At 47.5% G+C, this 71,141-nt stretch overlaps 4 protein-coding genes across 5 annotated transcripts; 3 read left to right on the top strand and 1 right to left on the bottom strand.

Annotated features, from left to right (window-relative positions):
- On the top strand, positions 18–5,496 carry LOC8075478 (F-box protein SKIP8). Its single transcript, XM_002457951.2, has 3 exons — positions 18–750; positions 1,913–2,109; positions 4,952–5,496. The coding sequence occupies exons 1-3, from the start codon at positions 346–348 to the stop codon at positions 5,211–5,213; spliced, it is 864 nt and encodes a 287-aa protein (XP_002457996.1). The 5' UTR covers positions 18–345; the 3' UTR covers positions 5,214–5,496.
- LOC8075005 (uncharacterized protein DDB_G0283357) lies at positions 5,773–8,022 on the bottom strand. Its single transcript, XM_002455736.2, has 3 exons — positions 6,993–8,022; positions 6,811–6,894; positions 5,773–6,275 (listed from the first exon to the last, which is right to left on the bottom strand). Exons 1-3 carry the CDS (start codon positions 7,854–7,856, stop codon positions 6,120–6,122), a joined length of 1,104 nt encoding a protein of 367 aa, XP_002455781.1. The 5' UTR covers positions 7,857–8,022; the 3' UTR covers positions 5,773–6,119.
- On the top strand, positions 41,221–44,916 carry LOC8075004 (putative ciliary rootlet coiled-coil protein 2). The gene is made up of 3 exons (XM_002457950.2): positions 41,221–42,891; positions 43,263–44,212; positions 44,321–44,916. The coding sequence occupies exons 1-3, from the start codon at positions 41,673–41,675 to the stop codon at positions 44,681–44,683; spliced, it is 2,532 nt and encodes an 843-aa protein (XP_002457995.2). The 5' UTR covers positions 41,221–41,672; the 3' UTR covers positions 44,684–44,916.
- On the top strand, positions 53,468–61,328 carry LOC8075477 (translation initiation factor IF-2). 2 transcript variants are annotated; one of them, XM_021455551.1, is made up of 2 exons: positions 53,468–54,808; positions 55,728–60,831. In XM_021455551.1, the coding sequence occupies exons 1-2, from the start codon at positions 53,984–53,986 to the stop codon at positions 57,165–57,167; spliced, it is 2,265 nt and encodes a 754-aa protein (XP_021311226.1). In that variant the 5' UTR covers positions 53,468–53,983; the 3' UTR covers positions 57,168–60,831. The 2 variants fall into 2 exon arrangements, with proteins under 2 accessions (XP_021311226.1, XP_002457994.2); XM_002457949.2 differs by lacking the exon at positions 55,728–60,831 and adding an exon at positions 60,840–61,328 and having other exon boundaries at positions 53,478–54,808.

Below are 71,141 nucleotides of genomic sequence, written 5' to 3'. Positions count from 1 at the left end.
CTCGACCATAACGCCGAATTCGACGATTTCCCGGAACCGAACGCCGCCGATCCGGCGATTGCGTCCACGGTGACAGTGCCCAAGCCCAACCCAAGCCCGTTCATAAGTGGCATCGTATCCATTCTCTGTTCGTCTTCCTCGATCCGAAACGGAAAACTAGTAAACCACCCTCCCACCCCGCGTGCTCCGTGCTCATTCCCCATCTCGTCTCCTCCCAACCCAAACGACAAAACCCTAGCCTCCTCTTCCGTGTGATGGGATGCCGTCCAAACCCTACCCCGACACCCTGACCTCCTCTTCTTCCTCCGCCGCCGTCGCCCCCGCGACCTGGATGTCCGCATCCGCATGGACGGCGCCCGAGTCCTGATCGCCGCCGGTGCCACCGCCGTCTGCTGCCTCGCCTGCGCCTTCTGGGTCTTCCACTCCTCTTCCTCCTCCTCCTCCTCCTCCCCCGCATCCTCAAAGAAGCACCAATCCCCTCCCGCCAACTGCTGCGGCTGCGCCTCCTGCGGCTGCCGCGACGCCAAGTCCGCCAACGGCGACATGGCTGTGGGCGGGGAGAACAAGAAGAAGGCGTCGGAGCCGGCTCCGCCTGAGACGCCCTCCATGATGGAGCAGCTCGTGCCGGAGATCACCACCCACGCTCTCAGCTACCTCGACTACACCAGCCTCTGCCGTCTCTCCATGACCAACTCAGCCATGCGCCGCGCGGCCAACGACGACGGCGCCTGGAAGGCACTGTACCACAAGGTGTGCTGCTGGGCCTTATGCACCTACAACCCTCCCTGAACTTCCCCTTGATTGGTCTACTGTCTGATTGGCAATGTAGTTTATCCGTCCCTGTTTGTTTCCACTGCAATAGGACCATCACTGTCTTGAGGTTTGGGTGTATTACCTTTCTGCTGGTGCATAACTATATCGTTAGGGTGCTTGCATTGAGGGACAAAGAGGGTAGGATAGGGGTGGGGGGTATGGAACGACCTAATTCGAAAGCTCATGTTGAATATGATGGAGGGATAGGATATTTTCTTTGTACTGTTATTCTATCCGGAACCCATATGGATTTATCTCAGTTCGGTATGAAAGTGAAAACGGAAGATTCCGTTTATCGGGGACTCAATTCTGAAATAGTGATATCATTTATGATGGTTTTCAACCATTACCGTATTTTAACTATTGATTTTTTTAATTTCTTTCAATACTGCATTTATGTCATTAACAAATAGTTAAAATGAAAAGATGGTGAGTTTCCGACCAACCGCGAATCGTTTCTGCATAGTAAGTATCATAACCGACCATTTCCGACCGTTTTCATCCCTACTCAGTAACTGAAATTTTTGGTAAGGCATTGCGAACATCCATAGCTCTCGTTGGACACACAGGATGGCCTGAACTTTGCCAAGGTATCTACTTCCATTTCTGAACTGAAGGGAAGTCACCCAGATATGACGTGAAAGACTTAACATTGTTTCAGTTTCCGGATCTTCTCTGGTGTTTTCACAATCTTCTCATGTCGATAGGCATGTGACTGCCTATTACAAGCAAGAAAGTTTGTGTTGTGCACATGTATGGATGTACCCTTGTTTGTCGGGTAGGCTTCTTGCCAATCATAATACTGTGTTTGTTTATCATACAGTCATCCGTCATCCCTTCGAACTCTCCGCACAACTTAATATATGGTTAGTTTTCTGCGTTCCATTTGATTGCCACAAATTTACATGACCTTTTTATTGGATATAAGAAGTTATTGATGTAACTTGTTGAATTTCTCCTTTTGTTCCACTCCTTGATGTGACTGAAGTTGTGCATTTTCACTGTTTAAAATGGCAATTCCTGTGGTTATGGTGAAAGATTCTTTTTAATAATTTCTGACTTTGTTTTGCATCCTTTTCATGTAAATCAACTCTTGCAGGATTTTACGGTGGAGCAGGGTACTATAAATCCTCCTAATGGATGGAAGGCATACTATGCAGCTACAAAAGCCATCATTAACCTTAATGCAGAGTTCTACAATATCATCAGGGAAGGGGCCTTGCCAGCAATGAGCCGTTTTTGGCTTAATGCAGACTATGTCAAGTGTATTCATGCGACTGGGGAGTTCTGCACTGGGTATGTCCTGACTTCACTGTGATTGATTCAAAAGTTCTAATTATTCTCTGGTTTCTAATCCTTCTGTTTTCCAATGTGGCCTATGTTTATTTACAAGTCTGTCCATTCAATGATTCCTATGTTGTTGACTTTAAATGCAAGGTGTTTATTTGGAAGGGAATAACCAATGCATGTACACACTTCTTGAGTTGTATCTTCCAAGGGGTGTGCACCTATAGTTGTGGTTGATGTATTGCTTCGTTTGCATAGATGTTAGGTTTCCTTGCTCTGTGTCCGATGGGGGCCATAGACACATTGCAGAATGAATGGAGTATGTTATAAGGTTCTTAGCAAATTAATTTTAACTCGCTGCATATGTTAGGTCAATGTGAAGTAAATTTTGTTTGATACAATTTCATACCTGTTAGAGAGATACCGATAGGTATCCTTGCATTGCATTGGTGGAGAAGCAGAGAAGCTTTCAGTTGGTATATACACACATATCAATGAATTACTGTAATGATTGTTTTGTTTCTTCTACAAACTTTAAGCTCTGCTGATAGTTCTTCAGAAACACACACACACACACACACACCCCTACACACTATCGTGGTATGAATCATTGGTGGAGAAGCAGAGAAGTTTTGGTTCAACACATGATTTTGCATTACTGTAACTATTAATTTTGTTTCTTTTGCAAAGAAAAGCTCTGCTGATAGTTCTTCAGAAAAAAACATATACTCCCTTCGTCCTAAAAAGACTGTTGTTTTAGCTTTGAATCTAGACAAATGTTTGTCCAGGTTCAAAGCTAGAACAGCGGTCTTTTTGGGACGGAGGGAGTACACACTGGGCCTGATTGGTTTGGTGCTGAGGTGAGCCTGGCTCGCTCTTATGAGCTTGGCTGAGCTAGGACATGCCTGTTGTGTGCAACATCATTTTGTTTGGTTGACTGTATAACATGGTTCAAAAAGGCAGCGCCTAGGCTCCGCCTAGGCCCGATTAGTCGCAAATCGGAGGGTGTCCGCCTCGCCTAGGGGGGTAGGCGGACCCCTAGGTGGTGCCAGCTCGTCGGCGGTGCTGGTGGGGGAGGTGGAGGGGGTACTGTGGCGCCCCGGTGTCCCCATGTGCAGATCCAATGACCTGGGGACGAGGCGCAGCAGAGAGAGCCGGCAGCGGAGGACGAGGCGCAGCAAAGACCGCTGGCAGCGGAGGAGGAGGCAGGGAATCGGGCGGCAGAGGAGGGGGAGGAGGAGGAGGCGACAGGGAGGAGGCCGACGGTGGTGGATCTGGCGGCGGGAGGAAGGAAGAGCGAGCAGCTCGCGGCTGCAAGGAACGTGTCGAGCGGTTGCGAGACTCGGGAGGAAGAGAAAAGGAAGAAAACGAAACAGAGCAGGGGAGAGGATAAGGCTTCGGTGGGGGCTGTGGAGGGAGAGTTGGGCCATTAAATGGGCTTTTTCTTCTTTCCCCCATTCTGTCCACAGATTTTTCAATTTTTTTCTTTTCTTTCACGTATATTTAAGTATATATACATGTATTAGCTACCGCCTAGGAAAACGCCTTGAAACGCCTATGCTCGCCTAGGCTCTAGGCTATGGGTCAGCGCCTAGAAACCGCCTAGCGCCTTCTTAAACTTTGCTGTATAAGTACGTACTAGATGAGCACATCTGTTGTTTGGTTGCCTGCTTTCTGGCTTGTAGCTGCACCTGTTCTCTCTCGCAGAGTCACAGCGCGTGCTCACGCTCCCATGAGCCAGGCTCGGAGGAAACGGAATTGATTCTCGTTTCCCCACAGCCAGGCTTGCCAAGGCTTGCTGCATGCCGCACGCCATGCCCTGGCACATGTTGTGTGGAGCTTCATCTCCCTGGCCTGTGCTGGCTGGAAACGGCCAACCAATCATGCCCACTATGAATTGTCCTTGCTTAGACACAGCATATAAGACCATACATGCTGTGAATCGTGCTTGCTTAGACACAATGTATAAGACCATGGCTAGAGTAGTAGTTTTTTAAGTCTTCCCTACCATAGAGTTGTGCCCATATCTGTGAGAAATAGGTTGTGACTTGTGAAGCTTAGTTATTTTTATACTGTATAATTTCATATATAATACTATTAGACGGTCACACCTATGCATAGGTATGCCAATTTCTGCCATTCTGTTATTATTATTATCCTTATATGTAGAGTTTCTTCATATTCAAATTTTGTTCTTTCCTTTGTGCTTGTCCTTCTAGTAGCTCCAACTGTTGAGATCTTGCAACTATGCTGAAGTGTTTTTTTTTGGGGTGGGAGGACAAAAGTGCTAGTTTCTAGTTATACATACACAACTGTCTGAAAAATCACTACATGCTACATAAGCAGCTGAAGGGTATCTAGCGCCTCATCTCTTATTAGGTGGGCTAGGGGGATTGCCTTTTAAAACAGTGTGCACACATGTAGTTTTCATCTTATGAAGTACACTTTTGAATAACCTTTGTACCTGTGAACATAAATGAAGATGTGCTCATTGAAATATCCGTTTCTTTTGTGAGAACTTAAATTTGGTATGCTTTGGCAGTATCGGGACCCATTGGTTGCTGCTTGTGGTAGGCTGTAATTAACCATCTGTTATTAACCAAGCTAACCATACCATATAAGTATAGAACTAATCCAAAAACTATAGGCTTGGTGTGTCAGGTCACAGATGCTAATCTACACCTCAGTATTGTTGTGTTGTATTTTGGATGAATTTTTGGTATTTAATAAATTGTAAAAAGCCTTTTATTTCCCCTTATGAGTACTGATTTTCTTATCAAACTGTTGAAGAGGCATTATCTAACAGGCCTTACTTGTGTCAATGCGCCCATCCATTTCCGTTCTTTCTCAGATACAACGCAGTGATGGAGAGCTGGGGCCTGCTATTCAACTGGGGCCAAGATGGAGGGCAGGGCATTGCCTTCCAGATAAGGGATGTCCGTGTCCGTGTGCTCGGTGAGGTGGCATGGGTTAACATGAAGGCGAATGTCGACGTTGACCCAGTGCTGTTCCATGTTACCAACGTGTATGAGCTCTGGAACGGCAGGTGGTATATGGTCCATCACCATAGCTCGCTGATGGCTGACCCTGCTCCGCATAATATGTTTGGGTGAAGCTGGAGGAGAAGAACAGCAAGAAACCTTTGGGATGAAAATTCGGTGGTGAATGTTTGGTGTGGTATGCTTCTTGACCGGAAATAGATTGTCGGATGTATTCGAAGAGAGATTCCCTTCCCCCCCTTCTCCGTTGTGGATCTGCTGTTTGTTTATATTACTCCTCTGGATCTGCGTTCCGCAGTTTTGTACAAATGTGTTTTAGGTGTTATTAAAACTTAAATCGGTGAATGGAAGGTTATGGTGCCCTGTGGGTCGCGGGCTCGCGGCTGACTTTGATTTATCTGGTGCTAACTGTGATGTTCTTTGACGTGCTTTGTTGTGCAGCTACCTTCTGCTTCCAGACGCTGCGAGTTGATGAATTGTATCTTCTAGAATCGGTTGAATTCTCAATGGTGTCTGCTGTACTGCCTGGACAGAGTCATGCTCTGGCAGGTAGCTGATGCTTTCGACTTTGGAGCGTTCAGACAGTGTTATAGGTGTGCTTTGTAATTGTCGCCAGGGACAAATTCCAATCGGGAAACACGTCTGGTGCTTGAACAGAGTAAGACTCGGACCATTCGCACAAGAACAGATTATTTCACAGATGTTTATACATGTCAGTTAGACCCGAACAATACAGATATCTTAGTGGGAGTATATCTTACAAAAACGAGGGCTAGTTCTCTGCAATCATCGCACAAGTGTTATAAAAACAAAACAATTGGACGCGTGCCTCATACATAGCCCATAACATCAAACAAAGGTGGATATATTATATTAATTATTAATTAATATACTAGTACTCCACCGTGCTGGTGTGTATACTCCCGTCTCGTAGGACGGGATACATGTCCATCCATTATTGTTCATTCATCCAAGTTCCAAGCCTCGAGTCCCTGACGATCCGATGAGGAGGATCTAGGATCAGGCGTCGTCCTTGTCGGCGAAGATGTCGAGGAGTGCGAGGGCCTCGGTGACGGAGAGCTCGAGCCGGAACTTGGGCCCGTCGTAGTGGTGGAGGATGGGGCGGAAGGCGTCCTCCTCCAGGGGGTCGTAGATCTTCCGCGTTGCCACCCGCACCTGCACATCACAACCATGAGTCACCTCGGAAAACCACTGCGGCAACAACAAACAAACTTCACTCCTCTAGATGAGATGATCAGATGTGAGATCAGGCTATGCAGCTCTACAGGTGACACCGCTTGCAGTTGCAGCGTCTAGATGCTCTGACGCATGCACTTTCCAGCCTGCGACCAGATCCTCTGCCGACTGACCAAGCAACCTACTAGACGAAAATTAGGAACCAAGCAAAGCTGACCTAACTAACCTCTCTCTGCTGACTAATCCCCAGACAGGCCGATCGCTCCACCTAAACTAACCAATTGCTTGTTTGTAGACAAATTTTAAAAAAGTTTCTTGAGGTGTGATCCCGGGGCCTAAAAATCTAACGCGATTCCACACGTCGTCGCAGCTCGCAACGCTAGCCTTTTGTCTGTCGGTGATGTTGAACAATTCAAACAAGTGTAGTAAAATTCACGCTACTGGTGCGGTTTGAGCTGATCGATCATCTGCCTTGACTAGAGGGACTGGATTGAAGCAGATAGGTGTGGTGTACCTGTGCAGGGAAGCGCGACTCGCCGGGGCACTTCTTGTCCTCCCACGCCGTCGGGTCGATGTTGGTCCCGCCAAAGCTCACGGCCTGCAGGTAGGTGATCGCAATCCATCATCAGTACTGTAGCGGTACAAATGAAGAAGAGATTATTTGTTCGTCGAATCGTCGACTGTATTGTAGTGTACCTCGAAGATGCCGTGGAGTTGGTGGGTGGAGTAGTTGTAGAGGAAGAGGGGCAGCCCAGGGCGGATGGCACGCACCGAGTCCCTGTACCTGGACGGCAGCCCGAAGAGCTCCCTCCTGAGGTTCTCGTCCATGGTGTCGTTGTTGCAGACGAAGATGTACCCGCCGATGGCCTGCCCCCGCGGCAGCGCCTCCGACGCCGGCAGCGTCTTGAACCGCTTGTCCGTGGCCCCCGCTCCGCCACCGCCGTTGTTGCCCTCGTTCTTGCCGTGCTTCTTCTTATTGCCGTACTCCCCTCCCTTCTTGCCGCCGGCGTGCCCGTGCCCGTGGCTGTTGTTGCTCGCCGCCCTCCCGGCGGACTTGTTGAAGTAGCTCTTCACCTCCCCGCTGCTGCTGTTGTTGCTGATGTTGCTGTTGTTCGTGTTGTAGCCGTAGATCCCCATCTTGTTGAACGCCAGGGCGCTGTTGTTGTTGTTGTTCTTGGCGTAGCCGGCGTTGACGTTGATGTTGTTGTTGTACGCGGACGCGGACGCGGCCTTCTCGGTGGTGGCGGGGAGGTTGTTGTAGCGGTCGGCCTTGCTGCCGCCGAAGGCGAGCTTTCCGGAGCCGATGAGGCCTGGCCCGCCATCGTTGAGATTGAGTCTGAGGCCGACGCCGCCGACGTTCTTGGCGGCGGTGGTGTCGGCGGGCGATGCGGATGCGGCGAAGAGGTCGTTGGTGCTGTTGTTGCGCCGGTCAGCCCCGGCGGCGGCGCCGCCGGTGGCGGGGGACCAGATGGAGTCGCCGAGGGATAGGCCGGAGAAGGCGGCCGTCTGCAGGCGCAGCGTGTCGCTGAACTGCCAGAACTCGCGGTCGTAGCCCTCCATGGCCTCGATTGATCTCTCTCGCTCTGTGTTCCTGCGCTCTGCTGTGTCTGTTTGCCTGCCGGGGGAGGGAGAGAAGAGACGCGAGGCGACGCGAAGCAGAGGAGCAATGGAAAAAAAAAAAGGAGAAGAAGCTCCAACCAAGTGCAAGTGTGGAGGTGCCGCCGCGTGTGCCGCGGGGGGTTTTATCGCCGCTTCGGTTGGTGGTGGGTGGTGCGTCTCGTCTCTCGTCTCGTACCCCGTGGTGGTGGTGGTGGTGATTGTGGACTCACTGTGTGACTGCTGACTCGACCGGGCCGCGTCATCGTTCGTGTGCGTTCGGCGTCGGTTGGCAAGCAGGCCGGAAGACGTGGCCGCGTGCCGCGGGAGGGAAGCTTCGGGGAAGGTGGCCAAACCGCGTCGCGCCCTGGTGACGAGACGTCGGACGTGGATGTCGCGGCACGCGGGGGCACACCCGTCGTCCAGTCTACTGTACGCCTTCATCGCGAAGGTATTCCAGCGGGCTTTTTTTTTTTTCTCTCGGGGCTATTTTACCCTTTTGCCCCCAACTCTACGCGGAGTCCAACAGCTGCTAGTAATTCAGATGCGATCCCTCCGCCCAAAATAACTATTTATTTTTTAAAAATATTTTTAATTAAATATGTATTTGAAAAATATTAGTATTTATAATATATAATTAATATTATTAGATAAATTTTGAAATTTAGTTTTTTTAACAAATTTTTTTGAAGATATAAATATTATGCGTACTTTTTATAAATTAAATTAAATTTATGGTACGAAAATTAATAATGATATTTAATTTGGGATGAGGAGAGTGTGTTTTCAACCGTACCTGTCTCCTGCCTGGTGGACGAGAGCGAGACTTTATGTAGCTTTGACTTAAAAACTTTTCGTCCTATTATATTAATGTTTAAATATATATATAGATCATTAAATATATATTAAAAAATAATTTATTATACAGTTTATATGTATTTTACGAGATAAATATTTTAAATTTAACTAGTTTATGATTAAACACTAATTGCTATAATTATAAATATGTTAAAAACTTTTCTTTCACAAACTAAACAAGGCCAAACTCCTTTCAATCGACACCAAGAGTTTCTAGAAGGACGGCATTGGTCTTGCGATCTATTGCCACGTGGCAAACAGAAGGCTCTACTCCTATTTAACTTTCAAAAAGACAAAAAAGAAGGAAAAAAAAAAAGGCTCTAGGAGTAGTTGGTAAGCGGCAGCATCAGTCTCACGTCTTGTTTACATACAACAAAAAAACTCAAAACTTTACAAGATTCTTCATCACATCGAATCTTGCGGCACATACATGGAACATTAAATATAGATAAAAAATATAACTAATTGCACAGTTTACCTGTAAATCACCAGATGAATCTTTTAAGCCTAGTTGCTTTATGATTGGATATTTTTTATCAAATAAAAACGAAAATGCTACAGTGTCAAAATTAAAAAAGTTTTTGGATCTAAACAAGGCCTCAGTCAGCGCATCGAAATCCGATCCATCGGCCGTATACAAACAGTGAGATGAGACGCTCCCTCCTGTTGCGCCCTACTCAGCTTTCGGAACATTTCCCTCGTCGCACGGAACAAAATTGCAGAAAGGGAGCGGTGCAGCTGTCTGCATCTCTCTAAATGACCCGTCCGTGGCCTAACTAATTACACATCACCGCTTAACAAATGACAGCTGTCGTGCATCTTCTGCTTGGACGGAGTACCGTACAGGCGCAGCTTTCTTGATGGTGCCATACAACGCGTAGTACTTGACGATGCTAGTGTCGACCACTAAGTAATTCAGTGAAAACGATCGATTTGCCAATACAGATAAATGATGATGACACCCTCTTCCATTCACATGGATGTAACAAGTGTGACAGACACGGCGACATTGACCCTCCAGGTTTAGTGTTCTCAAGCCCCCATTTCCTATCACTGCCTTGATGGGATTTTTCGGGATCGAGAGCCTCCTTTTTGTGTCCAAAATATCTGTGAATGAATCCATGTACATTAGACTAGTGGTATTTATGGTGCCACTGAATTTTAGGTATATGTATAAAAGAGTGTAATTCTATCATAGTAGCCAGTCAAAATGAATAATAAGTTTAATTAAATTTATATAGAATTTTTCTATGAAAGAATTATATAGAAAAGTAACAATGGTTATTATACCAAAATATCATTAGATTAGATCTTCATTGAATATATCTTAGCAGTATAGCTATCTAATGTCATCATCCGCCCAAGTAGCCAACCAGAACTTGTTTTTTTTCCAGGACGGATGTAATAAAAAAAGTATCAAAATTTAAAATATACTAAATAAATGCTATTAGATTTATTATGAGATACATTTTATGTAAACTTTTAGAAAATCTAACTGAGAATATAACTGGAATTTAATTCGTTTCAGGATGGAGGTTGTAGGCGATCAACATGTTTGAACGCTATAAGAGTGAGGCTAGTGCCTATGTGTTGGGTACCATAAAATGAGATACCCAAATCAGGATAATAAAAATCGTAAAGAAGGAGATAAAACAAACCATCCATAATCACCAGGACTCGGGTGCGGGCTCCGGCTCGCCTGACCCCTTGGCCTCAGGCGTAAGCCCCGGCTTGTCCGACCCCTTGGCCTCGGGCACAAATTCCGCCTCGCCCGACCCCTCTTGGGCTCGGGCGCCAACGCCGCCTCGCCCGAGCCCCCGTCTCGGAGCCAGGCTTCCAACACACGGCGCCCGTACCCTCGACGTGACGGACGCTGTGATCCCCATACCATGGCAGGGCATGGTGGCGACTATTCCAACCACCCCAGCCGCTGTAGCCTTACCTCTTTCACTATGCAACCTTACCTCTTTCACTGTGGTGTACCGCCTCACAGTAAAAGGGGTATGAGAGAAATTAACCAATGTCACTATTGGTTGTCTTCTCCTACTGTTACAGGACATGCAGCAGTGCCACCGATCCGACCCCCACGACTTCAACAGGACTCGGTAACCCTCCACAGGAGCAACCATACTGTCAGCCATGCCTCAAGGACGGGATGGGCAAGCCTCTACAGGGTCGGGACTGTGGCTTCACCACTCACCAGAGGAAGATCACCAGTCACACATGTAAAATCTTGTGCCCCCTTAAGACTATAAAAGGGAAGCCGGGGTTCACATCCAAGGGACAACACGAACAACACGGCCAACAATCAAGACAACCAAGACTCAAGCCACACACCATAACTCCAAGCGAGTTCACGCACAGAGTAGCAAACCGCGCTCTGTCCACCACACAAAGTCAAGACTTGGGACTTAGCCCTCTCTCGCAACCTGCTTGTACACCCCTACTACAAGCACCTTTGGGTGCAAGGCAATACAAACCCCTCATCTCACACTGGACGTAGGGCATCCTTAGCCCGAACCAGTATAAATTCTCTGTGTTCTACTTGCATCACCATCCGGGTTTAGGTAGACATGCATATTTATACTTGTTTGTGCCTAGACGACGAGTCTAGACGCCGACAGTTGGCGCGCCAGGTAGGGGGCTTTTTGCGTTGTATTCTCCTTTCCCTATTGGAGAAAGCTCGGATGGCAGACAGATTCCACCCACTTCGCCTCGGTACCATCATGATGTTTGGGAGTTTGGAGTTCATGTCGCTTGGCTCCGGCTATGACATGGTCCTCCTCCCGCCACATGGTGACACCGAGCCGCGCCCCGAGGCGATCCCGCCGCAGCCAGTGCGTGGGAGGCGCTCGGGACATCATGTAGGGGGTACGCGGTGGGGGCGTTAGAGGTCTAGGATCTCTGACCCTACCACCGAGGCAAGGGTCCGTCCAGCCCTGCCCCCACATATCCCTCACCAGATCGCCCATTCTTCTGGCCCGACAGGCGCTAGAGGAAGGGCCCGCGGAGCATCAAGCTCCGTCCCACGGACCAACAGGGGATCTTCGCGACCTCCTATTCTGCCTCGGTCAAAGGGCAAAGCACGGCTCCCGCCCCCTCCTCAAAAGAGGGACCAGGGGGTCTCGACTTCTCGTCATCCTCCACCTACAGATGGAGGAAAGACAGCGGCGCCTCCTAAGCTCCCTTTTGGGCTCGAGAGCACAGCCGCCACTTACGCCTCTTCCGCGAGCACTTCACTAAGTGCGTATGCGCAACTTCTAAGGCACCATCTGAGGTCTACTCTGGACCTTATTGCTACACCGCCCGTCTCGTCATACCCTGAGGACCCTACCTCAGGGGAAGATGAATGGGCCGGCGCTGATTTTTCCGGTTGTGCCGACCCGCAAACTTTCATGCGCATTCTTGAGGCTAGCAACTACTGCCTCGGCTACTCCGACTCTGACGACGGCGGCTACGATCCATCATGAGAGTGTTTCAACCTCGAAGTCGGAGGAGCGGCCCCCGACGCTCAAGGAGGTGCAGGACCTCCTGAGCGAAGGAACGCCACTCCATCTCCCAACACGGCTCCCGGGATCCATCCTGGAGCACGCGGGGCCACTTCAGCCCCCGCAGAAAGGCGGCGCTCCGACCTTGAACAGCTCAATGAGCTAGAGGCCAGGCTCGAAGAAGAGCGCGTACGCCTCCGCCAACTACGCGAGACCCTAGTCTAAGACCAGTCCGCCCGCGGGGACGGAGGCGAGGCTAGACGCCGCGCCTGGGATGTCAACCGCCGCATCATCAAGGACGAAGGGGAGACAATCCCCCCGTCTTCAGCACGGCCAGCCAGAATGTGATGGCTGCCGCACTCCTCCTCAGGGCGATGCCCGAGCCGTCGACTCCTGAGGGGAGAAGGGTGTGCCAAGGGTTGCGCGGCCTCCTGGAGCAGGCCGTGGTACAAAACACAGAAAGTTCTGCATCACAGTCCCACGGTACAAGGCGCCCAAGGGGTCAACCCCCTCCTAACAAGGCACCAACGGTGCAGGGTCCGCCGCCCCCTAATCCGTAAGGAGGCAACAAGGCCCCATCTGTCCATGAACGCATCGGGACCAACGTGGACGCCCGGGCCACCCTCGAGGCCAGACGGCATGACAGGAACGTGGCCGAGTCTCGGCGCTATCGACCGCGCTGAGGCGGGAGGTACGACCCCGACCACGATCGCAGCACGTCGCTGGAGCCTCCGAGCCCCCGCGTCTTCAGCGAGGCCATCCGCAGGGCTAAGTTCCCTGCACAATTCCGACAGCCCGCTAACCTCACCAAGTACTCAGGGAAACCAACCCTGAACTCTGGCTAGCGGACTACCGCCTAGCATGCCAGCTAGGCGGAGCGTACGATGACCCGCTCATCATCCGAGCAGTGCACCGAGCTCCCCAACATCACAGACCCCGATGTCATCGGGGCCTTCATCGCCGGTACCGCCTGCAAGGAGCTAGTACACGAGCTCGGTCGCAAGACCCCACAAAGCACCAGCCAATTGCTCAACATCGCCACCAACTTTGCCTCGGGCGAAGAGGCAGTTGGTGCCATTTTCTCCGATGGCACGGCCAAGGGGAAACAACAGGCCGAGACCGCCGAGGCCTCGGGCTCCCGCGACCCCAAGAAGAAGAAAAAGGGTCGCAAGGGGAAGCAGGGTCGGTCGGACGACAACCTGGTCGCCGCGGCAGATCGCAAGACCCCCAAGCAGGCCCCTGCTGGCCCCGGTCTCTTCGACGAAATGTTGAAGAAGTCATACCCCTATCACAGGGGACCAACCAACCACACCCTCGAGGAGTGCACTGTCCTGCGTTGGTACTACACCGACATCATAGTCAAGGAGGGTGCCGAAGAGCCCCCCAAGGACGACGACCCCGAGGGAGAAGGCTTCCCTAAGGTCAAGAACTGCCTCTTGATCTTTGGGGGACGTGCGGCTCGCCTCATCGTGAGTCAAAGGAAGCGCGAGCTCTGAGAAGTTTGCGCAGTCAGCACAGCCGCGCCCTCGTACCTCAAGTGGTCCGAGAGCGCAATCACGTTCGATCGGCAGGATCACCCAGATCGGATCCCCAACCCCGGGAGCTATCCACTGATCGTCGACCCCATCATCGTCGAGACTCGTCTCACCAAGGTATTGATGGATGGAGGCAGCGGCCTCAACATTCTTTACGCTGAGACTTTGGCCCTCATGGGGATCCGCAAGTCTCAGCTGAGGAATGATGCATCGCCATTCCACGGAGTGGTGCCGGGACATCGCGCCCATCCCCTCGGGCAGATCGATCTGCCCGTCTGCTTTGGGACCCCCAACAACTTCAGATGGGAGGTCCTCACTTTCGACGTGGTCGGGTTCCCAGGGACCTACCACGTGATCCTGTGTCGACCATGCTACGCCAAGTTCATGGCCGTCCCCAACTACACCTACCTCAAGCTCAAGATGCCGGGACCAAACGACATCATCACCGTCAGCACAACGAGCCAGCACGCCTACCAGTGCGACGTTGAGTGCATCGAGCAGGCCGAGGCTCTGGCTGAGTCTCTGTCTATCCTCACCAGCCTCGGCGACGGCGACCAGGACATCCCCGACCCCAAGCGTCACGCCGGGAGCTTCGAGCCGGCGGAGGAGACCAAGCTCGTCTTCCTCGACCCAGGGACCTCCGAAGGCAAGGCGTTGAGGATCAGCTCGAGCCTCGACCCCAAATAGGAAGTAGTGCTTGTCGACTTCCTCCGCACAAACGCCGACATATTTGCGTGGAGTCCCTCGGACATGCCCGACATACCGAGGGAAGTCGCCGAGCACTCCTTGGACATCCGAGCCGGCTCCAAACCCGTGAAGCAGCGCCTGCACCGATTCGATGAGGAGAAGCGTCGGGCCATCGGGGAGGAGATCCACAAGTTGCTGGCAGCCGGATTCATCAAGGAGGTATTCCATCCCGAGTGGTTAGCTAACCCTGTACTAGTCAAAAAGAAAAATGGGAAGTGGAGGATGTGTGTAGACTATACTAGTTTAAATAAAGCATGTCCAAAAAATCCCTTTCCATTACCTCGTATTGATCAAATAGTTGACTCTACTGCGGGTTGTGAGATTTTATCTTTTCTTGATGCTTATTCCGGGTACCGCCAAATCAAGATGAAAGCGTCCGACCAGCTTGCGACTTCTTTCATCACCCCTTTCGGAATGTTTTGCTACGTAACCATGCCTTTCGGCCTTAAGAACGCAGGGGCTACATACCAGCAATGTATGCTCCAGGTCTTCGGAGACCTCATAGGCAAAACGGTAGAGGCTTATGTAGACGACATTGTTGTTAAGTCCAGGAAAGCAAGCGGCCTTGTGGCCGACCTGGATGAAACATTCCGATGCCTCAGGGCTAAAGGGATCAGACTGAACCCAAAAAAATGCGTTTTCGTGGTCCCCCGAGGCATGCTCCTCGGATTCATTGTGTCTGAGTGAGGGATCGAGGCCAACCCTAAAAAGGTCTCGGCCATCGCAAACATGGGCCCAATCCGTAACCTAAAAGGAGTGCAGAGAGTCATGGGGTGCCTAGCTTCCCTCAGTCGTTTCATCTCCCGCCTCGGGGAGAAAGGACTACCTCTGTATAGGTTACTTAGAAAATCTGAGCACTTTTCCTGGACCCCCGAGGCCCAGGAAGCCCTTGACAAGCTCAAGGCTCTGCTCACCAACCCTCCCATCTTGGTACCCCCCGCCGAGGGAGAACCATTACTTCTCTACGTCGCAGCCACCGATCAGGTGATCAGCGTAGCTATCGTGGTCGAAAGAAAGGAAGAAGGGCATTCCCTACCGGTCCAAAGACCGGTGTACTTCGTTAGTGAAGTACTGTCCGACACAAAGACCCGATACCCCCAAATCCAAAAACAACTCTACGCGGTAGTCTTAGCCCAACGCAAACTCCGCCATTACTTTGAATCTCACCCAATCTCGGTGGTATCATCTTTTCCCCTGGGAGAGGTGATTCAGAACCGAGAAGCTAATGGCAGAACTGCTAAGTGGGCTATAGAGCTTATGGGTGACGGGATCACCTATGAGCCTCGGAAGGCTATAAAATCCCAAGTTTTAGTGGATTTCGTAGCTGAGTGGACGGGAACTCAACTCCCTCCACCCCAGATCCAGCACGAGTGCTGGACCTTGTACTTCGACGGGTCTCTGATGAAAACTAGGGCCAGCGCTAGCCTTGTCTTCATCTCGCCCCTTGGGGTAAGGATGCGATATGCAATCCGACTCCACTTCCCCGCCTCAAACAATGTGGCGGAGTATGAGGCCCTCGTCAACGGTCTCCATATCACGATCGAACTTGGGATCAAACGGCTCGACGTCCGAGGCGACTCCAGACTCATCATCGACCAAGTCATGAAAGAGTCCAGCTGCCACGACCCCAAGATGGACGCGTATTGCAAGGCGGTCCGACGCCTGGAGGAAAAATTTGACGGCCTCGAGCTTAACCACGTGTTAAGAAAGTACAATGAGGCCGCCGACGCGCTCGCCAAAATGGCATCCGAGCAGGCCACGATCCCCCCGGATGTCTTTGTCAGCGACCTCTACAAGTCCTCCGTCGACTACAAAGACGACGGGGGCTCGGATCCGCCCCCAGGAAGCTCAGGCCACGATCCCGGGGTCTCCGTGGCTCATGAGCCGGAGGCCATGGACATCGAGACCAAGCCCCCTGCACAAGACAACTCGCCAGATTGGCGCTATCCTTTGCTGCAACGCCTCATCAACGGCACTTTGCCCTTAGACCAGGCTAAGGCACGATGTGTGGCTCGACGCGCCAAGACTTTCTTCCTTCTCGACGGAGAGATGTACAAGCGCAGCCCCTCGGGCATCCTTATGCGCTGCATCCCCCGTCAGCAGGGAATCAAGCTCGTGGAGGACATACACTCGGGGGCTTGTGGCCACCACGTCGCGCCTCGGACGCTAGTAGGAAACGCCTTTCGACAAGGCTTCTACTGGCCTTCCGTCGTAGCCGATGCCACGGAGATCGTGCGGACCTGTGAGGGGTGCCAGTTCTACGCTCGGCAGATCCATCTCCCGGCTCAGGCTCTGCAGACGATTCCCATCACCTGGCCCTTTGCTGTCTGGGGCCTCGACCTTGTCGAGCCTCTGCAAAAGGCACCTGGGGGCTTCACCCACTTGCTTGTCGCAATCGACAAGTTCTCCAAGTGGATTGAGGTCCGACCCATCACAAGGATCAAGGCCGAACAAGCAGTGCTGTTTTTTAGGGATATCATCCACCGATTTGGAGTACCCAACTCTATAATCACTGACAACGGCACGTAGTTCACCGGGCAGAAATTTCTGGAGTTCTCCGACAGGCACCACATACGTGTGGACTGGGCAGCAGTTGCTCACCCAAAGACCAATGGTCAAGTGGAACGTGCCAACGGCATGATCCTCCAGGGTCTAAAGCCTAGAATCTTCAGTTGGACAAGTTCAGAAAAAGGTGGCCCAAGGAGTTGCCAGCGGCGATCTCGAGTCTAAGGACTTCTTGAAGCCGTGCCACAGGCTTCACCCCGTTCTTCATGGTCTACGGGTCGGAAGCTGTCCTTCCCACGGACCTAGAGTACGGGTCTCCAAGGGTACAAGCCTACGACGAAAACAGCTGCAAGACATTCCAAGAGGACGCGTTGGACCAGCTGGACGAAGCCAGGGAGGTAGCCCTCCTACACTCCGCCAAATACCAGTAGGCCCTCTGACGATACCACGCGCGACGAGTCCGAGGCCGAACCTTTCAAGTCAGCGACTTGGTGCTGAGGCTCAGGCAGAGCAACAAGGGTCGTCACAAGTTCACGCCCCCCTAGGAAGGACCCTTCGTCATCGCCGAAGTCCTCCGACCCGGCACTTACAAGCTCGCCAACGAAGCAGGGGAGGTCTTCAAGAACGCGTGGAACATAGAACAGCTACGTCGCTTCTATCCTTAGAATTTTGTAAACATATCTATTTGTTCACTTACTTGAAAGAATAATAGAACTTCAAATTATATGGTTATGCCTTTAAGAGCAAGCCTCGGCTCTGCCTTACAGAATCCGAGCCTCCCTCGGGGGCTACACGGCGGGAACCCCCTGTGGCAACTCCGAATCTTTTTTCTTTTTTTCACGCAAGTCAAAGCACCCCGACCCAAGGTCTTTCTTTTGTTTCCTAAAAGAATTTAAGAGGCCACGGATCCATCCCCTAAATCTTAGGAAGGTGTGAGCCCAAGGAAAGATTCGCGCCCACGGGCAAGGACGACCTCCACTCACCCCCTAGGATCGGGGAACGGACCCAGACTTCTAAAAATTACTAAGGAAGAAAAAAGGACTTAGGCTCGGGACGCTCTGACTAACGCAGACCCTAAGAGGCTCTCCCGACCCCGCACTGCCGAGGTCAGGTCGGTACAGGGAAAAAGAAATAACAAAAGACATAATGGAAATCTTAAAGGAAACAATCATATAAACATTCATATTCAACATCAAAGTTTCATATAGAAAACAAGGCCCACTGGACTTTGATGTTCACAAAAGAAAAAAGCTAACTACAAGGGCCTGATTCCCCAGGTTCCTGCGCGCCGAGGGGGGAAGCTCCACTTCGGTGTCAAAAAAGGTGGCCAAGGCATCTCCTGGGGCATCTGCGCCATCTCCAAGCTTCTGCAGCTCCTCTTGGGCCTCCACCTCGTCATCAGGGAGGACATAGCCCTCACTAACCGCCGGCAGATCGATGCCGACGTAGTGAGAGCTCACCATCGCCAGGGCCTTCTTCACCCTGGCGTGGAGTGCCTCCCTCATCTTCTCCCCGACCCGGGAGTAGAGAGCCTCGACACGGCTCCGCAACAACGACCCCGGTGCGCCTGTCGACACCCCGAGCCCCTCGCATGACGAGGCGACCACGGCCTCTAGAGCCGAGCGGTCCGAAACCTAGGCATCAAGGGACTTTTGCAGGGCGTCGGCGGCGGAGGCTGCCTCAGCCACCTTCTTCTCCAGCTCTATTGAAAAACAAAATGAGAAGACCAAAGTTAGGAAAACCAATCCAAATGCCAAAGAGCCAGAATAAAAGACTCAGTTCTTACCCTCGGCTCGCTTCTCATTCTCCGCCGAGCTCCGGTGCCAACGGACCACCTCGCCCTGAGCCGCAGATAGGTCAGCCTGAGCCTGGTTGAGGACAAGGTCTTTCTCGGCAAGCAAAGCTTCCAACCGAGTGACCTCGTTCTTGTACCTCTCGACGGCGGCCCTCTGCTCTTGGGATTCTTGGGTAAGGTCGCTAACCCTCTTCTCCAGGGGAGCAACCTTTTCCCGGGCCTCCCGAGCCTCAGTCGCGAGGGCCGAGCACTTCTGGCGAAGCTCGGCAGAGATCTCGCACTCCTTCGCGAGTTCCCCCTCGGCCACCTCCCGTGCAGCCTTCTCATCGTCGCAAGTCGCCCATGCGTCCTGCTCCCCACAGAGGAACATCGACTTCTCCAAGGAAGCAGCTTGGAGCGCCTACGAATTCAAGGGTTATGCAAAGAACTAGCCCAAAAACGCAAAAACACTTTACCAAAAGGGGGACAAAGATCATACTAGAGCAAACTTGAACATGTCACGGCTCACGAGCTCAGACGCTCGGTTGAGCGCCTCGACGCTGGCGCGCCCGCACTCCTCAAGGCCTCGCCAGAGATAGGCCTCTGACAGGTCGTCCAGCACGAATCTGGCCCTCCCCTCTGGGTCGTCAGGGTTGGGCCAGACCATGGGACTCTCGCCCCAGCTCCCTTCCCCCTCCCTAGCTAAGGCCTCGGGTCAGGACGACCCCTTCCCACGGGACGTCTCGGGAGGCACCACGATGAGCGCCTCCTCGGCCCGGCTCCCCTCGGTCTGTTCAAGTTGACCCTGACCCTCTAGGCTAGCATCCCCCAAAGGGGGAATAGCCCCGAGGGCCAAGACCGTCTCCTCTGGCTCTTGGGGCCTTGGCATCCCTACCTCCTTCGCCGGGGGGTCTGGCATCTTCCCCCCCATCTCCTGCCCCCCTTCTTCGCGGCTCAGGGGGGCGGCGACTTGGGCCTCGCCGACCCAGGGGTCGACTGCGCCCCTCTCTTCACGGCCTTCAGGGGTGCTAGCCTCACTGAAGCCACTTTGTGCTTCCAGCTGATGAGGAGATAACACCAGATAGAAGAAAGAGAAAAACAAAAAATCAAAAGAAAGGACAAAAAGCGAAAAACGTACCTTGCTCGGGGGGCAGTACCCTTCTGAGAGCTCGGAGCTCCCTTAGCGCCTCCCAAAGCACCCAGGGTCGTCGGGGGGACCCCCGTCTCCCTAGCGGTTGGCACGAGGGCTTCGACGGTGGTCTCGGCCCGCGACGCCTCAGCTGAGCCTCCTGCCTCTGCCCCAGACGCTGGGCGGGGCTCGGTCGAACCCTCCGGCACCACCGGCTGTGGGGGCGCATCGGATCCACCGCCCGGCGCCCTTTCCCCCTCCTAGGGACCCGAGGGAATAGAGCCCTCTCGAGGGGCGCCGTCCTCCTCATCGTCCACAATAATATGGGGGGCGATCCGTTCGCCCCCCGGTGCTTGGGACCCCTCGGGAGTCTCCGACCCCCTCAGGCCTTCGACCCCTCTAGGATCTCAATCCCCCCGCTGACAGGGGGATCACGTCATCCTCCTCCTCCTCGAGCTCATCGAGCCAATGTGTGTTGTCTCCCCCGCCCTCTATCTCTGAGACCGAAGTCTCGAGAGAATCGGGCAGAGGGAGTCCCGCCTTCTCGGCCTCGTGGCGGTTCTTGGCGGAGGTCTCGCGGCGCTGCGCCTTCCTTGCGCTCTTCGCCTTCTTGTCCTCCTTTGCTTGCTCCTCGTTCCGGGCTCGATTTTTTGCCCGGAGCTCCTTGTCCTCTGGGACTGGAGGCAGGGAGTCCTTGACGATCCCCTTCCCCTGCAAACGAGCAGCAATCGGGGTTAAGGCGAGGAAGAAGGGAAACAAGCACAAAATCAAAAAAGCAGCGTCTTACCAGAGAGATGTAGCCTTTCTCAGGGCGCATCGGCACCACCCAAGAGTTCTTCAGATCCGGGTGCGTGGTCCTCGATACCCGGGTGGCTATTTCCGTCGCCGACACCGGCGCCTCCAGCATCCGCGTCCCGGCGAAGGGGACGTCCCGAGTCATCTCAAACATGAACGCCTGCCGCTATGCTAGCGGGAACAAGCTCCTCTTATGGAACGCCGTCGCCACTATGGTTGTAGTGACCCTGGCTTGACGTAGCTTCTCGAGTCTCGCAAGAAGGGGGCCGAGCTTCTTCTGCTCCTCTGCAGGGGTGCCCCACGCCCACTTCGCGGGGCACTCCGCCATCTTCCCGGTATACTCCGGGAGCAGCCCGCCGTCGTTTCGGAGGTAGAACCATCCGTTCTGCCACCCTCGGTTCGACTAGGGCATGCTGCTCTAGATGTATTGCTGGGACCGTGACTGGCGGAGCTAGAGCGTGCAACCGCCAACCCGCAGGGGTATCTTCTCCCCTCCCTCATAGCGAGCGGACATGTCCGCCTTGAAGAGGTGGTGCCAGAGGTTCCAGTGGGCGGGGACCCCCAGGAACCGCTCGCATACCGTGGCGAAGATGGCCGCCTGCATCACCGAGTTAGGGTTGAGGTTGTGCAGCTCCACCCCATAATAGTGCAGGATCGCCCGGATGAGGCGGCCAACCGGAGTTCCGAACCCCCGGTCTAGGAACAACAGGAAGCAAACCACATAGCTCGGAGGCGGGTTTGGCTCCCTGTCACTCACCGGGGGAGCGATCCACTCCGGCAACCCCTCATCCACGAGAGGGCGGAGGAGCCCGCTCTTCACACGCGCTTCCAGCGCGGACCTCGTCACGTTGCAGGGGGCCACGCATCATCGCCGGCCATGGCCACTAAGCGGAGAAGGGTGCTTACGGGGCAGAGTGGAGAAGACGGCGGCAAGAAGAACAGGAGGCGAGAGCGTCTTTCGCGTGAGGGCAGGTGGAAAGAAATCAGGACCCCCGCGGCTGCTTTTATAGAAGGAGCACGACGCAGCCACACCTCCCGCATAGAAGATCAATGGGGAAAAGAGCAACCGTCGCCCGCTCCCTGGTCAGGTGAAAAACTTGAAGCACCCACTTCCTTCGATTCCCACGCCCGCTGCACGCGCGCATTAAATTTGCACATGAGGCGTCACATCCGGCCGGTGCACAACGGCACGGTCGTTTCGACTCCCCGCGCGAGTCGCCTCAAAAGGGGCACCCTGAAAAGTTATGTCAGGGTTGTTCCTTCCAGGGCAAGCGGCGCCCGACCCCCTGCTAACCCCGAGCAAGAGTTGCAAGGCGGTCTCCGTCGGGCGCAAATTCTGTCTCGCCCGACCCCCTGGTGCCCCCATGTTGCGCCCGAAATAAGCAGCAAGGCGGTTTCTGTCAGGCGCAGACTCCGTCTCGCCCGACCCTACGGTCGATCTAAAACCTTTCGAGGTAAGAAACCCCAGGCCATGGCCACTTACGTTCTAGAGGTTGCGAGACTGACCCACAAAGTGGGTTCAAACAGTCGCCTCAGGATAACCGAGCGAAGGATGACCGAGGATGAGCACAATAGAGGCCATGGTCAGACCCCCCTAGGGGATCGGCGCATCTTTACTAGTTGTATCCGAGACCCATGCGGGTGTCACGCGACTGGGATCCCATCGAGGGAGGCACCGAGCCCTCGGAACCTAGAGAACGGTTTCGACATCCACCGTGACTGCCCTCGGGTATTTTGAGATGTGCCCATAGGGCCACCAGCCGACCCCTATCGAATGGGACTCGGGCATCCACTTGGATTTACCCGCTTGCAGCTCCCGGGGAACGTCGACACTCGCCCATCGAGGGTAGTACGGTGCCACCCACTCCTCCCCCGAGCGAAAGGATGAATGAGGGACGTAATTACAAGACGAGAAAGAACCTGATCGACCCTTGTGGGGAAAGGGCTCGGGGGCTTCCTCGCATAATGGGAACAGGCAATACGTGTAAAGAACACGCAACCTATCCCTCGAATACTCTAGACTACGATATTCAGGGGTAAAAGCCTTTGAAGGAATGAACACCATTCCTCCAAAAGGCTCGGGGGCTACACCCGGCAGGTGTGCTCGCGCGCACCCCCCGAAGGAAATATGAAGCTCCGTGAAAGAGCATCTAGGCCCCTAGTAATTTCGGTGATTAATGACATTATTGATTACTATGACTAACGTGTGTTTTGCAGAGGCAAAGTCATAGGTAAGGTCATGGTAAATAGGTACTCGATGGATAGGGACGTACATGCCTACTTAATAGTGGAAATCATTTCGGTTTTCAAAGGATGGATGGACATCGTCAAGACTAGACTAGGTCTAAGTGCCATATGGTGAAGAAGGGCACTTAGAGTAGTTTAGGACTTTGTTTTCCTTTGATCGTATTATTAAGAGGGGATTTGATCTAGTAGCTTGACTTAGGCAAGGCTTTAGGTTTAGGTGTGGTGCACACTTGGTAAACCTAGCACTAGGCAGCTCAGAGATAGTCCTTAGATCGAGAGGAACCAACTTCGTTTTGTAGCGATCGCGTTACGACGAAGTTTGGGTGCCCAAAGGGGCACCGGACGCTGCACCGGACGCTCTGTGAGTGCGTCCGGTGAGGTCCTTAGCCGTTGGGACAGTGTCGTGCTTAGGGTTAGGCACCGGACGCTAGCACCGGACGCACTGGGTAGCGTCCGGTCCCATACCCAGGGAGCTTGTAAAGTTCCCTTGAGCACCGGACGCTAGCACCGGACGCACCGGGTAGCGTCCGGTCCCATGCACAGGGAACATGTAATGTTTCCCCGAGCACCGGACGGTGCACCGGACGCTGGAAATTAGCGTCCGGTGACTTGTCAGAGAGAAGTACAGTTAACCGTTATGAAGCACCGGACGCTCGGTGCAGTACGTCCGGTGCAACATAATGTGCGTCCGGTGACCCCGTTTTCAGTGGAAAACGGTTGGCCGACCTTTGGACTTCGTGGATAGTATTTATACTCCTCCACCTCGTCGATGAGAGGTCTCTTGCCCATTTGAACACCAGAGAAACTTGTTGTGGAGCAAGAGAGTAGCAAGAGCCTAGAGAGGATTGAGACTTGAGTGATTTCTTGAGAGAATCCTCCTCTAGTGAGTTCCAAGAGTCAAGTGTGCATCCACCACTCTCTAGAGCCTTGTTTGGGTCAAGTGAGAGTTCGTTGCTTGTTACTCTTGGCGATCGCCATCACCTAGACGGTTCGGTGGTGATTGGAGGCACGAAGACCGCCCGGAGTTCTTGTGGGTGGCTCGTGTCAAGCTTGTGAGCGGTTTTGGGCGATTCACCGCGACGGAGTGTCGAAGAATCAGCCCGTAGAGAGCACTTGGTCCTTGCGTGGACCAAGGGGGAGCAAGACCCTTGTGCGGGTGCTCCAACAAGGACTAGTGGAGAGTGGCGACTCCCCGATACCTTGGCAAGACATCGCCGAGCATTTTCTTCCACTACTCCTTTACTTTCTAGCATTTACTTTGTGCTTTTACATTCTTAGAATTGCCATGCTAGAATAGGATTGGAACTAGGTTGCAAAACTTTTTATCTGGTAGCTCTCTAAGTCACACTAGGCACAAGGGGTTGAATTGGAGCTTATAGGTTGCTTAAATTTTTAGAGAAGCCCAATTCACCCCCCCTCTTGGGCATCTTGATCCTTTCAATTGGTATCGGAGCCTAGTGCTCATTATTTAGGCTTCACCGCCTAGAGAATGATGTCTAACGGGGATGGACCGCCACCCATGTTCGATGGGGATGACTTCCCGTATTGGAAAATACGAATGGAGTCATACCTTGAGGCATGCGACACAAAGTGCCTAAAAGCCGCGACCGAAGGGTTTGCCCCTCCGGAAAGAGCCACCGCTCTTACTCCACAAGAGCAAGAAAATGAGAAGTGGAATGCGAAGGCCAAAAACCACATCTTTAGAGGCCTTTGCAAAGAGGTGTTCAACCGCGTTCGGAGCCACAAAACCGCCAATGAACTTTGGAAGGAACTTTGTGCGCTCCATGAGGGAACAAAGAGTGAACGCGAGGAACGCTATCACCTAGTGATGAACAAGCTTAATACATTTGAGATGCTTCCTAAAGAAAATGCTAATGAAATGTATTCCCGCTTGAATGTCATTGTAGAGGAGCTAAATGGACTTGGGCTCACACAAATGAGTACGGCAGATGTAGCAAGGAAGATACTATGTGTGCTTCCCATTAAGAAATATGGGCACATAGTAACCGTGCTTCATCAAGGCGATCTTTCCACCGCTACACCAACTACCATATTGGGGAAGATCAATGCTCATGAGATGTACATGCACATGAACCCTCAAGATGGCTCCTTGTCGGCCAAGAAAGAAAAGAAGGACTTGGCTCTCAAAGCTTCTCACAAGGGCAAAGCCAAGAAGATTGAAGTTAAGTCATCAACTTCAATTGATGATGATGCATCTATTGCCCTCTTGGTGAGAAGAACCACAAAGATGTTGAAGAAGCTCAACAAGAATGGAGTCAACTTTAACTCAAAGAAGAAGAAGTTCTTCACAAGTAGCAAAAGGAAGCCCATCTCCGAGATGGATTGCTACAATTGTGGTGAGCTTGGTCATCTTGCTCATCAATGTCCAAAGCCCAAGAAGGACAAGTACAAAAAGAAGAACAAAGAGCAAGATGACTCAAGTGATGATGACAAGAATGAGAAGAAGCAATACAAGAAGAAAGGTGGCAAGAAGAAGGAGCACTACAAGAAGAAGAATGGCAAAGCTTACACTGTTGGTGATTGGCTCACCGACATTGAGAGCTCAAGTGGTGACTCCTCCGGCAATGAAAGCGATGATGAGAAGGTTGCCGCCATTGCCATCGATGCTCCATCACCATCATCTTCACCACCGTCTACATCCTCTACACACCTATGCCTCATGGCTAAGGGTGAACGGAAGGTACAAAGTGAGGATGAGAGTAGTGAAAGTGATAGTGAATATGAATCACCTTCTTATGATGAACTTGTAAAATTGCTTAACAAATACACAAAAGTCATAAGAAAAACTAGAAGTGAAAATGAAAAGCTTGAACTTGAAAATGACACACTTCTAGCAAAGCTTAAGTCTAGTGATGAGCTTAGAGATCAAAATGAGATCATGACCACTAAACTCAAGGAGCTCAAACTCTCTCTAAAAGAGTTCAAAGAAAAACATGATAAACTTGAGAGTGTTCATGATGAGCTTATCACTAGATATAGAGCAATGAAAGAAGAGCTAACAACTCTAAAAGCAAACTATGACTTGTTTGGGTCAAGTGTCAAGCTTGTGAGTTCCAAGAGTCAAGTGTGCATCCACCACTCTCTAGAGCCTTGTTTGGGTCAAGTGAGAGTTCGTTGCTTGTTACTCTTGGTGATCGCCATCACCTAGACGGTTCGGTGGTGATTGGAGGCACGAAGACCGCCCGAAGTTCTTGTGGGTGGCTCGTGTCAAGCTTGTGAGCGGTTTTGGGTGATTCACCGCGACGGAGTGTCGAAGAATCAGCCCGTAGAGAGCACTTGGTCCTTGCGCGGACCAAGGGGGAGCAAGACCCTTGCGCAGGTGCTCCAACGAGGACTAGTGGAGAGTGGCGACTCTCCGATACCTCGGCAAAACATCGCCGAGCATTTTCTTCCACTACTCCTTTACTTTCTAGCATTTACTTTGTGCTTTTACATTCTTAGAATTGCCATGCTAGAATAGGATTGGAACTAGGTTGCAAAACTTTTTATCCGGTAGCTCTCTAAGTCACACTAGGCACAAGGGGTTGAATTGGAGCTTATAGGTTGCTTAAATTTTTAGAGAAGCCCAATTCACCCCCCCCTCTTGGGCATCTTGATCCTTTCACTCCGAATCAACAAAAATTGTCCCTTAGGAGAGAACCTTTGAAAGGGTGCCTTCACCCCTCCAAAGGCTCGGGGGCTACTGTTGGTTACCATAAAAAAGGATACCCAAATCAGGATAATAAAAATTGCAAAGAAGGAGATAAAGCAAACCATCCATAATCACTAGGACTCGGGTGCGGGTTCCGGCTCGCCTGACCCCTTGGCCTCAGGCGTAAGCCCCGGCTCGCCCGACCCCTTGGCCTCGGGCACAAATTCCGCCTCGCCCGGCCCCTCTTGGGCTCGGGCGCCAACGCCGCCTCGCCCGAGCCCCCATCTCGGAGCCAGGCTTCCAACACACGGCGCCCGTACCCTCGACGTGACGGACGCTGTGATCCCCATACCATGGCAGGGCATGGTGGTGACTATTCCAACCACCCCAGCCGCTGTAGCCTTACCTCTTTCACTATGCAACCTTACCTCTTTCACTGTGGTGTACCGCCTCACAGAAAAAGGGGTATGGGGGAAATTAACCAATGTTACTATTGGCTGTCTTCTCCTACTGTTACAGGACATGCAGCAGTGCCACCGATCCAACCCCCACGACTTCAACAGGGCTCGGTAACCCTCCACAGGAGCAACCATACTGTCAGCCATGCCTCAAGGACGGGATGGGCAAGCCTCTACAGGGTCGGGACTGTGGCTTCACCACTCACCAGAGGAAGATCACCAGACACACATGTAAAATCATGTGCCCCCTTAAGACTATAAAAGGGAAGCCAGGGTTCACATCCAAGGGACAACACGAACAACACGGCCAACAATCAAGACAACCAAGACTCAAGCCACACACCATAACTCCAAGCGAGTTCACGCATAGAGTAGCAAACCGCGCTCTGTCCACCACACAAAGTCGAGACTTGGGACTTAGCCCTCTCTCGCAACCTGCTTGTATACCCCTACTACAAGCATCTTTGGGTGCAAGGCAATACAGACCCCTGATCTCACACTGGACGTAGGGCATCCTTAGCCCGAACCAGTATAAATTCTGTGTGTTCCACTTGCATCACCATCCGGGTTTAGGTAGACACGCATATTTATACTTGTTTGTGCCTAGACGACGAGTCTAGACGCCGACACTATGTTTGTTTAAATGTTGTTTAACCCTTTTTATTAGCCATTTAACCCATAGATTGCAGGCAGTGGTGGATGTAGATCAGAATCGAAGAGGAGGGGGGGTCTTTTCTTCTTTCTCTATTTCTCTTCATTTTTCTTCTTTCCTCCACCCTTTCTTTCTCACCCTCCTATATCTCCATTGATGCACCAGGTGCGGGGAGGCTGGAGCCCCCCCCCCACCCCTCTTTAGATCCGTCCCTGATTGCAGGGGTCGAATATTTTTCTAAAATATATATTTAGGATCATCCTAAATCATGATTGCACTGCTGAATAGGTAGGGGCTTTCACATTTTGTATGAAGCTTTAGAAACGAGCTAAACCAATGACGCTCAATATTGAAGCAGGTTAGGAGCTTTGTAACGTCGAACAGTAACTTTTAGTGAATAAATAATATTCTTTTCTCAGCATGAGATTAATTATCCGAGAACATTTTATTTTTCTCGGTGGGACAGACAAGGCCATGCACGGAACACGACCAAACAGCAACGCCGACGCACGTCCCTGCTACCACGTGGCTTTTACATTTCGGCCTGGCTCTTGTTTAGATGCGATTTTTTTTGGATTTTGATATTGTAGCATTTTTGTTTTTTATTTGATAAACATTGTATAATTATAGAGTAATAAGACTTAAAAGATTCGTCTCACAATTTACACTTAAATTGTGTGATTAGTTTTTATTTTTCATCTATATTTAATACTCCATGCATATGCTAAAAGATTCGATGTGACGGAGAATCTTGAAATTTTTTTGATTTTTAGGGTGAACTAAACAAGGCCCTGGTTTAGTTCGACCCAAAACTTAAAGACTTTTCAAGCCTCATTACATCAAATATGGCGATATATACATAAAATATTAAATATAGATTAAAAAATAATTAATTACATAATTTATTTGTAATTTGCAAAATAATTTTTTAATCTAGTTAATCTATAATTAGATAATAATTAAAAATACAATTATTGTAAAAGAAATAAAAAATACAAATAAAAGTGGAAACTTTTCCATCGAGCTAGCAGCGCGTCTACTACACCAGCAAAGCAAGGAAGCAGCTTCTGCTTTTTATCCGCACCGCAGCGCACCGAACCGTTCACTTATAGTTATGGGCCATGAACAAGGGGGCCCAACCCAAGGCCGACCACGACCTGGCTGCTGTTTGTCTGCTTTTGGAGAAACTCTGGTCGTGCCGTGCGGTGCCCTCACGGAACAACGGGATCAAGCACTTGGCCACACACCCGCCGTGCCGGTGCCGTACTTGCGGTTCTGGGAATCGAAATTACTTTGCAGTGGTGTGGGTTTCATGAAGTGGAAGCTGCTGCGGGATAGGAGCGGCCCGGCACCACGTTCAGTTCAGAAAACGCAGCGAGACCTCTTTCCGTTTGTGGGAACAAGTGATCGACGACATGCAACAAGGGCATTGGCAATTTGACATATGTTTTTGTTTGTGGGTAGCCAGCTAGCCCCCACCGCCCGCCCGCGTTCGTCACTCGTCACGGAGCACGCCGCGGGAGGGAACGTCGTGCCCCCACGCGTCGTCACTCGTCACGCCGCCGGCCTCCGCACATAGTAAGTACTGTACGAGGGGCCGAGCACGCGCGTGGGGTCGCCGGGTCGGTCGCCCAACGCCACCACCGGCAGCGCCGCGCGATTGGACACGGATTCGCCGCCCAACTGCGCAACTGGTGGTGGAGACCGGAGAGCATGGCGCGCCGGACGTGGCCCGGCCCGGCCACTGCACCTGCTCTGGGTGAGGCCTACTAGGCTTTTGTCTCGTGGCAGTTGGGTGCTGCGGGTCTGGTGCCCCGGCCTAGACAGTAGACAGCGACGGCATGGGGCCCTCCGGTCCTTGCGCCGATTCCTTCCCCCCTCAGTAGCACGAAACAGGCGGCGTGCGGCACCTCGACGGCACTTGGACCGACGACCCGCCGTTTGACGACGTCGTCGAAGGCGAGCGGGGGGCAGGAGCGCCACTAGTCTCTACTCTCTACTAGTAGTAGGATTTATTTAAGCCGTACAGTAGCGTACCCTTTTAGCAGCACGGTACGTTCCAAACAACGGTATACCACATGACCGTCATAATTGTGTGTTTGGATCTCAATACGATGGATGATAGATACTATAATTGTGTGTTTGGATCTCAATACGATGTCATGGCCTGTAATTTGAACTATGTTTGGACCGGTACAGTACGAAAATGATACTACTACGTAAGCCAAACTTTTTATGAAAATAATACATCTAAAACGTTATTTTTATAATATGAACGATAAAAAAAAACAAAGATATTCCCAGAAGACGTGATTAGGATGACACAACACATGCATTATGTTTATGCTAATACAAAAACTTTTTTTTTTACCATTCTGGTAACGATTCAACGTCCCTTACATGCATACGTGATAGGGCACCCGTAATGGTTAGAGGTAGTTACTAGCTCTAAGATAACTTCTCTAATAATTCCTAAAAAACTTAACTTTTCTAATAGTGTGAACTTTTAACACTATCTTTTAGTTTGAGAAGCTTCACATGACACTCTCACTCAACTTGATATGTCTCTTGATCAAGAGAGCAGTTTTTCTCTCTCTTCTATTAAAATATAAAAAAATGTTTTCTTTCATGCTAAGGAAAACTTTCTTTCATGCCATGTGTAGACCAGTGGCGGATCTACATGTAACATGACCTAGCCCCACAGGTTTTTGCACACCAAGTTAGAACCCCATACAATTATTTAAGTTTTGTGTTAATTGACTTGAAATTAACAACTTCTGTTTATATGTGTAAAATCCTATCCTCGCAGAGTTTTGATCCTGGATGCGCCACTGACGTGAACTATACATGGATGGAATCAAGGAGTGAAGACTCACTTTCATGCTTGATGACAACCGAGTCCTCGTGCTCCCTCCTTCCTAAATTGTTCTAGTTTATTTTAGCTTTATTCTAAGTTGAACCATTTTAGTTTAGATAATATTTATATAAAATACACCAATATTTACATCAAATTAATTTTAGTAAATTCTATATCAAATATGTTTTGATTGAGCATTTGTTTGAACTTATAAATGTAATTAATATGCTTTTTGAAAATTGACTTTATACAACGCCAAAGAAAACTATAATTTCAAACACAGGTCATTTGGCTAATTTTTAATCGCTTTGTTTTGTTTTTTCTTAAACAGTTTTTTTTGCACAACTGCTTTGTGCGTCTGCCGTTGCTTTTGATTGAGATCCTAATCAGTTGTACGGCCACGGTGTAACTTGTAGAATTAGAATCCCGTTGTTTGCAATGCACGTACAAATTGTCCCGTTAGGTTTGGCGTGCTCTCTAATTCTTTTACTGGTTTGGTTTGTCAGGCACATTTGGCCCATTCTTTCTTATTTTCCCAAGTTCTCTGAAAATTTTTGATAAAAAAAAAGTTCTCTACCACTTTAGCATACCTCTGCCTTAAAGCCCACGTGAAGATAAAAAGCAAACCCGGCTGGCCCATCATCACTTGGTCGCTGTAGAGCTTTTGTACATGCCAAATGGGCCTGAGAAATGCTAAGCTTAATATCTTCCCAGCCCAGTTATTTCGAAATATAGTTACCACGATCTTTCTCTCTTTTCCATTCCCTTTTGTTTTCTTTTGTTGATTGAAGGTTTGTACCCGCTGAGCTTTGACTCGAAATGCTTTATATTGACCATAATATGGGCAAAATACAGGATGGTCCAATTTGAATACTGTATGCATATATATTTTACAAGACTACTGGTGTGGTGAAACTTGTGTACTTCTGGCTGGGTTCGCTATAACTTTAGGTCCTATTTGGTTTGCTCTGTTAAAGTTTACTGTCTATCATATCGAATATTTAGACACACGTATAGAATACTATATATAGACTATTTACGAAACTAAAAACGCAGCTGAAGAGTAATTTGAGAGACGAATCTTTTAAGCCTAATTATTTTATGATTGGATAATAATTATCAAATAAGACGAAACTGCTACAGTATTTGTTAAACTTGAACACCCCAAACAAAACACCTCCTTAGTCCAAAGTGCTGCCGCTATGTCTAATAGTGTAGGCCAAAAAGACTTTGTTTATGCTCTATCTAATGCCTAAAGGCCTTGTTTAGATGCAACCAAAATTCCAAAAGTTTACAAAATTTCTCATCACATCGAATTTTTGGACGCATGCATGGAGCATTAAATATAGATAAAATAAATAACTAATTACACAATTTACCTGTAAATCACGAGATGAATCTTTTGAGCCTAATTAGTACATGGTTGGACAATGTTTATCAAATATAAACGAAAGTGCTACAGTGTCAAACTTAAAAAAAAAATTTGCATCTTGTTGGCCTAAGCTCGCTATTTTTTGTTTGTGAAGCGACAGACATTAATAGTATAGTTTTGTGCTTGCATGTCCTCCTTTTTTGCCTCCCTGTCTCCAACCAATACGACAAGATGCTTGCACTACTGGGCGCTGCAGTATTGCATTCATCAAACTCTATTTTTTTCCACCCTTTGACAGCACACGTACAGGGCGCTACAGTTGGTTAGATATCGAACAAGTGCGGCTGAAACAGCGAGCATGCATCTAGCGTCGATCCACTTTCGTTTTGCTTTCAAAGTAAAAAAAAAGGAAACGTTTCTTTTTCTTTTTTTTTAATGTTCGTGTGTTTGATTTGGGCCTCGTTTAGTTTCAAATTTTTTTACAAAATAAACACTATAATACTTATTGTTCAATCATGAACTAATTAGGCTCAAAAATTTCATCTCACAAATTACAGATAAACTATAAAATTAGTTATTTTTTAATCTATATTTAATACTTCATGCATATGCCGTACAATTTAATTTAATGTGACAGGAAATCTAAAAAATTTTACAAAATTTTTTAAACAAGACTTGAAGACAAAAGGAGACGAGACTACCGTACAAAATCCTCAACCACTTATAGTAAAAACGTAGAATAACCCTAACCAGTAGCCATTTTGAAATCTTAAATATATTGCTATAACACCAAGTGTACACAGGTACTCTTTCCGTAAAACAAATTGAAAATCCCGTTACTGAAGAGGAGAGTTGGCCTAGGTTTATAAAAATTATTATCAACATTTGTATCTTCAAATAATTTTATATAAATATCGCATATAGGTACTTTTTTATATGTTTAGTCAAAATTATAATTATTTGATTCATTGGGGAGCGAGTTTTCCATTATTCTTTTTGAACTGAGAAGTACTTCCTCCGTCCAATTATAAGATGTTTTGGTATTTCTAGATTCACATAAACATAATATAGATCTAGATACATATAAAAAACTATAAATCTAGAAATACCAAAGCATCTTATATAATTTAAAACACATAGAGAAACTTACTAACGTTTATGTTTAGTTCTATGCTATTTTTGGGAACATGACAAAATGAAGACCCCCTTATATAAATATAAGACCTATGCAGCTACAGAAATAGTTATGTTTAAACACCTATATACAACTTTTATGTGATTAAGGAATTCAAAACTCATGTGCCTAGGGTAAGACCTCACTTTAGGCATTGCTTTTTAAGGTAGAAGAAGTTACTCTTTTTGGTTGAAAAAATCCCTAAACCTCAGCAGTTCTGTTGATGTTTTTTTCGTAACCAATCTAAATTAGTTTGCTCCACAGGAAATCAAAGCGAAGCCTTTAAGGTGCTAGCTACTAAAGCACCGTAACCACCAGTACAATTAAGGAATTCCATCGTGCCTGTGTTTTATTTTTGGGACTCCGTAAATTGGAACCATGACAGTATAGGCTTTGTTTAGTTCATCCCAAAAACAAAAAACTTTTCAAGATTCCTCGTCACATCAAATCTTGCGGCATATGTATGAAGCATTAAATATAGACAAAAATTAAAATTAATTACACAGTTTACCTATAAAATAAATCGCGAGATGAATCTTTTGAGCCTAGTTAGTCTACGATTAGACAATAATTATTAAATAAAAATAAAAGTACTACAGTACAAAAACCAAAAAAATTCGGAATTGAACAAGGCCTATATATATAGTGAAGCATTACATTTGTAGGGTCTATCTAACGAAAATCTAGAAGCTCTATTTGTCGTCTTCTTGTGAGATGTCAAACTGTGCATTTTATTTTGTTTCACGAACGGCAAAGCTAGCAAGACACAGTGATCTAGCTATCAGCTTCAAGAAGCACCACCCATACATAATGCAGCTAACCATAAGCTAAGGTGCACTGCAATCTTTCGAAACCTGTGTTTAATCATAGTCTATAATCGCCTTTGCTTCTCAAAACGCGCCGATATGCTTGCACTGAAAGCTACCTTATATCATTCCTCTCCTCGAAAAAAGATAGTAGCTAGTATATTGTACTAGCAGAAGTGTTGATCGAACAACATTGTCCCAGGTCGGCAACATTGGAACTACAAGCTCAGGTCAGTGAACGCATTATGGTCAACATACAGCCTGATGACACTGATGAAGACGATCCAAGAAGGGTCACGCCGCTTGTTCTATACACGGCGTCTCTCCTTCTATAGCTTAGTCGTCTCCCTATGCAATTTATTTTCATATTTCCTTTACCATAGGTGCTTGAATTTTGAATTCTCATTAGGCTATGGGATCAGATACATTACTCTAACTTATAGGCAAAAAAAAAAGATATTGTGTCTGTTGAATCACATCGAATAATTGTGAGCGATGAAAGATGAAGGCAGATATACACGGAGTAGTATACATCTGCAGCAATTTCACAGGAGAGACAAGCGCGTGGTAACCGAATAGCAATAACATGAGTGTTCACTCGGAAATATGACATTTAGGCCTTGTTTAATTCGAGGTCAAAAAGTTTTTGGATGTCACATCGAATGTCGCATGAGGGTATCGTATAGGGTGTTTGGATACTAAGGGCACTCACAATGCAGACTCTATCATAGAGTCTAAAGTTATTTATTACCTCGAACAATGTGGACTTGGAGTCTAAATAAGACTTGGAGTCTTATTTTTTCTACCTTTTTCTTCAATAAATATGCTGCCACATCAGCAAAATACCATAAATAATATGTAATTAATTGTCTTGGACTCTGTGATAGAGTCTTGCATTGTGAGTGCCCTAAGAGCACTTACAATGCAGACTCTATCATAGAGTCTAAAGTTATTTATTACCTCGAACAATGTGGACTTAGAGTCTAAATAATACTTGGAGTCTTATTTTTTTTCTACCTCTTTCTTTAATAAATATGCTGCCACATCAGTAAAATACCATAAATAATATGTAATTACTTGTCTTGGATTCTGTGATATATAAAAACAAATTATATCATTTAGAAAACCACGAGACGAATTTATTAAGTCTAATTAATCTGTTATCGGTATATGTGTTACTATAACCATTAATATCTAATCATAGATTAATTAGGTTTAAAAAATTCGTCTTCCAAAATTTAATTAATCTGTACAGTTAATTTTTTTATTTTATTTATATTTAATACTAATGTATGTGTCTAAACATTCGAATCTGCCCACACGTGGGGGAGATCATATCACGCCGAGTTATTGCACTAGTTTGCATGCCACGTACGTTAGGTACATCTAGCTGGCAGCCAAGTAAGAGGATCGGAGTAGCTTTCCCATGATATGAATCCGTCGGCGTCGTCGCAAATAAAGGCCTTGTTTAAAGATTCTCCGTCAAATCGAATCTTTAGACACATATATGAAGTATTAAATATAGATAAAAATAAAAACTAATTGCACAGTTTGGTCAAAATTGACGAGACGAATCTTTTGAGTCTAGTTAGTCCATGATTGAACAATATTTGTCAAATACAAACGAAAAAGCTACAGTGTCGATTTTGCAAAATATTTTGGAACTAAACAAGACCAAAATCTGTGTGGGAACAAGAGGAACAGAAGCTTCGCCTCGCCCGTCCACCATGCGGCAGAATTCCAGACGATGCAGCGCCGCGGGAACCAATGATGGATTGGCCAGATGCAGCCGCCAAGTACACAAGCAAGGCCGGCTGGTCACGCTCGCCATTCTGTAAAGTGAAGTTGGCGCGCGCCAGGGATATCATCTATCATGCATGTGCTCCCCACCCTTTCACCAACGTAGCACAGCAAGAGTGCAGCTGCTTCAAGACTGAGCAGAGCTCGAGACCTGTAAATAAACCAGAGAGAAAATGCATGGCCGCTGGTACGTCTCGCACTCGAGATAGCCAGATCAGGCCTCCACGTACGAGATGGTTTTTTTTAGACGAACGTGTGATCGACCAACGCGTGTCGTCGTCCCCTGCTTGACTAATAAACTAATCTTACATGCATGCATGAGCTAGTAGCTGTAATAATAATCTTGATACACGTACGGAGGTTGTTGTAGCTCAATTGCGTCCATCGTACTCGAGACTCTCGATCGACACAGCTAGCACTGCATGCACTTTACACGGGATACGTGCATTCAATTTGTCCGGTAATTGGTTTCAAGAAACTACTAGGTTGTACATGTGGCGGGCGCGTTGCGGTTGTTGTGGAGGCACATGCAAATTACTACACGATCGCTAGCTCAGCTCTAGCTCCAACTACAGTATTATATTGTTGCTTCGGCCACACGCTTTTTGTTTAGCCTATACTGCTTAGATGCAGCCAAACAGCCAAAATTTTTGAAGAAATGAACACTTTTTAGAAGAATAGATCTAAACAGAGGCTTGTAAAAATTGGCCGTAAAGATTTGGAATTTGGTACCTTGGAGCGAAGCCTGGGCAAATTATCACATACCCATTACCCGTATCCGAAATAATCGGACTCGAACCCGAGGTACCCGATCCTAAATTTGGATAGTGATTTTGATTACCCGAAATTAGTTTGGGTAATTCGGGTAATATCCTCCGGTACCCGAACTACCCGAATTATCCAAATATTTGTCTATATCTTTATATTTATTATATGTTGTTAGTTAAATATTAGAACTTATCAATTTAATATTCCCTCCATGCTGGTAGAACATAATTCTCTTTGTTTGAACAAGTGCTAGTAATATATTATTCTCTACAAAATGCTATTAAAATTCTATACAAATTGCTGCTAAAATTATATATAAATTGTTATTGAAGTTTTGTGTAGTGTGTTGTTTTTTGAAAATTCGGATAAATCGGGAATACCCGAACCCGAATTATCGGTTACCCGAAATTGCGAGTAGTGTTTTTTCGGGACTAATATCGGGTAACAATTAAACCCGAATTACCCGACCCGAAAAAATCGGGTAACCCGAATGTCCAGGCTTACTTGGAGCCCCAAAACTGTGTAAACTTGCTTAGGGACCTGTGTCTTGTGTGTTGCAAACCAAAAAATTTGGAAAGCATCTAAACACTTATTTGAATGTAAAGTTTACAGTGAAAAGTTTTAGGATATAAAGATTTGGGATCTAAATATACCCTTAATTACTTGCATTGTGTTAAGCCTGCAAATATGCTACTTGGTAGGTAGTTTTGAATCATTATCTGTACCGCACCACCTCGGAAGCCTTTTTCCTGTATAGCATTATGAAAGTTACACCCATCTTCAGGATTTGTTGTGTTCAGGGTAGACTCGAGTAAAACTGCTTGGTCTAAACCCGAATGCCTGATTGGCGATTGGGTTAAACCAGGCCCGGTCTGGACAGACGAGAACCACAAAAATTTAAGCTAGTCTAAAACAATTTATGCAATTTTTCTTTTTGTTTTTGTTGAAAAATAGTGGATGGCCTAATCACGTATAACACACACCCAGAGTTCGATTAGATTCTGACTAAACCATAAATTGCAACGCACTTGCATTTTCATCTATGCTTGGCATAAAACTATAAAAGGACTCTACAAACCTTAAATGTTGGTCTAACCCGTCCTCAACAACTAATGTGGTATTAAACTCCCGCAATCTCACATCAACATACAACACGGGTTACTTTAGGTCAAACCTAATCGAGCTGGATGTCACACCCAACCTGAAAACACTATACCTAACTCTTCATCACAATGAAACTGTTTGGGTTTTCTTTTGCCTAGCCCCAAAAATGATCAAGTCTAATTGAGGGTTTGCTTGTGTCGTTTTTTTGTGTTCCATCTAGGCCTTAATTTTTCTACCAGCAAAGTTTTTTTTCCCTTTGAAAAGTAAAACTGTTGGCATTTGCTAGAAAAAAAAATATTCCTATAGGTGGGCTCTAGGAAAGCCCATTAGGCCTTCAACAATGTGGGAATAGAACTGCCAAGAAAACCAGGCCCCACGACCAAGATCAAAACCACGAGGGCTCTTCAATTGGTGCAATGTGTAGAACTGTTGGCTTCACTGGTGGGATCCACATGGTAGATAAAAAAAATATTCAAAAGCCACTAGTAAAAGCCAAATAGTACTTTGTGTTAGTTTACTGTGACCATAAAAGTACCAATGAAACTATATTCTATTATTTAGGCACCGGATCAGGTTCTTGCATTGCTCCGCTCCTCGTTTTTCAGGTGCGTAGAAGCTATGATCGTTGGCTGCCGTACAGTTAGAGAACGAAGCCCTAAGGTGCAAGAGTCAATGCGTGGATAAAGTTAACCATGACTAACCCCATGACTATATGTTTTGCTCTCACTCCAATAATCATCCCTTGAAGGCCTTGCAAAATGGGCACTGTGAGTTGCAATTCCGCATCATGGAAGTACGAGGGATGGCCCAAGTGTATCTACAAAACGACACTAGGTAGAGCAATAGCACATTCTTATAGACATACATACAAGCATGTCCGGTCCTATCCAAAAGAACTAAAGAAGGCATATATGCATGGCAACTCCAATCATTGGAACACCCAATATCCTCTCTCACGTGAGTTAAGCTGGAACGAACAATGCATCATGTCGATCCATCACTGGTTACATACAACTTGTGTGAACGAAGGTTGGAAGGAAATGAACAAATCATTAATATTTCGTCCGTTTCCTATCTATATACTTGTGTTAGAATTATATCATCGCTAGTGTGAAGGAAATATCGCAAGCGGTAGCTAAGCTAGCTCAGGCAATAATGCATCCAATGATCATCGCAGACGGCGATAGATCCTAGCTTTGCAAGCCGAGTTCTCAGCTGGGTTACGATAGCTTGTCATGGCATCGGAGTATCTATTTCAAAATATTATTCATCCATCTTGTGATGATGGGTAATAATGTTCTTCTCGTTTGAAAAGACTTCAATTATATAAATGCATGATGTAGTTTTGAAGTTTGTCAACATAATGCACACAGAGCACCATTAGTGTTAGTGTAATTTGTAGGATTCAGGTGTAGTATTTATTATTTTTACAAAAAAAGTCCGTACAAGCACTACGGCATAAACAAATTTTGTTGACACCTAGTTTTTTTTCACTAGTTGTTCATAAAAGAGTAGGCGCTAGTAGAAATAGATGTGTGGGTCCATGGTTATGAACTATTAGTGTAGTGGTGGTAGGCTTAAGGAAACCACCAATGAAAATTTAGACAATAGTCGTTCACTTAAGCCAACCATAAGAGTAAACTGAGTCTACACTAGGTTGACATCTTAGGGTTTATTTGTGTGACCTAATTTGATGTTTGATCCTATAATATGTTACTCGGAATCTAATTCACCACAATCAGCAACATGTATGCCGCAATCCAAAATCAAATTGCCTGTACACCACGTACACTAAGCATGTATGTGTTGAATTGCTCACTAAGGAGAATTAGTTTTTTCGAAAGGCTGATATTATGACAATATATAGGGAATTAGGAACTGGAATCCAAATTTTAATTATGAGCTTAAAGACCTAGATAACAAATAACACATTTGATTCTCTACATGCCATAACCCAGAGGCTATATCTAGCCATAGATTGTTTGCCGAAAACTAGGTGAGCGTTTGGATGGTTACCACTGCATACCACGCCGCTGTTGTGGTTGTGCCAAAGTTGCGGCAAGCAAATCATCAGCCACGGTTGCAATAGCTTTTGTCATGAAAAATGAACTACCCTATTATGGCAAGGTTGCGGCAATGCCGCAAGTTAGGGAGCGAACCAAATACGCGCTCAACTTCGGCAAGAAAAATGTGGTACGGTACGACAAGTTTTGGACTCCATCCAAACACTCCCTAGATCTAGGCGTGCTCACAAATCAAAATGGATGGTTGCTGTCTTGGACCATACTTTGGGTAAATTCGATCGGTTGGTGAAGTAGTCGTAGCAACTTTGAAGATTGATGAATCGTTAACCGGCACCACCCTAGAGTAGCGGAAGTACCAGAGCAGGGACAAGGTAGCTGGTTGTACCAGACTACCAACCAGCAGCATCTTTGAATCGTGATGCTTGCTAGTATACTGGGGACTTGACTGACTGAGCGTCCTTTTACCACCACGCTGACCCGATCGGAGGGCGTGGGACAAAAAAAGCGCCTTTCGGAGGCCACATGCAGCAGCAATGCAGAGGTCGTTGATACGGCCGCCATACCCATACGGGAATGCAGCCGGCCGGCGGCGGCCCCAGCCTGGGCAAGGCCAGCCAGCCAGCAGAGAAAAAGTGTCCTGACAGCCCAGCAAGAAAGAGGGCAGGCAGGAGGCTCTGGCTGTGTCGGATTTGACCTTTGACAGAGAAGAAAGATGCCTGCTCTGCTCTGCTCTCCTCTCCTCTCCTCTGCTGTGTTCTTTCTCCCAAAAAGATCCTAGTAACCGCCAAAACCAAAACGGCACAAGAAAGAGCAAATTATAGACAAGGGATTAGCCGATTAGGGAGCAAACAAAAGGGTTAGTTGTGTTGGTGCAGAGAGGGCTGAATCCAAGGGCCTCGCCGCATCTTGTTCTTGTCTGCCGATGAATGTACGGAGACAAACAAAGGCCCGCTTGGATTCAGTTCAGCTGCACGAAGCGGTTTAGTCTCCCCTCCCATAAGGATTACAGTATTATTTAGAGCAATATCAAGTACAGCTTTATTAGGCCTTGTTTAGTTTCCAAAAAATTTTACAAAATTTTTCAGATTCCCCGTCACATCGAATCTTTAGACGCATGCATGGAGTATTAAATATAGATGAAAATAAAAACTAATTGCACAGTTTGGTCGAAATTGGCGAGACGAATCTTTTGAGCCTAGTTAGTCCATGATTGGACAATTTTTGTCAAATACAAACAAAAGTGCTACAGTATCGATTTTGCAAAATTTTTTGGAACTAAACAAGGCCTTAGTTACTAGTACATAGAAGAGACAAATAAGAGGTAAGGACTGTTGCTGTTGATGAAACAATGTTGTGATTGTTTTAAAACTAGTACAGCGTTAGTGTTTTCTTGGTTTTGTGCATATCGTATGCTACGGACAAACCATTTGGCAGCTAATTCTTAAAATTTAGCGTCTCCCTTAATTAATTTGTCGAATCAAACACACCTGAACTTGTTTGTTTTTCAAAGGAAACAAGAAGAGACCAAGTAGACGACAGAGGCTTTTCACTCTAAATACTGTACTGTACCACCAGTCCACCACCCTTCTCCATCCACTAAAAAACAAGTGACGATGAAGCGAGCGCGGTGAGCTCACATTCCTTTGTGCGCTCGCTGGCCGTCGACGCTCCATTTGGAATCCCAGCCGAGCAGAGCTCCCCACATTGACCGCCTCCGTACCAGCGACAGCCTTTCTTCCTTCAATCATCCACTGCCAACTCAATTTTCTTGTGGAGGCCCCCATCCCTCGATCCATCCATCCCTGCCACTTTGCATTGCAGCTCCTGGTTGTAGCTTCTCCTTTCTCCCCTCCGGCGGCTCACCGCCGCCATGCCCATCACCGAGCCAGCCGTTGCTCTCGCCGCACTAAGCTCTCCGCCATAGCCATCGGCCGCTTGCCAGAACCATCGCCTAGTTACAATTACAACTGACAGGACGCTAGTTTCTTAGCTTAGCTTAGCTTAGTGAAGTGATCCGCTGCTACCGTCCCACTCGATGTTGGCTAGTATGAGCCAAGAACTACCGGGGAGGTCCGCGGGCGCGATGGCGGCGGCTGATCACGCGCTGCCATTGGCGTCATCGGCGCTGTCCTGGCCGGTCCCGACGCACCCCGCGGCCGCCGCCGTCTACTACCTCGGCTTTTCTTTCGCTCTGGCGCAGTGGAGAGCTGCCGGCGTGTTCGATCTTGGTGGCGCGAGGCGGCGGGGGTGCCGGTGGTCGCGCGCCATGGAGCTGACTCTGCGGGAGAAGGTCGCGGCGCTGGAGCGCCAGGTGGAGGAGCTCCGGCACCGGCGGGCCGAGGACGCCAGGGCTAACGAGAAGGTGGCGGGAATCTTCGCGTCCCACGAGCAGCGGTGGTTCGCCGAGCGCAAGTCCCTGCGGCGGCAGGTGCACGCCGTCGTCGCCGCGGCGCGGGCCCGCGAGGCCAAGCGCGAGGAGGAGGCCGCGGAGCTGAGGCGGCAGCTGGAGGAGCAGCGGGACACGGTGGCGCTCAGGGACAGGGCACTGGAGCAGGAGGTCCAGAGGCGGCAGGGCGCGGAGGAGCGGCTACGGGCCGCGGAGCGGACCGCGGAGGAGCTGCGGGAGCGCGCCGGCAGGGACGCGCTGGAGCACGCGGCCGAGGTGCGCAAGCACAAGGCGGCGTTCGTGGAGCTCGCGTCCGCGCAGCGTCAGCTGGAGGCGGACCTTGCCCGCGCCGCGCGCCTCGCGGACACGGCGGAGGCCGAGCTCCGCGCCGCGCTGGAGCGCCGCGACGAGGCGGCCGCCACGGCCGCCGACCTCTCCGCCGAGGCCGCGCGCCTGCGCCGGGACGCGGACCACAAGGACAAGATCCTCTCCGCGATGCTGCGCAAGTCCAAGATCGACATGGACGACAGGGAGATGCTGGTAAGGGAGGTCAAGATGTGCAAGGCCAGGCGGAAGCAGGCGGAGATGGAGGCCGACCGGTGGCGCAAGATGTGGGAGTCCCGTGCCCACCGCCGGGGCTCCTCCAGGTCATCGGCGCGAGGCGCAGCCGCCGACCTACCGGCTGGGAGCTCCGACAAGCTACTGGCCCCCGACGCCGTGGCGCGCGCCACCAATGACACAACCAAGATACTGTTCGTGGACCACGTCGAGAGCGACGGCAAGAAGGACCACCGGCAGGCGCCGGCGAAGGAGCTGACCGCCATTGAATGCGTCGACCGCTATGCCAGCCATGTCGACGACAAGCCCGGTATGTCCACCTGTTCTGTCTTCTTCTTGTACTCTGCCTGCTCCTGCTCCGGCTATGCTCACAAAAATTGTACTACCACCAGTCTATAATCTTTGGTCAGCATATGCTGCAAAAGTTCAATTGGTAGAAAAAGTTTGTTTTTATTGTGTTCTAACAAGTCCAGTCCTGTTTGAGTACAAAATACAGCGCAACTGTCTTTCAAAAATATAAAGTCCAGTCCTGTTTGAGTACAAAATACAGCGCAACTGTCTTTCAAAAATATAAACTAGACAGTGATTAGAAATGGTGAACATCAAAACAGCAGTGTTTCAGAGTAATGACTACTTACTAGGCTGTGCTTCTTTGTTTGTATATATACGTCATATATGCAGCTGTGGAGGAATACCAAGGCCTGCAGGAGTGGTTCCAGATGGAGACGGAGAAGTACACGGCCATGATCAAGCACCGGCACACGGCGGAGATCGAGGCGTTCACGGAGCAGCTCCGGCTCAAGGACGAGAAGCTGGAGGCGTTCCGGTGGCGGGCGGTGAGCATGGACGTCGAGGCGACGCGTCTCCGGAGCCGGATCCAGGAGCTGGAGGGCCGTCTGGCGCGGCACGAGAAGCACAGCGCCGGTCTGGAGGCCCTGCTCCTGGACAGGGACAACGAGAACAGAGCACTCGAGGAGCAGCTGGAGACGCTTCAAGCGCAGGCGCCTGGTGTGGAGATCTGCACGCCGCCGGCCGGTGGCCAAGACGACGGCCCCGACGACGACTGCATCCCATGTTCGCCTGTGAAGGTCGTCTCCACAGAAGATCACAAGGAGGATTGGAAGGAGCTGGATGTGCAAGCGACAGAGGCGCTTGTCGTCTCAGTCGGCGATCTCGCGTGCGCCACCGCCGCCGCCGCCGCGGCAACGTCCATGGAACACGATCGCCGGCGGTCTTTCAGGTCTGAGATCGAGGAGGAGAAGGAGGTCTACACCGATCCGGGCAATGCACAGACGACAGGTAGTAGCTCCCAAGAGCAAGAGGCGACGTCTGAGCTCGCGCTCGTTGTCTTGCCGCCTTGCCAGAAGAGCTCTGCTTGGAAGACAGACATCCACGCGATGGCGGTGTCGTACAAGATCAAGAGGCTGAAGCAGCAGCTGCTGGTGCTGGAGAAGCTGGCCAGCGAATGCAAGGAGGAGGCCGCGGCGACGAAGCCGTCAGGGAGTGAAGCCAGCTCCAGCAGCAGGCAGCCGCCGAGATCGAGGTACCAGACGATGATCTCGTTCCTGAGCAAGCACGTCAAGAGGTACCAGTCCCTCGACGACAAGATCGACGACCTCTGCGCAAGAATGGTACGCGGAGAAGACGCGAATCCCCATTCCATTCCATCATCAAGAAGATGTTTTGGCATTCCTGGATCATCATGCGTTGGTTGATGTCTCTGTGTTCATGCCGTGCAGGAGGAGAGCAAGAGGAGCGCGGGGCGGGAACGGCACGGCGTGGGGGAGCAGAGCCAGAGCGAGAGCGAGAGCGCGGCGCTGGGGCAGTTCCTGGAGGAGACGTTCCAGCTGCAGCGGTTCATGGTGGCCACGGGGCAGAAGCTGCTGGAGACGCAGTCCAGGATCGCGGCGGGCCTCGAGCGCGACCGCTCCGGCGGCGGCAGCGGCGGCGATGGAGACGGCGTGGACATGGCGAGGCTGATGGAGGTGGCCGGGGCGCTGCTGAGGGACGTTCAGCGAGGGCTGGAGGTGCGGATCGCGCGGATCATCGGGGACCTCGAGGGCACGCTCACCTTCCATGGCATCCTCCGCACCACGCGCTGATATGATAGTGTATACCCGATGCTGTCCTCTGTATTTCTGTGAACAAATGGCGGCAGCACGTTGATCTTTTTCAGACACAATAGTAAACGTTCTAACGCCAATATTAGTAGTAGTATTAATCAGATAGACAGATACTGTACTGCTCTTTTTTTTTTTTGGCCTTCATGCTAATTCTCTGAGAGATGGCTAAACAAGCAAATAGTGTGCACACAAAAGAGCAAAACTTCCAATCATCGATTTTGTATGTCCATGGAACCTGATTTGCTTCTAACCCAAGTATATCATCGGCTTGTAAATTACTCGCTTCCGTTGCTAAATGAAAAAAAAACAATTTTTTTTATAAGAAACTACATTAGAGTTTAGGGAACATCTTGTAGGAGCTCACAGAAAATATTCTGTCTAACATGACGATGAATGAAGAACATAATAAAGCATGGCCCGTCCTTGGGCCTGGTTGGTGTGAAAGAACTCGCAAGGCCCAGGAATGTGAGCGCGTCAGATGTCTCTAGCTGGCTTGGGTTGGGCCGCTGAACTGTGTACATAAGCAAGAGACGAGGCAAGGAGAGCAATACAATCTCAATTACTCGGTGACCGGGGCCGTGGCCGCAGGCCCGCGCACGCTCGTGGTCATCGCTGGCAGGCCAGGCGGCGCCCGGGTGGACGGGGCGGCCTCTGTGCGAGCAGAGGTGGTTCCGTATACAGCGGTGTCGGGGCAGTGGCAACACGGAAATCTGGGCCTCGTTTAGTTCCAAAATATTTTAGGCTAAATATATTTTTTTCTTCTATTTTGCATTTTGAAAGTAAGCATGTTTAAAATATTTTGGTCCTAATTTTTTTTTGCAAAATTAAATAGAGACATTAAGGCCTTATTTAGTTCCAATTTTTTTTGCAAAATAGACATTGTAGCATTTTCGTTTGTGTTTGATAAATATTGTTCAATAATAGAATAATTAGGCTCAAAAGATTCGTCTCGCAAATTACATATAAATTGTGTAATTAGTTCTTTTTATCTATATTTTAATGCCGGCAAGATTCGTTGTGATAGAGAATCTAAAAGAATTTGCAAATTTTTTGGAAAGTAAACACTAAAACCAAAAAAAAAATTTGGTGTTCGAATTTGGATGAGCTGCTCAAAGTTTTGGGTTTTTGGATTTTTTTCAAAAAACTTCAGGAACTAAACAAGGCCCTGCCAAAACAGAAGCGGATCCTGTCGCATCGTGTCTAATCAACTAGTTTTGACTGGACAATGATGACGGATAAAGCTAAGCTAAGGTCTTGTTTAGTTCGCCAAATTTTTTGAATTTGGTTACTATAGCACTTTTGTTTTTATTTGACAATTATTGTCTAATCATGGACTAACTAGCCTCAAAAGATTCGTCTTGTAAATTACAGATAAATTATGCAATTAATTATTTTTTTATCTATATTTAATGCTCCATGCATGTGCCTTAAAATTTAATATGACGAAGAATCTTGAAAAATTTTGGAAATTAAACAAGGCCTAGCTGGTGATACATGGTGCCAGCTTATTGTAGCGGATGAAGATAGTACTAATGGGGGTTCACAGCGATGGCGCAATTGAGACGGTAATGATTTGACAACTTCCACGCACTAAATCTCTTTCAGGAGAGAATGTCGGGAAGCAAAAATGTGTCGAGATCATAGTTTTTTTTCTCTTTTTTAGTGATGTGTTCTTATTGTTGAGGTTTGTATAGATGTGAGTCTAAATGCTTTTGTATCCTTTTGGCTGTGCATATCCTTCGTGGATATAGAATCCATATTAATGAAAATCCATTATCTAAAATTTTTTTGCAAGAAAAAAAACAAATCCTTTGAACACCCCCACAACTTTCGATTCTTCCTTGTCTAGGGAGTATGGCTTACGCTTGGTATTAGATTCTTCGATTTGAGATATCGTGCATTTTCTCTTGATCGATAGATGATTGTTAAGTTTAGCATTTGGCTCTACGAAAACTTGGCCAATTTCTAAATTCCTGTAAATGAAAGATTGATCTTTGTGGGTTAGACCCCTACGAGGTTCAACCTCAATCACCCTTCAATTGACTTGACGATGACTCTCTAAGATATTGTTCAAAAGGTGTTCTCTAACTCTTCGACAACTTCAATCAACTCCTTGATCGAAGGTGAAGGTCACAAGGTCAAACCCTTCTCTCTAAATAAAAATTCCCAAAATCTATGATCTCTCAAACCATCTACCATACCAATGATTCAGCAAAATCACTTTAGATGAGTTGTCCTCCTTCCTCTCCTTTCGAACTCACATGTCAGCACAAAATAGAGATTGAAGCCAGCTGAACCAGGTCACTTGCACTCACTCTATCAAACACTCCACTCATCCCAATGAATAACAAGGAAGAACAAGTGAGAAATGAACAAAGGAGAAGAAAAGTAAGAGAGAAATGAAGATCAAGGAGTACTCAAGCATCATCACCTCAAGGAGGAGGGGATCTTCCTCTCCATCTCTATTCTTGGGTGAGTTCAAGAAATCCCCTTTTCATTTACTTGAAATCATCTCACAAACCCTAACTCTTGGTTTAATCCATGCATGGATGCAAGATGAAGATTTCTCGTTGCTCCATCATTTCAAGTGCAAGCTCAAGGCCATCTCTTGCTCAATCATCTCATGCATCCCTCCAAATTCTCTCTAATGGAATATCTATGCTTTTTGTAAGAAAATCATGATCAGGATCCCATCCGTATCTCTTGTTTGGAAGCAAGATATAGCAAGGTTCAAGTATGATCTTGGTGTCCAAAAGGTCTTCCAATCACAAAGATAAGTTGCTATGCCTAAGTTCATGGATTTCATCCTCTTTATTATGGATGAGTTAATCTCTAATCACTAGCACCACCTTGTACTTAGAAGCTCAAAACAGCTTTCACAAGCCCAACACATCACATAAACATACCTAGATACCCCTACACATGTATGGTAAACATCATCCACAAGCCAAAGTCACATCAACTATGAACACCAAAAATTTGTGAAGAACATATAGGTTCTATCGCTGTTCCCGCTAACCGACTGTCAGAACATGTGACCGTTTGTGAGAACGCCCATAGAGCACACACAACCAACACTTAGCCTCTACAGTCAATGTTCCCGTGGATCCTCCGCAAGAACGCTAGACCGATCGGTAAAAAATCAATATTCCTTACCCCAAAACCTGAGCACACCCCTTTCAGCCATCAAAATTCATTGTCATGACTATATGACAGCAGTGGCGGACCCAGGAATTGAAACCAAGGTAGTCCTAAAAATTCTTTTCATGCGCAAGACGGTAAAATTCAAAGAAAAAATTTGATAAAATGACTATAAAATAAGCAAATTGCGACAATACAATTTAATGTTCAAAGCTTACATAAATTGGTCTGGAACTTGCACAAATAGATTACATATAAGATAAGGTCTTACATAAATATACATGACTACTTTAATTTGCGCTTTCTCATTGCCATGAAAGCATGAATTATGTCATCCTCGCTTACAGAAGAGAATATATCACGCTCAATAAAGGTAACCAAACAATCGTTCAATAGCCTATCACTCATACTATTTCTCACCTTATTCTTCACTAAACACAAGGCAGAGAAAACTCTTTCAACACTTGCTGTCGCCACCGGTAAGATCAATACCAATTTAAGGACTAAGTACACCAAACCATAATATTCATGTTTATTAGTGCCAACAAGCTTGGTAGAGAGCTCACCGAGGGTGGTCAGTCCTTGAAATCTGTCATCCATCTTCACATCTTCAATATATGTGCCAAGTTGAATTTCAAGTGTCCTCAAATCCGAACTTGAAAAATCTTGGAGATAATAAGTTGCAAGCTTAAGGATTTTCTTAGCATCAAATGAGGCAAATGAATTGGAAGGATTCAATGCTGCCATACAAATAAGCAATTCCCTACTAACCTCATCAAACCGATTCTCAAGCTCTTGATGAATTCTATCAATAATACCAATATACACTTCTCTTCTATAATGATCATCAATTGTTTGTATAGGATAAAAACGATGGGATCTTCCATGAGGCTCATATTTGCTATCCATTGCAGGAATATCAATAGAGAATTTGATACAAAATGATTTAACCTTCTCTAAGAAATCTTCCCACCCATTAGACCTCAATTGTTGGAACCTTATCTTTGCCACACCAACAAGTGTCATTGCATTAACAATATCTTGATCTCTCTTTTGCAAAGATTGAGATAACTCATTGGTGTACCCAAGAATCACAAGCATCAAGTGGGCATTGAAAACAAACTCAAATGACTCTAAAATCAGAACCATAGCATGTATGTTTGGCCAATCATCTCTTTGTGTGGGATCATTTCCAAGGGTTATGAGTACTTCCCGAATGGTTGAATACATGTCAATGATATGCAAAACAGTTCTATAATGAGAACCCCACCTACTGTCACCAGGCCTAGCCAGTCCCATCTCTTGATTTAACCTACTTTCACTTTCTATTTCACCCAATTCAAGTGCTTTCTTCAGTTTTCGTGCTCTAACATCTCGAAGCATATCATGGCGTTTGCAAGAAACTCCAACAATATTCAGCAAGCGTGAAACATTAACAAAAAAAGTACTAGCCCCAACATCTCCCTTTGCAACTACAACAAGTACTAATTGGAGTTGATGTGCAAAACAATGCACATAATAAGCAAAAGGAGTCTCTTTTATTATCAATGTTTTCAGCCCCTTAACCTCTCCTTTCATGTTACTAGCCCCATCATATCCTTGCCCACGACAAGAACTAAGAGTCAAGTGATGACTAGTGAGTAAAGATTGAATAGCTGCTTTAAGTTCCAAAGAAGTGGTGCCAGGAACATGAACTATTCCAAGAAACTTTTCACAAACACTTCCACATTTATCAACATAACGCAAGCAAACTGCTAGTTGCTCTTTATGTGATATATCACTACATTCATAAGCTAGAATTGCATAGTAATCATCCCCAAGTGCTTCAAGTATGGATCTAGTAGTTTCCTCAGAGTAACATCTAATAATTTATTTTTGTATGCGAGGGGAGGTTAATGTGCAATTACCTGGGGCATTTTTCAGAACCACTTTGTTCACCTCTTCATTATTTCCTGCAAGCCAATTCAAGAGTTCAAGAAAATTCCTCTGTTGACACTTTGTTCAGTTTCATCATGCCCACGAAAAGCTAATCCCTGATTCAAAAGAAACCTCAAACATCTGAGTGAATAAGTCAACCTAGCCTTGTAATCAGCTCTATCCTTTTCTGACACCTTCACAATGACAATATCAATTTCTGTACCATTTTGCACAAATAAGCTGTATTTCTCTTGAGCAAACTTGTGTAAAGTTGAATTCTGATGTTTGTCAAGTGCAATAGCTCCAATATTCCAATTATTCCAACCTAGATGTAATAAATTTTCCACTTCCTTTACCAAATAAATAACAGTGAAAGCAATATGCTGCATCCTTCTCTACACTATATTCAATCCACCAGTACTTTTGAAACCAAAGAAAACTAAAGCTGCGATCTTTCCCATAGATTTTTCTGAATGGATAGACATAGCTATAAAGATGACATGGGCCTTTTAAAATGTACCTTCTTCTGATAGAATCTTGTTCATTCACATCAAAGAATAAAATAGACCTCCTTAGGCCTGGGTCATGCTCAAGAGAATCAACATCAGCAGCTGCAACTAGAGGCAGTTCTACTTCTACTGCTTCTATCTCTTCTTCAACTTCATCTGTTGCGGGTAGAGTTGTGGTGCTTGTAGCTGTAGGTGTTTCTGTCTCTTTATCCACAGGTAAAATACCACTTTCTACACTCACAATTAGAGGATCTTCTACAATTAGAATAGACAACTCTTCATGAATAACTGGAATTGGTGGAGCAATCTGAGTTGTAATTTTTTTCTTCTCATGTTTCTGAAAAAACTGTTATATTTGATTTCTTCATGCCTCAACTTCCTAAAAATATATCAACAAATTCATTTAATTATTGGCTCTAAGTCAAACAAAATCACAGTCTCACAGATCTGGGAAAAAAATCAACTCACCAAGAACTCAAGAACTGAACTGACTGACGGCACACGGCAGGGGTCGAGGGAGGCGGCGCCGCGGCGGGTCAACGGCAGGCCGGCGTGGCGGCGTGCGGCAGTGGCTCGTGGCGGCGTGCGGCGTGGTGGGCGCGTTGCGCGTCCGCGCGTGACGGCGTGCGGCACGGGGGCACCGTGGCTCGCCGGCTCCGCCTCCGCGGTGGGCGCACGACGGCGCGGCAGCGGGCCAGCGACAGTGCGACACTGCGGCACGGGGGCGGCCAGACCCCGTCTCGAGTCCTCGCCCTCAGACTCAGATGCGGATGCCACTGGCGGATGCGGGATGGGGATGTCGCCAATGTCGGATGACGCTGAGAAGGGAGAAACCGAGAAAGAGAATGGGCCAAGTTTCTATGGGCTGAAAGGAGTACTAAAAAAATTTTTAGGCCAAAATCTAGAGTAGTCCTGTGCCTATCTGGACTACCTATTGGGCCCGCCACTGTATGACAGGTACTGCCCAACTAAATCTAGTACATATGCCGAACTAGCATGATGTCTCACCTCATGCCTTTTCAATCAGCCTCGTCCTATCTGCTCCCTATGAAAGCATCACATACGCAAGAATGCAAAACGCTGTGATCTTGTGAGGATAACCGCAATTTCCTGATGGGACTGGTTAATTAGCACTAGCAATAACCAATAAGCCCAGTGACAATTTCCTCTCTTAGCAATAGGCTCAGGAGATCAAGGTTAAACCCGTCTCCTGCAGGCACACGCTAACTACAATCTTCATCTCGCCGGTGTCTGCCAATTCAGTACTGTAAACACCAAGCACGGTTGTTGGCTGTACCAAAGCCACGGTTTTTTATTTTTATTTTTCTTTCAAACGGTTGATGAGAGCCTGAGACATACAGTGCCGTCCGAACTAGTGAGCGTGATTTGCCAAGCTGCTATCATCGGCGTCTAGGCAACGGCAAAAAAAGTATCCTGGCGTCATCCATCCGAGAACGGGTCAGTTTGTGCCGATGAAAACGAAGGCTGGGAACAAAGGTTTTGACGTGACGGGCCGGTGTGGAAAAGGAAAAGCAGGGGGGCCGTGCACGTCGTCTGCTGGCTGGTGCCAAAATTCTCCGAGGGGGAGGTTGCGCCGTGGACGAAGGGCGGGCGACATTTTGGTTGCCGAGCGGCGTAGGAAACAAGGCAACGGCAGAGCTGCAAAGTAGATTTTACTGATGACAGACAGGGACCTCTGTATATTTTGTAGTATATGGCACCTGCAGGTATTGTATTTGGATGTTCTCGGGAGGAAAGACAATCAGTGGTGAGACGAACACGCCAAATGGATCCAGCCATGCTATAATAGAAACTCGACAAATGCACTCCTTCGTGTTTGTGTGTAGGGAGTTTCTTTTTTTAAGAAAAAGTGGATGCAATTTTTCTTTTATAAAAAAACTCAGTCTGTCTATCCAATTATCTAACATGAATGCTGGCTAGGAAAGGATACTTCGAAGTGAAAACAACAAATTAGTTTGCACCAGCTCATATGGTTAAGTTTTTAGGGTGAAATCCGCGCTGCTCACTAGATCCAATTATTCGACTTGACTTATTAGATTTATTCAGAATTTAACAGCCGTTGCAGTGAAACAACAGCAATAACAAAAAAGAAAAGAGGGTATAAGGCATCCCTCTTTGTTGTATTAGCCCTCAACCATGAGCGAACAAAAGATCATTTTGGAAAACTTCTAAGGCCAGTTTTAATGGAGTTATTTTTAAAGGGGTTTGTTGGTTTCATTGTGAGGGATGTTCCTCGGTCTTGTAATCGCTTAGCTAATGAGTTAGCTGCTTTCGGTTGTAAGTTGTCTAGTGGTGTCCAATCTGTTTGAGATGATGTACCTTAAAACTTGTATCTTGGTGTCCAGCAATTTGACTGTGACGAGTGAGTAATTTATGGAGCTCTATTTTTTTTTTAAAAAAAGGAGTTCATTTTAATTTAATGTTGTGACATATTAATAAATTTGTTGAGTTGATATGTCAATTATAGTGAGTGTGGGTTTCATCTAAATGACACCTGTTGTCATAGTTACCAATATTGATGTGGCAATCTTAGTCCTTGTTTAGTTCCCAAAAATTTTCAAGATTCCCCGTCACATCGAATCTTACGGCATATGCATGGTGCATTAAATATACATGAAAACAAAAACTAATTGCACAGTTCATCTGTAAATCACGAGACAAATCTTTTAAACCTAGTTACTCTATAATTGAACAATATTTGTCAAATAAAAACGAAAGTGCTACAGTGTCAAAACACAAAAAGTTTTGCAAACTGAACAAGGCCTTAGTTGTGTCATGAAATTAACTGAGACTGACTTAACAAATACAGTAATCCCATCTAATAGAGTCAGATGCATGCCTTGACAATGTCTAGCTTAAAAAGAAAAGAAAAATATTAGCATTTTTACATAACCTATAGAAATTAACTCTTTTTTCAGATTTGCTATAAATAAATCATAGGCAGAGCTAGCTAGGCGGACAGGTAGTCCATAGATCTTTTTAAAATTTAGTTCAAGCTTATAAATTATAGTAGATGTGTTCTCTAAAATATAAAAATTACACATATAACTCTTTATAATATAATTTTACATCTAAAATGGACTACCCTTGCTCTAGACCCTAGCCACACCACTGAAGAAAACCACTCCATTACTAGAGCTTTGGACAAATTTTACATTAATAGACTGTTGCTGCAATTCGGCGGGAGGTGGACGGAGCACCTGATTTTATCCGTCCTACTTGTCTTGGTGGGCTAAGCGATCACGTCACGTCTATGGGCGCCATGGAAGTATGGAACGCATGCAATGCTGGGTCTTTGTTTCATGCATCGCTCGTGCAACCCAAGCTAGGCTGGGGCGTGGCTACCGACCGGTGCTGAGGTCCACTGCCAGGCCTGGTTTTTCAGAAAAACGAACAGTTTATCTTTGTCCAGCCATCCTCGGTCGGTCCACAGGGCACGGTTGGAAATTGGAGACTGGGATGAGACGGGGGGGACCCCAGCTGTAATCGCGCGCGCTTGCCGTCACGACTCGTCGCGGCTTCCATTTATCAGGGGAGGCCCTGCCGAGCGGGAGCGTCACCAAGTCACGCTCACGCGTTCCGACGACGACGACGCTCCTCTCCCTCCGGTTCTTGAGCCACTCCCGTCTCCGTGCTCCACTCACTACACCCACCCAGAGTGCGCACGATACCACTGCACCAGAAAGAAACCATGGACGCGGACGCACGCACCAGAAAGCCGGCGTCGCACTCCCTCCCGCCGGCGCCAGCGCTGTTCGCCGTCCGCGCGCGCTCCGTCCGGGTGGCCGACCTGGGCGCCGGCGCAGCGTTCTCGGGCCCGCCGGACACGCCGCCGCGCCGCTCGCTCGTCGCCGTGCCGTTCCTCTGGGAGGAGGCGCCCGGGAAGCCCAAGGAGGCGTCGCCAACGCTGGCCCCGTTCCCCAAGGCGACCACTCCGGCTCCGGCTCCGGCTGCTGCCAACGCTGGCCTCGTTCCCCAAGGCGAAACTGGCGGTGACCACCAGGACAGCAGCGGCCACGCGCGTCCGCTGCCGCTCAAGCTGCCCCCGCGGCTGCAGCTGGTGTCAGCGTCGTTCGCCGCGGGGGACACCCCGCTGTCGTCCCCCAAGACCGTGTTCCAGGGCCCCTACCGCGGCGGCGGCGGCAGGAGGACGCCGAGGTGGGTCCGGAGCGGCGGCGCTGCCCTCCGGCGGACGCCGAGTGCTGGCGCGGCACTCCTCTCTCGGACCTGGAGCAAGCGTAGGGCGGCCGGAAGCAACAAGAACAGACGCGGCAACCATGAGCGCTACACGACGGCGGGTCCCGACGCCCCGTGGTGCTCGCCGGCGTCGTCGGACTCCTCGTCCTCCGTGTCCACCTGCTTCGGAGGGGACAATCACGGTCGCGGGAGGCCCGCCGACGGGCGCGAGGTCTCCTCGGAGGAGGAGGACGGCTCCCCGAGGGTCTCGGTGAGGATCACGAGGTTTAGGCTTAGGCGGAACCGGAGCCTCCCCAGCTTGACCACGTCTAACCTCTGGGTACGTCCTCGTTTCTGCTCTGCTTTCTTGTGCCATGATCTGTTTCTTTTATAATTATTATTATTGAACCTAATTAGTCATGATTGGAAAGTACTAATAAAGTAACTAAATTCAAAAATTTTCACCAACTAAGGTCTTGTTTAGATCGAAAAAATATTTGGATTTTGACACTGTAGCATTTTTGTTTTTATAATTAGATTTAAAAGATTCGTCTCGCGATCTACAGGCAAACTGTGCAATTAATTTTTATTTTTATCTATATTTAATTCTCCATGCATGTGTGTCGCAAAATTCGATATGACGGAAAATTTTGAAAAGTTTTTGTTTTTGAGGTGAACTAAACAAAACCTAAAACAAGGCCTTAAAAACGATTACATCAAACAGCAAAAATTAGTCAGGCCCTGCCTGTGTTCTGCAAATCCTAATTAAACCGTTGTAGGACAGAGAAAATTACGTAGGAATTTTGGCGCTCTAGGTAAGTTACTAATTAGGGTGTAACTTTTATATAATTTTCACTACAAACCTTAAAATCGCAGTAAATGAGATTACAACACCTTGAGATTAGTGTATTGCTACAACTCCAATAGTAGTACTTTATGGGGGTTACAACACCATGAGAGTAGAAGCAATCTGTTGGAGATGCTCGTATATTTGATCGTCCACTTCCTATGATGTGAATTTTGCTATCACAACATTATCCTTCGTGCTTGTCTAACGTATGGTTCTCAATCTAGCTTAGCTTCTACATTTGCCTCTCTAGCTTCTCTCTAGGGCTCCTATATACATGTAACGTGAACCTCTTCAAATGTAATATAATTTATTCACCTCTACGGTTACATGGTATCATTCACCATTGACCCTTTCTCTTTCCGCTCCATGCGTCGCTGACTACTCGCTTGCCTGCGTCGTTCCTCGCCAGGCAGCCGCTGACTGGATCGCTGGTGCCCTCCGCGTGCTCGCCAAGCCACAATCGTCGGGCCCCATGGCTGATGAAGCCGTCGCAGACGAGGCAACGTGCCTTGCTGAAGCCGTTCGCCAACGTGCGCTCGCCCTCGACCAACACGAGGCCGATCATGCCACACTGTGGGCGCAAGCCACCGCCGTCCTCAATATCAAGGTGTTGATCCCGGTTACCCTAGATTCGATTGCCAACAACTTCAACAAATGGCGTGGCCTCTTCCTCGTGGTGCTGGGCAAGTACGCCCTAACTCGCCACGTCCTCTACGATGAAGCCTTGTCAGACCGCCCTGTTTGGGTCCAAATGGACTGCACAGTGTTGACGTGGATCTATGGCACCGTCTCCAACGACCTCCTTCAGTCCTTGATGATTCACTCATTCAACGCTCGCGGCGCTTGGCGGTTCCTCGAGGATGAGTTCCTTAATCATAGCGAGTCCCGTGCGCTACTGCTTGAGACTCAGTTTCGTAACCTCCGTCAAGGCTCTATGTCCGTTGGGGATTATTGTCGCCGCCTTGAAACCATGGCTGCCACCCTTGGTGAGTTCGGTGATCCCATCAGTGATCGTCAGATGGTTCTTACTCTCCTTCGCGGCCTTAACAGCAAATTTCGGCACATGGTGTCAAACCTAAAGATGCATCGCCCGTTCCCCACATTCGCTGAGGCCCGTACTCACCTGCAACTAGAGGAGATCGATCTTGATGCTGCACCACCATCTCCATCTGCGGCCATGGTGGTCAACCCTCCGCCATGCCCGACTAGTCCGGCTAGCCCCCCACCGTCGTGCCCGGCTGGTCCCTCCAAGCCCAATGGTTCACGACACAATTACAACAACAACCGTCGCCGTGGTCGTGGGAGCAAGTCCAGCGCTCATGGCAGTTCTTCACCGTCTGCTCTAGGTGTTGCCACTGTGCCGCATCCGTCCTTTGCCCACCCTTGGGTGGGCACAATGCAGATGTGGTCGTACGATCGCGCCCCCGTGGTTGGCTCATGTGCTCCTTCGGCGATGGCTGCTGCACCACTAGGCACTGGGTTCCCTCCCTACGGCCACCTCGGACCCTACTATGGGGGAGTGTCAGGCAGTCCACCTCTACAGCAGTTCGTGCCGGCTTCTCTACCATCACAGGAGCAGATGATGTCATCGCCACTGCACCCACAGCAGCTGTGGAACCCTATGCAGGGTGGTTCATGGGATCAACCATCCTTGGCTCACTCGTTCAGCACGATGATGTTGAACCCTCCTTCAGCACCTTCTGAGTCAAATGACAACTCTGGTCAGGGCTCCCACATGATATCGGATGCTGGTACACTCTCTACTATTTCTCCTCCTTCATCCTGCAATCCTTCATCTAACACTAGTGGTTCTCATTTCTTTATCTCCACACCATACTCTTATTCTTAATAATGTTTAGTCATTCCAAGCATCATTAATAATTTGTTTTCTATTTGTTGTTTTACCACAGACAATAATTGTTCCATCAAATTTGACCCATTTGTTCTTTATGTGAAGGACATGCAAACCAAGAACATGATTGCTAGGTGCAATAGCTCTGGAGACCTTTATCTGTTCTTCTTGCCCTCCACCAGCACCGCCACCCTTGTTGCAACCCCTGTCTTTGGCATCAATGTCGTCTCAGACACCTTGGTCGTGAAGCTTTGTCCAAGCTTATTAGCTCTAATGTCATTTTGTGTAATAAAGATGATCCCAAACATCACTGTCGTGCTTGTCAGCTCGGGCGCCATGTGCACTTGCCTTTTACTTCTTCTAGTTATAGAGCTTCTAATAAATTTGACTTAATACATTGTGACCTCTCGACGACACATTTTGCTAGAGTTTTGGGCTACAAGCACTGTCTTTTTATACTTGATGATTGTTCACATTATACGTGGACCTTTGCGCCTCCCACCTCCTCTCACATGGATTTATTGAGGCGAAGTCATACACATCATTGTTGACCTATCACAGGGGTTCTGATGTGGTTTATCTCCTGCTATATGTTGACCATATTGTTCTACTGCATTGTCTACTCGCCTTCTCCAACATATTATTGCAACACTTCAGCAAGAGTTCTCTATGACTTATATGGGTCCATTTCATCACTTACTAGGAGTCTCTATCACCCACCGAGATGGACTTTCTCTCTCTTAGCGGCAGTACACACTTGATATTTTGCAGCTGGAGCATGATGTATGAGTGCTTACAAGCTTAGCAGCATTCTGTCGACATCCACTCCAAATTTTTACACGATGGTCCACCTGTTGATGACCTGACTCAGTATCGTAGTCTCGTTGGTGCTCTACTATATTTGACATTCATGTGACCAGATATCGTGTTTGCAGTTAAACAGTTTTGCATGTATATGCATGATCCCTAGGAACCTCACCTTGCCGGCGCATCCGGTGCTATCTCCAAGGCACTCTGTCACATGGCTTAACTCTTCATCGCTCGCCACTAGTGGATCTTATTGTCTATTCTGATGTCAGTTGGGCTAGTTGCCTTGATACTCATTGATTGACAAATGGCTATGCAGTATTCCTAGGTGACAGCTAGGTTTCCTAGTCCTCCAAGCGTCAATAGATTGTCTCTCATTCTAGCACTGAGGCAAAATATTGGGTCATCACGAATGGTGTCATCAAAGTTTTATGGTTGCGTTAGCTTCTCGATGAGCTTTGCCACCCTCTTCGTTGTGCTACATTAGTTTATTGCGACAACATAAGTGTTGTCTACCTCTCCAACAATTCGGTTTAGCACTAATGTACCAAGCATGTAGAGATCAACCTGCACTTTGTTTGAGATCACATTGCTATCGTTCAAGTCCACATACTTCATGTCCTGACAACATCCTAATATACTGACATCTTCACCAAGGGTCTCTCAACCTCTGCCTTCCAGGAGTTCTGATCTAGCCTGAATATTCGTGATGCTACCGCTCAGACTACAAGGGAGTGGTAGCATTTATATCCTTTTGTAATTGTGTAATGTATGGCTCTCCATCTAGCTTAGCTTCTATGTTTGCCTCTATTGCTTCTACATGCCTCTCTAACTTCTAGAGGCACTTATACACATATATCGTGAACCTCTTCTGATATAATGTAATTTACTCACCTCAATGGTTATACTTACGAGTGCCCTACATTCCAAACATGAATCTGACCTTTTTATTAGAGCAAACAATGTGTAATATGACCATAAAAACACCTCATAACCATCTATCATAGCAATATCACAAATTCAACACTCATTGATAGCTAACCGCCATGATGGCAGCTATTTCCCAACCAAACCCTGAACATATGTCCACTTCTTTTCACTCATCTTCACTTTGTCATGTCTACTATGTTAAAAATATTATGTTAGTGTGGAAGAATTTGACTCGGCTTGATATATACATGGGCCGGTGCCCCTTAGGCCTAGGTCCACCCTGAACATATGCCCACTTTGTTTTCACTCATCTTCACTCTGCCATGTCTACTCTATTGAAAATTGTGTTAGAGTGTGCAGTAGAATTCGACCCGGCTCGCTATACACATGGGTCGGCACCCCTCAGGCCTAGGTCCACCAGAGCCCACAACATACTTAGACCTTGAGCCTAACTCAACCCAAAAGACTAGCCTGATAGGTGAGGGTTGCTCTCGCCTTAAATGTTATGCTCTTTACCATTAATTATTGATGTGAGACTAAATCTAACAACCTCCCCTGTCACACATCGACCCAACTCTTCACATCACACAATCCAGTGTGATCTTCGGAAGATGTTATCTAGACCTTGAGTCCAATGCTCCGTATGACACACAATTCGTGTGACCTCATAGGCACTAACGGGCTCTGCCGTTACCATGTGGCTCTTGAGATTTTCCAGGTTTTATTGACCATGGACTTTGATACCACTTATTAGATTGCATGACCGTCCTGGCTCGCTATACCCACGAGCTGGCACTGCTCTCAGGCCTAGGTCCAGCAGAGCCCACAACATACCAAGACCTTGGATCTAACTTAACCTAAAAGATTAGCCTCATAGATGAGGACTCCCCATGCCTTATATGTTGTGCTCTCCACCATTAATTACTAATGTGATAGTAAACCTAACAAATTGTAACAGTTTACAGACAGTTTAGCATCAACAACCAATCAATTACAACAGTATCTAAAAGGTATAACCTATAAAAGAAAATCTGAATCTAAATTCATACACACATATATGTCATATTTACAATAGTTTTTACTAGCGGTTGTTTAAAGAAAACGGCTAGTGAAAATGTCATATTTACACATGCGGCTGACTTACGAGAACCGCCAGTGTAACTAGTTTGTACAGGTGGTTTTAAAGCAAGTGCGCATGTTTGTAACTCTACTGGCGCCTGCTCATTTCAAACCGCCAGTAGAAAAAAGGAGTGCCGCTAGTAGAAAGCACCGGTGCACTAGTGTATTATACATGATAGGTACTTTCAATGACTCTGGCTCGTTGATGAATTTTCAAAGAAAAGTGTTGGGTTGTTATCTGTGTTCTATCTATATCAAATGAACTTGTTACTCTGAACTTTGACAATCTTTGATTTCTCCTTAGGTTCTTGTGTAAACATTTTGTTCTTTCAATGTCATGAAATGGACTTGTACGCTAGAAAAAAACAACACTATTGCTCACATAATCATGTCCATTATTTTGGTTGACATAACATTAAGGATGGAGATAGTGCTCCAAATACATACTCGTGGTTCTTCTTTAGTCTAACTTAATAAACTAAATGAAAAAAATGAAGAAAAAAATTGTCTATTTAGTGCCTGTTTAGCAGGGCTCCTCACGAGGGGCTCTTTTAGGGGAGCCGGAGCCGTTTTGGTGAAGCCACTAATTGTGGCTACGCCAAAACGGCTCTCCCTCTGCTTTTTACTCAAAAATTGTTTCTCCAGAAAAAAGTTTGGCAGAACTCTTCTGGAGGAGGTAGAGCCGAAGCCTGAGAGGAGCCCTGCTAAACAGACCCTTAGTTCATTAAATTAGACTAAAGAAAAATCATAAATATCTATTTAGAGTACCATCTCCGTCCTTACATAATATGACACAAATGGAACTGTTGGCAGGCAAGCATCCGTAGGAGTGTCAAGCAGATTACTTCGTGGAGCTAGAGTTCGGTGACGACGAGGTACCGATGCTACTAGAAATCATCGGGAGCGCCAAATTCCAACCTGTGGTGCCCATATGGAGATCGGGAAGTGGTAGTACAGAAAATGCCGTCACAAGTCATGCCAGTAGCCAAAGCTTGTGATATCTCCCGTGTCAACAGAAAATCTTTCCTTCGGTTTTCTTTCATTTGTACCTAGTAGCACTGCTAGGTGCTGGTGTAGCGATCATGACAGTGGATCTCTTCTATCCCAAAAAGAAAAAAAAAAGACAGTGGATCTCTCCACGGACAGCTTGGTACAGGGCAGGAGGTTTCCATCTGGCGAAGAATACCGTACCGGAGGCTTGTGCTTGTGTATGCGCAGAGCGGCAGCGAGGTTGCCATGTATATTCATCCTAGACAGCGGAAACGCAATATAAGCTGTTTCAACGGTTTTTACTTTCCGTGACGTTTCGTGCGAGATGATGATGACAATGATTTTGAAATAATAATGATAATGATAATAAATAACAACATGCATCAACAATAATTCTTGATTAGCTAATACTCTCCTTAGCATTAGCATTGACAAATGGCGCTCCTCTTCTGTTGTGGAGTGTGGACTGCACCGGCACAATACATCTTAACATCAGGGGCGAAGTACAACATGAAGAGGGGGTGCAAAGGTACCCCTGAAAGTTATAAAAGCAATAGAATTGGTTCAAATTTCACCATGTATGCACCTCCTAAAATACATATCTGCACCCCCCTCTAGTTTACTTTAGCTTTGCCACTGCTTAACATTAGAGAGAGAAATATGAGCAATATGATATGGGAACACCCATGTTGATAGCCAAAATCTGATCAAATGCAACAGCAAATTATTTGGTAAAAATCAGTAAAATCCAACCGAAGTCAGTTTGGGCAGCGCCTCAACAGACAACAACAGTAAACTAGCCTAGGCTGGTTTGCCACTACTAAAAAATAATTTTACGAGACACTCCTCAGTCATTAACGGAGGTGGTCATAAAATTTAGATATATCCTAAAATAGTTGAGGATTTTCAGTGGACCTCTTATGAGGCCCATCTTAGGAAAAAAAGCACAAGATCTAAAAGGCCAAAGAGGCATGTTATTTGTGCCCACGTATATATACGAGAAGTTAGGGTTTAGATGCTCTTCTCTATCAACCGGCTCTCTCTTCTCTGCATGTGTGGGTGCTACATGTTGTGGGGGCTCTCTCGAAGGCGTGACGCGTGTGGGGGCTTTCCCGGCAGTGGATCCATGGTGAGCGCCACCTCCGTCTCCACACCGGTGCGTCGAGCTCCTCCTCCTCCAACTCTCTCCTCTATCCTTGAATGGGCCTCCGACAGCGATGACATGAAGGCTCTCCGTCGGTCTGCACACGGCTCCCTTCCTGCGGCGCTGCGCACAGATGCGACGAGCGACAACGACGATGGTGCAGATCTAGTTAGGAGCAGTGGCGATGGTGTGTTGATGGGCCTCATCGACGTGCTCACCGTTTTGTTTTTTATGCATAAATGTTGATTTATGCAAGCGTTGAATTAGAGGAGGACCAGTTACCTAGCTCCCAAAATCATGAACAAACTCTTACTCTAGTTGTGTCGGCAGGAGGTGGACGAAGCCCTATTAAAATCGGCATAGAACGGTTTTGGCAGACTAAATCTGTTTTGAGACTTTCTTGTGGAAACATGTCCAAATTCATAGGAAACTTGTAAATTCTACGTGGAATAGGCATCCTACTAGGATAAGGCCACCATTTATATTATAGGATCACGTGCATTGAAAGCTTCATCTATCCAATCGATCAAAAACCAATCTGTACCTCAAGCTCTTCTAATCCCCTTGCTATCCAACACTTCTCTCCACAAGATTTATCGGTGTTCTAGATGGCCTTGCTGATCCTAGGACACTCCCACTGTGTTGACACCGTTTTTGGACACGTATCCAAGATTGGTAGGGTATAGGTCGGCAAGATAGGGTAGTAATACGTGATCTGCGGAAGATGTTGCCGATGAAGATGTTGCCGATGAAGATGGTTGCCGATGAAGGGATGACCGAATATGACTAGGTCCATAGGTGACAATGTGTTTGTGCCGATGGCTACGATAAGGGGGTCTGCCGATGACGCGGAAGAAGGACATGGAGGTTGCCGATTGGCCTGTGGAGGTGTCCTAGTTTGTCACGAGAAGATAGTTTTATGTTTTCCTTAGTTAGTTAAATCGTTTTGTACACGGATTCTGTTTAAATTTGGAATTCGAACTCTAGTCGTGTCTGGTTGTAGCTCTTTGGGCAGGGTATAAAAGTAGACCCTAGAGCTTTGTAACAATGGATCAATCAATCAAACACAAGTTTCTACTCATATTCCAGCATCTACTTTTTCGACGACTTCGTCATATTTTCCCTTTTTCATTACGAGTTCTTAGGAGTTCGTCGACTTAAGCTCGGCGTATTCTCAAGTTCCGTGTGAATACCTCTTGGCCGTGGCATCCGGGTGCATCGCTGTTGTCAGGACCAAAGTATTCGAGTTATCACCTTTGCCGATAGTAAGGTCAAATCGGCTGGCACGCCTTAACGTTTAAATCGGGTATTAGCCCTTTGTGTTTGCAGATCAACTTTTGCATCAACACATCTTTTGGCACGCCCGGTGGGACCGATTCAAGATCAAGATCAACATGTCGACTACTGAGTTTGACTTGGAGAACGTCATCCCCGTGACGGAAGCTAACCTCAAGGATGAGCAAAAGCAAGCTATTGCGAAGGCTATGGAGGATTACAAGCAACAATGTCTCAAGGCCTTCAGCGTAAACAGGAGTGGCGAGGTGATCCAGAAGGAAGCGCTGCCGATGCCTCGGCAGGTTACTTTTGAAGTCAATCCTGGTAAACTTCAAGACATGGTTGATAATGCTATTAACCATGCCTTGATCAATCGAGCTGGTGTGATGTCCAATACGGTTTTCAATGCCGTGGCTAGAACTTTCAAGGAAGGACAATTGCCACCAAATTATGTGGGCCCTTCTCATCATCAGCCAGGATCTCCGGTAGTCACAGCTCCGTCGACTGCTACAGCCGCTGCGGGTACACAAACTACCGTTCCTCCAAGCATGTTAGGAGTCACTAATGCGCAATCTATGCCGATGAAAACCAATCCACCGACATCAGATGAGTCGATCAAGCTTACTACAGATCTGTTGGCATCGGCAATGTCAGGACAGGTTCCTCCTCCTAACTGGTGGGGTTTTGGTATGCCCCCAGAGTTCACGTTGAAGACACCTGGTACGTCCCAGGCGGCTGATATGAGAGGCAAGGCTCCTATGGCATCAGCACCTCCAAATATGCCAATGAATCAGAGTCCCCAGTATACTACAACTACTACTGCAAGGCCTTACACTGGGAATTCTCAAGCTGCAACGTTCCAGATGCCTAACGCATCGGCAGACTCAATGCTGATGCAACAGAGGTTTATGACTCAGCCAGGGTATGTCAATTCGATGATGATACCCAATTACCAGTCATCGGCAGGGCCTATGCCGATGAACGCTAATAGTGGAGGGCTTGGGCAGCAAGTCTTTCCGCAAATGCACCAACAAAATCATCACGCTACTGGGTTTCAACAAGGCCAGATCTATCTCGGGTTCCAGAACCAAGGGTTACCCAACCAGCCGATAAATCTTGGACAGCAGATCGGCGGGCAACAGTTTGGTGGTCAGCAGATGGGTAGCCCATTGATTAACCCAATGTTCCATGCAGTTCGTGCACCGCACAGACACGTGGAAGCTTACCAGCAGGTGCCGGATCCGCAACCGCCTCATCGGCAAGATGCCGATGCTTATTGGGCCGATAAGATTGCTGAGGTGATGAGAGACCAATTTGGGATAAAACCCAAAGTCAACACTTACTCTTATCGGACACTGTATCCTCCTGCATATGATTTAATCCCGCTTCCAAATCAGTACAAAGTGCTGGATTTTACTAAATTTTCTGGGTAGGATGATACATCGACCATGGAGCACGTCAACAGGTTGTTGATGCAAAACTGATCTGCAAACACAAAGGGCTAATACCCGATTCAAATGTTAAGGCGTGCCAGCCGATTTGACCTTACTATCGGCAAAGGTGATAACTCGAATACTTTAGTCCTGACAACAGCGATGCGCCCGGATGTCACGGCTAAGAGGTACTCACGCGGAACTCGAGAACACGCCGAGCTTAAGTCGACGAATTCCTAAGAACTCGTAATAAAAGAGAAAAAAGTATGACGAAATCGTTAAAAAGTAGATGCTGGAATATGAGTAAAACGTGTGTTTGATTGATTGATAGATGTCTCATTACAAGGTCCTAGGGTTTATATTTATACCCTGCTCAAAGAGCTTCAACCAGACACGATTAGAATTCGAATTCCAAATTACACGGAATCCGTATACAAAACGACTTAAATAAATAAGGAAATAACAAAGCTATCCCCCGTGACGAACTGAAATTCTTCCACAAACCGACCGGCAGCTTCCGGACTCCCCCTTTGTATCATTGGCAGACTCCATAATCATCGGCAGACTTCCTCATCATAGCTATCGGCATAGACACACCATCGCCCGTAAACTTAGTCACGTTCAACCTCTCCTTTATCGGCAACCATCCTCATCGGCAACTCATCCTGTAAACCACAAACTGCCGTCTTATCCTGCCATCCTGGACACGTGCCCAAAAACGGTGTCAACACATGCCCCCCAATTTCGGAGTATGAAACTATTAATGCTCCGAAATTCTCTGCAGTAATGATGCATTTTCCCGCAATTAATGCTCCTAATCTGGTAACCGACAACCTCAATCTGAACAACTCCGATCCTATTCTCCTACAGATTCCTCGAAATCCTCAACTTCCTGAACGGGCATTTCCTTCTCATCCGCACATCGGCAATATTACCGTTACGAAGACCTACCGATGGACTAATCAGGATGTTCGTACAAACGGCTACCTTTACTTTATCCGCCCATCGGCAATATGACCGTTACAGTACGCTGCCGATGGACCGACCAGAAGATCCCGCACAGTAAAATATCTCCAGGTAATGACCGCTTCCCGTCAAATCACCTGCACAATCCCTTGATTATCGTGCGAACAGTTACCATATCTACCTGAGCACCCTCGGGTTTCTCGGATGCGGCAAAGAGATAAGCCAGATTTGCCCTTGCCCGTTTTGTCCTATAAATAGTTCCTTCTCGGGTACTCCTTCTCCATCACTTCATTCCACCATCCCAACTTTACTTTTCCAGCGGCGGCGCCATTCAAAATCTCCAAGACCTCCGACAAGCACTCCTCCTCATCAACTCCGGTGCCCTCAAACGCTTCGCGGCAAGATGGCCATTGGCTTCGTCGTCCCTGAGGTCAGATCTCCATCCTATCTCCTGTATTTTTCTTCGTATCCCTGTTCATCCGCAATTCATTTTACTGAATATCTTCCTTTTCTTCTCCCCTTTTTTTTGTATTTCCTTTACTCCCAAAACTACTAGGAGCTGTCTAACAAAATTGTCATCCCCACCGATCAACCACACCTTCAATGCCTCGGCCCTCTAGGGGACCCAGATCCAACTGATCTTATTAACGCAGAAACCAACAGGATCCCCTTCAGAGCCGAAAACTTTTCTTTAGATCTATGGAAAGACACCTTCCGCTCTTGGCCCAGCCCTACCGTAGGGTGGAAAGATTGGTTCTTGAGGGTCAGCAACTCCAATGAAGTCCAGTGGGGCGAGAGAAAGCTAGATCAATGCATTAGGTTATCCATTGCCGATATGCACAGGAATGAGTCACTGTTGATAGCTGCGTCTTACTTTTGGTCAGACACCCTCAATGCTTTTGTCTTTGGCCATGGCCCTGCTTCTCCTACCCTTGCCGATGTAGCCATGCTCACCGGTTTAGATGTATCTTCTGCCGATAGAACCCACTTTTTTGATACTGCTCCTAGTGCCAAAGTGGAGACTCGCGCTATCGGCGGCTGGTCAGGGTACATTCAGAAGTATCGTGGGAAAGGACCTGTCACCATAAAGGAACAAACCACCTTTCTGAACATGTGGCTGGACAAGTTTGTATTCTGTGGTCGATCGGCAGGACCAACTTCCGTCTATCTGTCGGCAGCAGAGAGACTGGCTAACGGTGGCCGATTTCCTCTCGGCCGATACTTGCTTGGCGCTGCTTACCATCTTCTCCATCAGGTGGCCCAGAAACTCCTGCTCGGCCAGTCTATCGGCAACTTGGGAGGCCCCTGGTGGTTTATTAATATGTGGCTCAATTTGCATCTGCATAAGCGCCTCGACTTTAACTTGTTCACACAGCGTTTCCCAAGAGATATAGCTGAAAATCATGTGTTGGGTGAAGAGAAATCGGCAACACGCGCCCCCTTGAACTTTGGCGAAGCTGTCATAGTTCTACCTGGTTCAGGGGGTAATCCAGATCAGATCGGCCGATTCTTCCAGACTCTGTATGAGGGCTTGGCCAGAGATGAACGACCATGGTTGGCCTATGATGACCCAGACAGTGTGCTCCCCCTGGCCTTCAATCCATTTGATGAAGCTCTTGACAGGGATAATGAGGTGATGATGGCAATTGTGACTCCTAGAGCCATACCAGTGAATTTCTTTGGTAGCACAAAAACCTCTCCCCAAACTTATGAATTTTACAATCCATCGGCATTAGCTCGTCAGTTAGCTTTCGGCCAGTTGCCGATTGCGCTTTGTTATGCCGATGTGATAAAACCCAGAGAGCCCATCACCAACTTTCTTGAGTGGATTCGAGTAGCCCAACTACCACCAAATGTCGATACAGATGCAGATCTGTCAGAATGGGTTCCAGTTGCTTTTATTACTCAGGCATACAAGCTATGGTGGGCAGAATGGAAAGAGCATCTATTCTGCAGATCAGCCCTCTCGTACCACGGCATGATCGACCCCGAATACCAAGTCCCCGACGACGCTGTAAGTATTTCAAACTGATGTTCCAATTTTTTCAATCCTGTTTCCATCGGTAGCTCACTTTCGTTTTCCTTTTGCAGGTTGACAACACCCCCCCATCAGTTAGTAGAAGTGGTAAGTCGATTGACTTGTTTCCACCAGGCCCGATCTCCTCAATCGGCCACAATGCTCCCACTCTGGCTTCCATCGTGCATCGGGGTGTACGCCTCAAGAAAGTCACCACCAGGAGAACTCAGACATCACCAACGGTAGCTGCTTCCACTCTGGCGTAGGCTTTCAAGGCAATTTGTCAAACCTTTTTATTCATACTGACCATCTTTATATCGGTTATATCTGTACTCACAAACTCCTTTTTGTTATTGCAGCAAACCGGTGCATCGGCAAAAGTCAAACGCCAAGGTGCCGATGCCCCCCAGTCTAGCCAACCAAAGAGGAAGGGCACTAAAGGTACTAAGGCTGGAACAAAGCGCTAGAAAGTGGCAACTCCCCCTCCTCCTCCGGTATCTCCAATCCCGGTGGAGTCTTCCCCTTCTTCTCCAGAAGTCCAGACGCAGCAAGCACCATCTCCCCAACCAATGCAGGAAGCACCACAGATGGAAGAACTCCAGCAAGAAGAACCTCAGTTTGAAGCACCCCAACCAGAAGACATGCCGGCCGACGTAGGCGATCAAACTACCGATCCAGCAGGTTCAGTCATACTATCGGTAGTTTCTTCAATTCAGACAAGTATCATCCCTCCTCAGGGTAACGTACTCTCTTCAATATTACTGCCGATGAGCTTCTCCTTTTCGATCTTATAACCCCTTCTGTTAACTTTCAGCTGACGTCGTTCCATCGGCAACTCTGGCCGATCAACCTATAGCTCCATCGGCATCTTCGGCCGACCAGCCTGCAGCTTCATCAACACCTCCCAGTCAAAGGCAAGAGATCGCCTTTAAGCAAGTAAGTCATCCGTCTATCGTCAGTATTATTTGCCGATTCTCCGAATATAAACTTACTTTGTTTTCCTTCTCAGGAACAAGATTCTCCTGACAGCCTATTCTCCTTCGCCATCGACATCTCTGAAGAAGAAGCTGAAGAAGCAAGTTCCTCCCAAACAGTTGGAATCACATCGGCAGAGATCAGGGCCAAGCTGGAAGAATTGTCAGCCCTCCTTCACCAAGACACGGCTCAACTGATCGATGACTCTGATCCAACCAAGGTTCTATTCAGGACTCTCAGAGGCCAGATTTCAGCCGATGTCGAAGAAATCTTGTTCCAAGCCGCGCATCTGGAGAGTCGTCAGCTGCAGTACCAGAGAGCTACTCGACGCCTTGCCGATAGAGCTGCTTAGACCCAGCTTTCTGAGGAAATGATGAAAGAGAAACTCCTAGCCGATGAGAAGCACAAGAACATCAGCACCTTGAAGTCCTCAGGCGATGCATTGAAACAGAAAATCTCTGATCTATCGGCCAAAAGAGAAGCCCTGCTGGCCGAACTCAAGCAAGTAGAGGATGCCCTATCCCAAGCCCAGCAAGAAGAAATCCAACTGCCAGAGACCATCAAGCACCTCGAGCAAGAGCGAAATGCCCATGGTCGCAAAGCGCTTCAGTTAAAGAAGAAGCTGAGGCCGATAGAAGGTTCTGCCGACGATGATGTCAAAGAGATAGAAACAGCCAACCAAATCCGGTTGCGCGCCATATCGGCGATGCAGGCGCTGCTGAACGTCTGAAGCTTTCATCGGCAACATGTCTTCGCTCCTCTGCATTTCAGTTTCCTTAATGTCTTAGTCTAGCCGATAGGACTGTTATCGGCATCTTTTGAAACATTAAGTCTGGCCCCAGATACATTTTAATCCAGCCGATAGGAGTGTTATCGGCACTTAAACTTTTATGCATCGACCCATATGCTGGGGTAGTACTTCTTTAAATATTTGCCATTTAATGCTCTGGGAAATTCAACTCCTTCGAGGGTTTCTAGAATATAGGCGTTACCAGGAGCCGATCGACTTATCCGATAAGGACCTTCCCAATTAGGAGACCACTTTCCAAACTTCAAACTTTTAGTCCCGATTAGCAAAATTAATTTCCATACCAAATCCCCATCGACAAACTCCTTAGCCTTTACTTTCTTATCATACCATCTAGCAACTCTTTTCTTATTTTCTTCTATACTCATTAAAGCCTTTAACCGATGCCCTGCTAGATCATCTAACTCATCGGTCATCAAAGTGGCATAATTATCGGCAGTTAATCGATCTTGAAAAGATAATCGCCTAGATCCAGCCTTAATCTCCCAAGGCAACACTGCATCATGTCCATACACCAATTGATAGGGTGACACCTTAGTTGATCCATGACAAGCCATCCGATAGGACCACAATGCTTCATTTAATAATGTATGCCACCGCTTAGGATTTTCTTCAATCTTTCGTTTGATAAGCTTGATAATTCATTTGTTAGACGCTTCGGCCTGCCCATTGGCTTGAGCATAATAAGGAGAAGAATTCAACACTTTAATCCCCATACCGATTGCAAACTCATCAAATTCCCCCGATGTGAACATAGTGCCTTGATCGGTAGTAGTTGTCTGAGGAATCCCAAATCGGTAAATAATGTGCTCCTTTACAAAATCAATCATATTGGCCGAGGTGACCTTCTTCAAAGGAATAGCTTCAACCCATTTAGTGAAATAATCAGTGGCAACCAGAATAAACTTATGCCCCTTGCTAGATGGTGGATAAATCTGGCCGATCAGATCGATAGCCCATCCCCGGAACGGCCAAGGCTTGATAATAGGATTCATAGCCGATGCGGGTGCTCTTTGAATGTTACCAAACTTTTGACAACCTTGACATCCCTTAAAATACTTAAAGCAATCCTCAAGTATGGTCGGCCAAAAATATCCATTCCTTCTAATCATCCATTTCATCTTGAAAGCCGACTGATGTGCTCCACACACCCCTTCATGGATCTCTCCCATCAAACTCCTAGCTTCATCATCACCTAAGCATCGGAGAAGAATTCCATCAATAGTTCGATAATACAATTCATCTTCGAGGAGCACATACTTGGTTGCTTGAAATCGAACTCGTCTTTCAACTTTCTTGGATGGATCTTTCAAATAATCAATAATTTCTTTCCTCCAATCATCGGCACCGATTGACGATATCACATTAATCATGGGCTGATATCCCGAGGCATGCTGAGCTAACCGATTGGCCTCTTCATTATGCAATCGAGGAACATGCTCTAATCGGAAATCTTTGAATTCCTTTAACAGTTGCATGCTTTTCTCGAAATAAGTTATGAGAACTT

The sequence above is a fragment of the Sorghum bicolor genome, chromosome 3, assembly GCF_000003195.3.
Source record: "Sorghum bicolor cultivar BTx623 chromosome 3, Sorghum_bicolor_NCBIv3, whole genome shotgun sequence".
NCBI classification, from domain to species: domain Eukaryota; kingdom Viridiplantae; phylum Streptophyta; class Magnoliopsida; order Poales; family Poaceae; genus Sorghum; species Sorghum bicolor.
Note: the sequence above shows the minus strand (reverse complement) of the source record. Positions and strands in the feature narration are given on the sequence as shown.

Excerpts from the sequence above, each read along its gene's own strand:
- LOC8075478 (XM_002457951.2), top strand. The coding sequence starts at position 346 with ATGGACGGCGCCCGAGTCCTGATCGCCGCCGGTGCCACCGCCGTCTGC. Across the intron at positions 751-1,912 it reads GGAAGGCACTGTACCACAAG|GATTTTACGGTGGAGCAGGG; the intron begins GTGTGCTGCTGG and ends CAACTCTTGCAG. Across the intron at positions 2,110-4,951 it reads ACTGGGGAGTTCTGCACTGG|ATACAACGCAGTGATGGAGA; the intron begins GTATGTCCTGAC and ends GTTCTTTCTCAG.
- LOC8075005 (XM_002455736.2), bottom strand. The coding sequence starts at position 7,856 with ATGGAGGGCTACGACCGCGAGTTCTGGCAGTTCAGCGACACGCTGCGC. Across the intron at positions 6,895-6,992 it reads AACTCCACGGCATCTTCGAG|GCCGTGAGCTTTGGCGGGAC; the intron begins GTACACTACAAT and ends ACCTACCTGCAG. Across the intron at positions 6,276-6,810 it reads AGTCGCGCTTCCCTGCACAG|GTGCGGGTGGCAACGCGGAA; the intron begins GTACACCACACC and ends TGTGATGTGCAG.
- LOC8075004 (XM_002457950.2), top strand. The coding sequence starts at position 41,673 with ATGTTGGCTAGTATGAGCCAAGAACTACCGGGGAGGTCCGCGGGCGCG. Across the intron at positions 42,892-43,262 it reads CCATGTCGACGACAAGCCCG|CTGTGGAGGAATACCAAGGC; the intron begins GTATGTCCACCT and ends TCATATATGCAG. Across the intron at positions 44,213-44,320 it reads ACGACCTCTGCGCAAGAATG|GAGGAGAGCAAGAGGAGCGC; the intron begins GTACGCGGAGAA and ends CATGCCGTGCAG.
- LOC8075477 (XM_021455551.1), top strand. The coding sequence starts at position 53,984 with ATGGACGCGGACGCACGCACCAGAAAGCCGGCGTCGCACTCCCTCCCG. Across the intron at positions 54,809-55,727 it reads TGACCACGTCTAACCTCTGG|GCAGCCGCTGACTGGATCGC; the intron begins GTACGTCCTCGT and ends GTTCCTCGCCAG.